The sequence below is a fragment of the Bidens hawaiensis genome, unplaced genomic scaffold (genome assembly GCF_021521415.1).
Source record: "Bidens hawaiensis isolate Kalapana, Puna unplaced genomic scaffold, B.hawaiensis_p1.1 tig00030574_1, whole genome shotgun sequence".
Taxonomy (NCBI): Eukaryota; Viridiplantae; Streptophyta; class Magnoliopsida; order Asterales; family Asteraceae; genus Bidens; species Bidens hawaiensis.
In genome coordinates, this window is record NW_027505186.1 from 1 (window position 1) to 71,605 (window position 71,605).

The following is a 71,605-nucleotide window of genomic DNA, read 5'->3' on the forward strand; positions in this document are numbered from 1 at the left end:
AACAAATGCACAAGTAGTTGGTACTGCAAGCAGGCAAGTGTAAAGTTGGGATGGATATTTACCAATAGGCTATAGTTGGGATTATTTAAAACCAATTTTCCTTTAAAAATTCATTAAACCGACCCGCCGGTTATGTTGGTTATCGGTTAAAATCGGTTCAGTTACATTAATTATGCGGTTTAACGGTTATAGCGGTTAAGTTGCTCACCCCTAGTGATGACAGTGGATTGGATCTGGGACGAGTTTAGCTAGGTAATCACAATCCCATACTTGATTATAAAATACTGTCTCAAAACTTGTCAGTTTTAGTTTAGCAAAGTACTCATCGGGTATTGCGTAAACACGTGTGTTTCGGATATACCTTGTAGTTTATTAGAAATGCATGTCGGATATATATATTGTTTTGACATAATATAACTAACCAATTAGTAAATTATGAAAAATAATTACCATAGAAAGAAAATTATGATTGGTTACTTGGGTAAATTGAGCTATATTATCGAGTATTTAGGTTGGGTAACCAGACCACGAATCCCAAACCAATCCTAAATAAGCGGAAGTGTTCAAAAGTAATCTTAAGTTTGTTCCATATTCTAATGAGATAGCTATTACCTATGGCTGTTCAAAAAGCTCGAGGATCGTGGCTCGCTCGATAAAAGCTCGAATAAAACTAGTTAAGAAAACTTGATTTGAAACATCCATGAGTTTGCTCATTTTTCTAACCGGGCCAAAATCGACCTAGGCTCGGCTCGATCTTAATTTCGTTTTAACTTCAAAATCGAGCTAGAGCCTTTGTTGAGTTGCCCTGTTTAATTTTGAGTTCAAGCTCAAAACCACACTGATTTGACTCGGGCTCGACTATTACCTATATATGATTCGTGTTGCTATGCAAAATGAAAATCTTGAATTATAAATAAAGTCATTTTCATCCAATATTCATACAATTTTCTACCATCATCTTTAAATCTTCAATATCTTTCAAATATCAACTCATTTTTCCTAAACCGTCAATTCAACCGAGCACCCAAAATTGGTAATATTTATTACCTATTCCTTAATTTTTTTCTTTGTTTTTAGTAATGTATCTTATTTATTTCAACTTTTTTTAGTAATGCATATTTATATTCCTTACTTTTTATAATGTTATTATTTATTCTTTATAGAAAATATTTAACCTGACCCAAATTTTAAAACGTGTTCTAGAAAATTTTCACGACGCAATGGGACAGGGAGAATACCATAGCCCGACATGATCTCGTCAAAACGGAGAGACCTTCGTCATGAGGTTGGAAAGTTTAACAACTACAACAAGAATTATAACAACCGATATAGTGGTACAAATAGCTATAATATTTACCAAGATTCATTTGAATATATAAAATCTAGATGGGTACGACATTCAATCAAAATAAAGTATGACAACTTTTTATTTATTTGACATGTTCTAACCCTAGCTCATTTTGGCTTTAACCCATTTCGACCCAACCTAACCCAACCCAACCATTTGCCACCCCTAGTAGACTGTTACTATAATGCTATACAAAATAACTCATAAAGACTTTTAACGTTTTTAAAATAGTTATTATTAAGTTAATTAATAATCGTGTAAAAGAAGCAAGCAAGTGAAATGATCACTAAATTTGTACCTTTATGGCAAAGAACCTAAATTTAATAAAAAGTAGGTTTATTAAAAATGGTCGGTTGCTCTTTTTTTTTAGGCTTCTATCAAACATTGTGTCAACGTCTTTGTGTGAAAAATACGATTCTTTGTTTAAAACTTTAGACAACTTAATAAAAATAGTTCATATTGTATAGGTTGCATGCAATATTACATATTTTTAACCTTTATTTATATGAAAAAATAACACTCAACTAGTTTTTAAAAACGTTTCAAAAGCTTTAATTATGCCCGATGAAAATTTTGAATATATCTGTATAATTTACATTACTAAATAATATATTTATATTTATATAATATTATATAACAAATGATCCTATATAACGTAGGATGTACAATGTTCTTCAACCATGATTTAAAAAAATATATGCAATTTTGTATGTTTAAACATGAATATACGCAATTGCCCCAAATAACTTTTAATGTCGTTTAAAAAACTAATAAAATTTCTCACTTTATATTTTTCATTCATTTAGTCACGCATTATAAGCCAGCAAGACAAATTATATGGTGCGTTTTTCCTGTGATTTAATTCGTACATTTATTGTAATGAACCTAAATTTAATATGATTCATGTTATGTTTAACACTTTAGATAAAAGTAGGTTTAGTAAAATGGCCGGTGCGTTAGTTTACTTTTATTTATCTTCTCTAAAACAAGGACGTGGTATTATAGATATGATTCATGTTATGTTTGACACTTTTGATAGCTTACTAATAATAGTTCAAATTGTATGGAATACAATATTGATATTTTACTTTCTATAAGATTTGCATTTTATTATGAGTAGGCAAATATTTCCTATTGAGATTTTGTATGCTTTTAGGACACTGAATATTTTGGTTTTGAAGAAACACGAAATCCTGTCATTGGTCTGATGACTTAGTCCAAGGGTAATGATCTTGTATGTCTCACGATGGGCTATATTCTTTCTTGACGCAAATGAGTAGCACACCTGCAAAACAAAACATTGCGAGCTCATTACGAGGGGGGGGGGGGGGGATCCTCTCGTAACCGCCCTCCGGCGTGAGAATCATATATTGTTTGTGATAAATATAGAGAGTGAGCTGAGAATATTATATGCCAGATGCTTTACCGTTTGTAGGTACATTTGTATTTATAACCATTGGGAGAGGGAGAGAGGTTATGACCAACTGCCTTGTCAGACTCATCATATCCCTTGCATGTGTGTTCCAAGGAGTTGGTGTGCATCGTGGCCATTTGATGTTGACATGTCATACTATGTAGTACTATTGACTATGTGTTATTTATTACTTATTGGTTAAGCGTCATTTACGATGAATATCTTTCTTTTTTGTCCAATGCTTGCAAAGATCTTTGGCGCTACCATTCCCGAGGTGTCAGGGAATGCTTATTATATAAGGTTGTACCTTTTTCATCACTTTGGAGCCATGGTATCTGCATGGCGAGTTGGCGACTGACCCGTATAACAAGCAGGAGTGTTTATTACTTGTTTAGGGGTAGGCTTAATTTAATACCCTACCTCTACAGGTTTAAAAAAGAAATCACTTTGTTGAAAATCATGTTTTGGTTTAAATAGCAAATCATTGTTTAAAGAAAATCATGAGATTTATTTCTATAGTTGTTTTGCACAGTTGTATAATAAACCATGAGTTACATTATTATAAAAAGTAGATACTACTTATGACGATTTATAAGGCAAAAGAAAAGACAATTATGGAGATTCACGAGTACAAAAAGATGTATACTAGTCACTAGAATCATATTAACGTATTTATTTATTACTAGCATTAAATATATACTTTTTTAGAGATATGCGAGTAAAAAAATCAGATAGTCAAATCCGATTTGCGTTTTGTTATGAGTTGGCAAATATTTCATAAGGGATACACGTCTTTAAAAGATCATGCTCGAATATGATTCACGTATTATTTATTGTTGGCGGAATAAACATTTTTAGGACGTCTTAGTTAGTACAACAATCAAATACTAGAATTTAACTCATGTATCACTTAGGTCATCCGTTGTGTTAGACGAGAAAACTTTTATTACCTAAAAATATATTAGAAAAAATGTGACTGAAAAAATATATAAAATATTCATTATTACCACAAATTTATTATAAACAATGCTTGACATAACCTACTAGAATTAATCATAATCACATGGGCAAAACTTTTATACGTACTCAATCAAATTCTTACAAGGTTGTTTTGTGTTTCGATATCGTGTATGCTTGATGATTAACTAGTTTCTATGCAACGTTAATAACGACAAAAGTCGTTGTATGTCACCTTCATACCTTTCACAAATCGTTTTCCCCAAGATCATATTATGTAAGATTAAGCAAACGTACATTACATTCCTTGTGTTTTCTTTCGACTACATTCGTGTTTGATGGGTGATAACCCATTTTTTTTCTTTTATTTTTTCTAGAACTCTGAATTCTGATACAACATATTTTATTGACGATTCTTGTGCTTTTTTTTAAATAGAATTCTTTTATCCTCAAATTAGCGTAATCCCTTTCACGATAGTTGTGTACTCTATATAAATACCATCACAAGGCCAAATGTTTATTCAATATATTTTGAAATTGTAATGGTGGGGGTGGCTGAATCGGTGAAAATGACATTTTACTCTAAATATAAAAAAATATATTATTTTAGTTTACCTCTTTTTAACACAAAGGCATCAACAGTTTGGCACCCCTGATAAATAGATCATATTTCCGTCCGAAGAATAAAATACGGTGACCCAGCCTATCGGAAAACCATTTGGCTCAATTACAAGACTCAAAATCAAGACTTCAAATAAGGAAAATAATGAAATTACAACCGGACAGCTGACATTTGGTCATAAGTATTACTTTGTTTTTCAAAAATAAAAGATAATATAATAAAATAAAAGATAAAAATTAAAATAATAAGTAGTAATACTTTTCTTGTCTAGCTGGTGAAAGAGCCGTAAGAAAGAAATTTGATATTTCATATGACTCATGTTTGATTTCTGCTCTCATAATATAGTTTCAACTGCATTAGGTGATGATGAGAGCCTATATAAGTATATGACATCCACTAGTTAGATTCTTAAACTGAACGAATTTTATCTCACCACACTGTCACGCCTTCAAACGGATGTCACATGCGTCAGTCTTAGGTAAAGATCATCCCAAATAAAAAAAACATATTCAGATGCGATAAATTTAATAAGTAGTCTATTCGGAAGTTCCGTTAAAAAAATAAAGAAAAACCTCTAATATAATAATATTAACTTTTACACCTCCTCTCTCCTTGTTCATGAGTTGGCGGCTTCTCACAAAACACCAGACTCTGTATTTACAAACTCCATCTCACCTCTCTCCAAATTAAATGTTAAACCCCTTAATATTATTCATGTCTTCTCATCAACAACAACGTGATTGAACCGATACGCTCCCTCTAATCAATTCTTTTTTAATCAATCTCTACATGCACAAATCCCACTTGATGATCAATTAATATATATATATACACACAACAAAAGTTATTAGCTTTTTACAGCTAGAATGAAGAACAACGAAGAACAAACTCGGTCTCTGTTTGGTATCTCTCTTTCTGATCGACCCAAATGGCAACAGTTTCTCATTTGCTCTTCTGGGTTCTTCTTTGGCTACCTTGTTAATGGCGTTTGTGAGGTAATTTTGTTAAAAAGTTTGTGTTTTTAGTAAGATTTTTTAGGGTTTTTGAGGGTTTTTTTTCAAGATTTTTGAAACCCTTGTTTGGTTTTTTTTTTTTTATAAAAAAAACCCCAATTTTGATATGAAAGATTTGTTTGATTTATTTGAGGTAATTTTGTTATAAAGCTTGTGTTTTTAGTAAAGATTTTAGGGTTTTTGAGGTTTTTTTTCAAGATTTTTGAAACCCTTGTTTGGTTTGATGAGGTTTTTTAGGAATTGGGTGTTTTTTATTTAAAAACTAAATTTTGATATGAAAGATATGTTTGAAAACCCATGTTTGATTTTTTTTGAGGTAATTTTGTTATAAAGTTTGTGTTTTTAGTAAACATTTTAGGGTTTTTGAGATTTTTTGTTCTATGATTTTTGAACCCCATGTTTGATTTGGTGAGGTTTTTAGGAATTGGGTTTTTATTTATTTAAAAATTTAATTTTGATATGAAAGATTGGTTTGAAAACCCATGCTTGATTTTCTGAGGTTTTTCAGGATTTGGGTTTAAAAATCCAATTTTGATCTGAAAGACTGTTCAAGAATCTTGATTTTTTTATAATCCATGTTTGATTTTAGAGTTTTTCAAGATTTTGGTGTTCTTTAAAACCCATGCTTGATTTTCTGAGTTATTTATTTTATTTTATTTATTTTTGAGAAATTGGGTGTTCTTTAAAAAACCAATTTTGATCTGAAAGATTTTTCAATAATGAAGAATTTTGGTTTTTTCAAAACTCATATTTGATTTTTGAGGTTTTTTATTATTTTATTATTTTATATTTCAGTTTAAAAAACAATTTTGATCTGAAAGATTGTTCAAGAATGAAAAGTCTTGGTTTTTACAAAACTCATGTTTGATTTTTTGAGGTTTCTTGAGAATTGGGGTTTTCTTTTAGAGAATCTACAATGCAATATGTTCAATAAATTATTAATTTTATATTAATAAAATATGGGGTTGGATTGATCTTGAATTCTTGATGAGGTTTATGGCTTGCATGCAGCACTTTGTGTAAATTGCCTGCATACTTTTGGTTAATTTAGGCTTTATTGAGTCTTTCTTAATCTTAACTCTTACTTTACCTTTACATATGTGTGCTTTTTGTCAGAATTTTTTTATTAAAGATATTGAGTACTTGATTATTGCCTTGTAGTTTTGGTGAATCCTAAATGGGTCCTACACAACTTATAAAAAAAGTTCTTTTCTTAATTTAGTACCAAAGAATAATGCAAAGGTTTGATTGTTTGAAGTTTTGGAAGATATTATTGTCTTTCTTTGAGTTTGAAGTTAATATTTTTTTTTTCACAAAAACTAATTATTTAGGAGCATAAGTTAATCTTTAATTTTTGAATAATTTGTTTTTGGTATAGAAAACCTGTTAAATAGTTTCAAACTCAAAGAAAGATGATATAAATCATATAATCTAAAATTTAAAACAAACAAACCTTTGGAAGGATTATTCCTTGACACCGGATTGAGAAAAGAGCTAATTTTATAAGTTGGGTAGGTCCCTTTTAGGTTGCACCAAAACTACAAGGAAGTAATCAAATGCTCAGCATCTTTAATAAAAAAAAATAGAGACTAAAAGCATACATATGATAAGAAAAAGTAAAATGACTAAGTTTAAGAAAGAGCCAATAAAGCTTAAAATTAACCAATAATATGCAGGCAATTAGTAATTAGAACAAAGTTGAATATGCTACTTTTCTAGAATGTCAAAACTTCTTTGGGTGGTTTATAGTATTATTTGTTTTCAATAAATTATTCAAAAATTTGAATGATCACTTTGTTTAATTTCTACACTTTTTTTCGTTTAGGTACTTGAAATCTAAACCTGTTTTATTGTATGTGTTGAATTTGACCCAAAAATAAATAAATAAAAATTTTACTTGTTAGTTTAAAGATTGAAAGGCTAAAACTTGGTTCTATCAAAAAATCAAATTTTACATGATATATTAAGTTGTGAGATCTTTAAATTGTGTTTCTTTAATTTTTTTTATTTATTTGATTAGAATAATGTGCTGTCATGTTTAATGTTATAAATATATCCTATGACCATCAAAAGTCAACTATGGACTTTTGTTTTGTAAGTAATGCAACATTAGTTTCTTTTTATTTTAATTAAAGCTAATGAATACATTCATGTATTTTTTTTCAGGAATATGTATATAATCGTCTTAAATTAAGGTCGGTCATCTACACTAAATCTTGAATTTAACCATCGTTAAAAATGATAACTTTTTTCATGAAAATTTTATTTTGTGTAGTTACGGCTGGTATTTTACATTCGTTCAAGGATGGGTTTACATTGCTTTGATTTATTTGCAAGGGTTCACCACCAAGCAAATGGTGAACCCGTGGAAGACATATGTCAAGCTCTCGGCTGTACTCATGGGTTCTCATGGTCTCACCAAAGGGTCTTTGGCTTTCCTAAATTACCCTGCTCAACTCATGTTTAAATCCACCAAGGTGAATACTTTATCTCTGTATGTCATAAAGTTTAGATCTTAATTTGCTTCGGACAATGTTTGCTTGTTGTACATTACCACCCTAAAAGAGTATTTCATATCAAAGAACCCAAGGGGTGTAAACGAGGCAAACCAAGCCTCAAGCTTGTTTGACGTACGTGAACTTGAGCTCGGGTCGTTTCGAGCTCTTTTTCTAAAGCTCGAGCTCACCTTAGGCTTTGGTTTTGTACTTTTTTTCAAGTTTTTATTCATTTTTTTCATATATATTTATATCAATATATATTTGAATTTTAAATATATTAAATAAAAATTATATAAATTTTAGGCTCGTTTAGGCTAGTGTTTGATGACTTTTAATGGCATATTATTTCTGATCACAATGTATCATTTTGGTTGACTTTTTTGAACCTAAATTTGATTGGTTCTACCAGTGATGATTATGGGAGCGTTTATTCCCGGGTTAAGACGAAAATACCCTCCCCATGAATATGTTTCCGCGTTACTTTTGGTTGTGGGCTTGATACTATTTACTCTCGCGGATGCAAATACGTCACCAAATTTTAGCATCCTCGGTGTTGTGATGGTTTCTGGTGCTTTGATCATGGATTCGTTTCTTGGGAATTTTCAAGAAGCTATATTTACCATGAATCCCGATACGACTCAGGTGATTTGCATGTGACTTGATCTGTTTTTGTGTTTTTGGGCGTGTGAATCTATCAACGGGTCAAAAGTTGACTTTTTTTTTTGGTCGGGAATGATCGGTTTTATGTGCAGAAGGAGATGCTGTTTTGCTCAACTGTTGTCGGTTTGCCTTTTTTGATTCCTCCAATGCTTTTAACAGGGGAATTATTTAAAGCTTGGAGTTCTTGCTCTCAGGTGAAGTTTTTTTTTTTCTTTAGTCGATTTTAGTGCTTTGAAAGTTAGATATTGATATGAATTTTGTTATGAAAAAATGTGTATATATATTTTTATTTTGGTTAATGTTGAATTTTCAATGTCATTATCTTACAAGTTCTTGCAATTTTTGTCGAGTTTTACTGTTTGAAAAAGAAAGTCAACATCATAGTTTGACTTAAAAGGGTAACCCTTTTAGCTTTCAAGTTCAATATTATATAAACCTTTTACAAGTATAACAAACTTGTTTTTCTTCAGTGGTTTTTCCTTAATGACTAACAACTCTTGAAAATTTCAAGGTTGACTTCCACCCAAAATCCTATAAAGTTTGACCTAAGCCAGTCAAAGTTGTTGATATCTGAATTCAAGATTGATACGAATGGCCACATACTCGAAGCGCTTTGCTAGCGTGTTCTGACAACCTATTCATGTTTATTGTGTCGGTTGAACAAAACTTGAAACTTTGATTTTCATGTCAAATTATATCTTGTAACGGTGTATGTTGACCCAAAAGTCAAAACTGAACCATGTTAAAAAAAGTAGTGACCTTTACATACTTCTGATAATCTTTGTATTTGGGTGCAGCATCCTTATGTATACGGTGTCTTAATCTTCGAAGCAATGGCAACATTTATCGGTCAAGTCTCGGTTCTTTCTTTGATTGCCATATTCGGTGCGGCCACCACAGCAATGGTACATTTTCCTTCAATACCAATATTATTATATAGTTTTTTACTACATGCTTCTGAACTTGTACTTAACGACACAGATAACAACGGCTAGAAAGGCGGTTACTTTGCTGCTATCTTACTTGATCTTCACAAAGCCGTTAACCGAGCAGCATGGGACGGGCTTGATACTGATATCCATGGGAATCGTGTTGAAGATGTTACCCGAGAATAAACCGGCTCCAAGAATGGTCTTGAAGATGAAAGAATCGGTTAAAGACGAGAATTCGATAAACGAAGAGGATGAAGAAAAGAGACCTTTGGTTTGATTTTAGTATATTATTATTATTATTAATTATTTTTATTTACTTGGTTTTTTGTGTTCTAAAGAAGTGTAGGGAATTTTATTCAGTTTGCTGCCTTTAAATATTTGAAGGTGGTTTGTGGCATGAATAATAATTTAAGGGTTTATTAAGTAAATTAATTACAAGCCCACATAAATAAAAATATTTGGAAATGACGAATCAAGCTGCATTACATATTGAGATAGAACATAGTTTCTTTGACAAGTCTAATTGTCATTGTTGTGAAAATCCTGACCAGGCACTGATTAATTACTGATGAATCGCTAGTCAACACTTATTGATTTTGGTCTAGTCAGCTAATTAATCGGTTAACGGTCAAATATGGCAAAAATGGACATTTTTCGGTGATATTCCGACCAATCTCGGTGTTTTCGGTGAGCTTCCGACCAAAATCAACGGTTTCCGGTGAGATTTCAACAAAAAAATCAGTGGTTTTCAGTGAGATTTCGGCCAGTTTCCGGCCAAAATATGTATGCGTATGTATAAAACTATAAATTACATATAAAAATGTGTTTGTGTATATATAAAACTGAAAAATATATATTAAAGTCTGATCCGATTAATCCCGATTAGTCTCGATTAATCCGGTTTAGTCGCTAGTCCACTTTCCACCGCCTGACTATTGACTAGTGATTTTTACAACATTGCTGCTAATTATAATTATAAGGATCAACAAAAGTATATACAAATCATAATATAGCACAATGGTAGTTATATATAGGCAGAACATAGGTTGTTTGATCCTTAAGCTTCTATTAGAAGTTGTTTATCTTACCAGACTGAATTTAATATTTCTAATAGTTTAAAAATAATGTTCATCATGTTTAAGACTGGTTAAACATGTTAAGAAATAAATTGGATGTGGCTCAATGGTAGAGCACTCACTTTACTAGTGAGAGATAGGGGGTTCAAACCTCACTATCACCAATCTATATGAGAGATATGAGGGATGGCCCTTCTTGCCAGGGTTTGAGTCTTGATTTCACCCGGTTTTACCGGCTCCTCGCTGTCGTGCCATTTGGCGGGCGTGGGGGTCAGGTTTTATCCAGTGAATCCCTCAATAGGTGGACCGTTAGGGGCTCCGTCTGTCCGGACTAATGGCCGGCTCGGGCTACCTTTAGCCAATGGGGGCCACGTACGGAGTACCCGGCGTTACTTAGTTGGCCGTTAAAAAAAACATGTTAAGACGTGCTTAATTTAATTATCATACTTAAAACTTGTTTAACATGTTTAGTTTAATAATCTAGCATGTGATTCATGTTTATTTTAATAATCTAGGAAGTGATAAGTGAATGAATGTTGGTGTAACTTACTAAAACTAGTTAAGAATGACCTAAAGTTAGTTTTTGAGCACATGATGCATTAAAATTTAAGATTTTTTTTAATTAATAACACTATTTAAATGCTTTAAGATATCAATTTAAGGTGTTGCATTAGCTAACTACAAGAACTGAAAAGCTAAAGGGAGAAAAGGGCAATTGATTGTGTACAAAGCACATTTTAACAGTGTGGAATCAATGTTTCGGCATGCGCGGTGTTAACCATAGTTTACTTAAACATTATAGCAAACGAGTCAATTCGGTTAGAAACACTTCACTGATAATTTGACCATGTTAAGGAGGTACCTGAGGTGACAAACTGACAGTGACACGAATTGTTAATGTTACCATGAAGGCCTTGAAACACATTACACATCACAAAAAAGTAAACGAAGATTGTCAAAAATGAAACAAAAACTGTCCAAAATCCAAAGGTACGCATCATTTGACTTTCAGGTCAAACACGATAACTTTAACATCAATATTGACATAAGACCATGTGTAGTGGTGGCTTTGCCACCTGCGTTATGCCTCAAAACGCGGGGGGTACACCGCCCCCCCCCCCCCCTGCGTTATGTTGAAGTGATTTTTGTAAGCGTTTTATATACAACGCTGAAACACCACCAAAAAACAAGGGTATAACTCTGGAAACACCGCCCCCCTCCAAGTTATGCCAACTTTATGACTACACTTGTTTTTTATACAAAACCATAACTCTGACTGGGCGCCACGTGGCGCATAACCCCCGGATGTGGAGCTTTACGACTACACATGGTCTTAAGTCTTTAGCTTTTGGGAATCTAATGAGTTAACTGAGTTCTTGACTGAGAATGAAATGCAGAAGTCAAAGAAGTTTATGGAATGAAAATTATACAATCATTAAAATGGAAAGCATAAAATGAAATTTGACCTTAAAAGTCAACATGTACTCCTACATAATTAATAAGTGCTAGTGAAGGTACACATGTACACATTTAAAGGCACAAAGAAACATTATAACAAATTATAACTTTATCCGTGGGCGTTTAACAAATCAAGAACTTAAGAAAAGCTCGTGAACAACGGTCCCAATATCCATTCGATTTTGTGGAGACTCGGAAGAGCAATGCACTCCAATATTCACTAAAGAAATCAAAGTCTTTTCATCAACGTCCGCGCTCAAAAGTACTGGATCTAGAATCTGAAGGAGAGAACCATCAGCCAAGGCGTTCCTAGCATAGGAATGCAAAGTTAGACCTTCTTCAAACATCGGGTCAACTGGTTTCTTCCCGGTCATCACTTCCAGCAAAAGGATTCCATAGCTATATATGTCCCCACTGGTTGAGACTTCACTTCCAAGTCCATATTCTGCAACTTATGTAAAGTTAATAGGGGGTGCAGTTACTGTATGCTAATGCCTTAACGTATGATAGGTACGCGAGACGCTCAAAGGCAAACAAAAGTCAAAACCTAAAACGCTCAGAAAACGCTCACAAAAAACTAAAACGCTCAGCCAAAAACCTAAAACGCTCAAAAAAGGTTTTCGTGAAAAAAAAGTGAGAAATTGATCGATTATATCTAGACCTGTTTTTTTCCGGTGAACCAATGATTAATTGGATATGTATTGACGATTTCGAGATGTTTGGATGTGATTTCATGAATCGATTTCGTCAAAAAATGGATTCACGTATGTTTTGTAAGATAAGGCATTAGTGTATTCTATCTTTTCTCAAGTTAATAGTATAATATAATGTAGACTGGAAGACATTTAAATGGACTGGTGACCCTTAGCTTACCTGGAGGTGGATACCCAACGGTTCCTCTGAAAATACCTGAGCTATAGCTGTTTGCATTAGAAACTCCTTCAAGGGAAAGAATTTTCGCTAGCCCAAAATCTCCAACATGAGAGACCATATCAGTGGCCAATAAATTGGTGCTTGGCTTCAAATCACAATGAACAACTACATTTCCGCAGTGACAATGTAGATAATCAAGAGCACAAGCCACATCCTTGATAATGTTTATTCTTTGAGCAAGATCTCGCCTTTCTTGTATCGAATGCAACCAATTTTCCAAACTCCCATTTGGCATGAAATCATAAACTAAAGCTTTGAAATCATTGCCTTGGAAATCGACACTTGAACAAGAAGTTATAAGCTTCACCAGGTTGCGATGGCGAATGTTTCTCAAGGCATTACATTCAGCCATAAAACTCTTGAAACCTCCTCGAAAGTTAAGGTTCAACACTTTGATTGCCACAGTGAACCCGCTAATTTCATCAAGAACTCCTTTGTAAACTGAAGCAAAGCTACCCGTACCGATCAAATTATCCAGAGAAAACCCTTTGGTTGCTTTGAAAAGTCTTCCATATGAAATCCTCTCAAAAGATTCAGTCGAGATTGTTTCTAATGATTTATGTGTCCTTTTTATACAAAAATAAAACAAGAAAAATGACACCAAAGCTAAACCTACAAGAGTGGAAGATAGTGAAATTGCTACAACAATCCAAACCGAAAGCTGTTTAGTAGTCTTCTTAGAAGCACTAGTTGCGCATTTGGGTAGGTGAAGCTCTGGTAGGCCAGCGCAAAGTCTACGGTTCCCTGTGATTGATATCATACTTGTGTTGGCAAAAACACCTTTAACAAGTACCTCTCCCTCGAAGTTGTGTTATATGAAAGATCTAGATAGCTCAAATCCATTTCTTGTAAATGTGATGGAATAGGGCCAGAAAAGTTATTCCGTGATAAGCTAACATATTCGAGGCCTTTCATAAAACTCAATGCCTTCGGCATCGATCCATGGGAGAAATTTATGGAAAGATGATGAAGGGAGACTGCCTGAGATATAATTCCTTGAAAGCTCTAGATAATGCAGATTGGATGAGTAGTTGCCAATTGAATTCGGTAACACCCCTATTAAACGGCTTTCGACAAGTTCTAAAGTCTCTAACTTGCTACAGTTGGACAAAGAATCAAAAAGAATCTTGCAATGAACACTGTTGGTTTCAAATTTATTGGCACCAAGACCCAAATGCTTAAGCTTTTTAAGTTTTCCAAAGTCGATATTAAGTCTCCCCTAAAAATCATTTACGGAAACATCAAAACTTTCCAACTCTGAACAATTTGATATCGAGGGTGGAAGGAATCCATTGAAGTGATTGAAATCTATTGCTAGCATCCAGAGATGAGGTTGGCTCAAACATAAGTTTGCGGGTAGATCACCATGAAGTTGGTTTTGTGGGATGCTTATAATTATTAACTTTGAAAGGTTAAAGAAAAACAATGGAAATTCTCCGACGAGGCCATAATCTCCGAGGCCCAATTCTCTCAATTCTTTCAAATGATTGAAGGAATTAGGAATACTCCCTCCTAACGGGTTCCTAGCTAGAAAGAGGCCTATTAGATTTGTGAAATTGCCAATGAATGACGGAATCCCACCCGTGAAGTTATTGTTGCTTAAACTTAATATATTCATCATCCGCAAAGAACTAAAAGCATTTGGAATTTTGTCCGACAACTTATTTGAATATAAGCTAACTAACCTTAGTTTTGAGCAATTTGATAAGTTGGCCGGGATTTCTCCTGTAAAAGAATTGATGTGAAGGGAAAGCTCTTGTAATCGTGACAAACGGCCTATTTCATGTGGGATACTTCCATAAGCCGGTTGTCATCTAAGACGAGTGACCTAAGGAAGCTGATGTTTCCAAGAAAAGGAGATAAAGAACCTTCTAAAGCTTTGCTAGTTAGATTCAAGCTTGTAACTCTTTGGAAGAGAAAGACACCATGAAGGTCGTTGGTAATCATGGATTTGATTTTTATTAATGCAACATGAGTGGAAAATAACTATAATAGCCATTTTGACAAATTGGTTTCTAATAATAGCCATCACTTTCACAAAGTTATATAAAAGCGGAAGTTAAGAAGTAATTTCTTATGGCACAGAGGCGGAAACTTTTACCAATGGATTCAGTATATTTCGGTTCTTGGGTTTATTAATATATGGCAATAAATTTTCCGGCCCAAGTAACATAATAAATATGCAATATCATAATAAATGTACGTCATTAACATTCAATAATATACTAAATCATTTAAAACTAAAAAAAAGTAAATACATATTATACTTGTTACCTATGGTTTTTATGTTTTGAAAAACGATTAACATCTTGTAAGTGGTCTTATGTTTGGTTTTTAATATCTAAATAAATGAAACATTTTAAGAATGTCAGTGTTGAAAATAAATGTTTTTGGAAACACGACATAAATAAAATTGATGTTGAAATGTACTATCGAACTTCAATTATGTACGAGAGAGTAAACAAGTAGTTGACATGTCTCCATAGATATTTCAAAACGCATAGTTGGATGGAAGACAACGAAAGAAGCAATTAAATATCGAACTAACGTAGCATAATACCATTTATCACATCGTTCCAACTTTCTTGTTGGTTTTAAATATCACTACTTTCTATGGACAAACACCAGCGATAACAATTTGTTATCGCGGGTTACAAATTTAATAAAAGAATTGGAATCATTTCATTTGTTTATTCTAAATGTTAAGAAGATTGATTGATAACTCGTCTAACAAGTGATTAAGCATCATTTTCTCGATCTCAATCACAACGTCTTCTCGATCATCTTCAAAATCATTCCAATTCGTTCGTTTATCCATTTCTCGAACGCAAACTTCTCTTCTACCGTCCATATCCCACTCCAAACATCCATCATCCTCCCCTTTAACCCAACATTTTGCAACATTCAAAACCCTAGATTCTAATCTACCATTTTTCTTCACATCCTTACTAGTGATCAACTCATCCCTAAAGTAATCTAATAACAAACAATCCAAACTCAAGTCCCACTCTTCAATAGAGCTTGTTTTCACATGATCCATTAACTGAATCACCTGTTCTTCGATTATAAACGATTCAGTATCGTGTAATTCAACACGTTTGTTTAGATCGTAATTAACGTCAATGAGAGAATGCTTCTTCATCTCCATATCTTCAAGGATTTGATGAAATGGAGTTAAGGCTACTTCATGTTCATGTGTGAAATCGAGGACCGAAATAGGACTAAATTGTTCCTCTTCTACAAGCATGATCTGATCCTGTATCACAATTTAAACACGTTTATAAGCCCCAAATTTATCAACGAAAAAATCATCGGAAATTTAGGTCATCACGATTATTGGCGTGCCCGGTTTGGTTCGGTTTGTGTTAAAACCGAAACTTTCAATTTCGGTTTCTCCATTTGACCTTTAAAATTTTGAGTTCAAATACCCCCCCCCCCCCCTCTTAAAATAATGAATTTTAGTGTAATTCATTTTGCTAATTAATAACTAATTAACTATTATAGGACTAAAATACTTAAATTACATCATTATTAAAATTTTATACATTTTTTAAAATAAAAAAGACAAATTAAATATTAATAATCCCAACTTTTTACAGTTTACCGATAATAATAATCCCACATCAGAAAATAGTTGTCACTGTTCCCACCTTTCACAGTAACTGTTTTCACTGAAAATCCGTTAAAAAAATATAGACAAAATGGCAAAAAAAGTCCTTTATGTTTTCATGGTTTTTCAATAGTCGTCATTTTGGAAAACTTAATGACTGAAATCATATTTTGTGTTTCCAAAATGTTTCACGTTACGTCCTTTTATACTATCCCAGTTAAATTTTTTCGTTAACTCTGATCACATGACCTGCACGTGAGGGTAAATTCGTAATTTCATGGTCCAGCTCATTGAAGGAGGGAAACGACGGGGGAGGGTTATAAAAGTCGGGAATGAGCAAGTCATGTGATCAGAGTTAACGGAAAAATTTAACAGGGTTAGTGTAAAAGGACGTAACGTGAAACATTTTGAAAACACAGGATATGATTTTAGTCATTAAGTTACGACTATTGAAAACCATGAAAACATAAAGGAACTGTTTTGCCATTTTGTCAAAAAATATATTAACCCCGTCATTTTTTTTACAAATTTTAAATTAATACAAAAATCTATAACCTCGATTTAGTTCTTTCGGTTTTTATTACATTTAAAACTGAAACTAAACAATAACAACAAATTTTATAAAAGTTTTTATAAAAATATAAAACCAAACTGTCAGTTATTAGTTATTACCTTCAGATCTCTGGTATTCCTGATATGAAATATCTTCTTATCAGTAACCTCCGATTCACCGGAGCCTTCACGGAAACACACCGGCGACTCATCATCATCATCACCGACGGTGAAATCACTATCGCACCAGCTACTCCTCGGCGTACCAGCAGACGTTGTGGTGGCTGTAGTAACCGTACATCGAGGTGACTCCGGCGTGACGTCATTCTCCACCGGATCTACCAAATCACGAAACGACTTCCACCGGAGAATATCCTTCACCGTAACCGACGTCGTTCTGGTCATCGTAGGCTCCGGTACACGTGGCACTGACCTAAACTTGTTCGAGAAACGGCGGGAGATGCTCCGGCGTAAAATTGAAGACGACTTGACGGAAGACACGGCGGCGTGGAGGAAGACGGAGATTGATGATTTGCGAGAACGCGGGAACGGTAGGTTTTGGTCCTGAAGGAAGTCTTTGAGCATGCGAGGTTGAATAACTGCCATTGTTGCAGATGTGAGAGTGTGTGTTGTTGTGAAGAAGATGATGACGTGGCAGGTTACTTGAGGTGGAGGTGTAAATAATAAATATATGTATTATGTTAGTTATGAGTGACAAGTGGTGTGTGTGTATATATATTGTTTGTAGAGGTGAAGGTACGTATGGAGAAGAAGGTGACACGACGTGAAGGTTCTAATGAAACGACAAAATTATTTAATTTACTACCAAATATGTCCACTCGTTATGGGGTGCGTACTATTTTTGTTTTTGTTTTTGTTTATTGTTTTAGTCAAATTTGTTCAAATAATATTTTAATGAAATTAAAAACTAGTTATAATAAATAATACATTAGATTAAGCACTTTTAGCATTGCACACTTTTAGTATCTATTACAAACCAAAGAAAGTATAAGACATATGTAATGACAATATTGTTGCAGCGTTTTGGCCACGGAACACGGTCACCGTCGGCGTTTACAGGCATTAAAAGTCTCTCAACATTGTAGAGAAAAAGCTGAAGGTGTAAAGAGATGGGACTATCATTTTCTTCCAGCCAATGAGAAAGATGGTGGTTGGCGTTTCCCCCACCACTACACTCGGTCTAAGAAAACATTTTCTTCCCTTTTATATCATACATTATCTATTGGTATTTTAATAGATAGTGAAAACATTATTTAAGAATTATGAACTTATGAATTGTAGCATTGTCATGTAAAACCGTTTGAATGGTTGGACCTGCTTTGTCACAAACTTAGATGATATCTAAAATCTAGAATACATAATATAAGACTAAACAATGGTCTCACATGACAATGTTACAATCCGTAACATTTTGGTTCAAAAATGGATACATCGAGGTTTACTGGGCTCACATTGCCTTGAAAATGTTAAAAATGGTTGGACCTGCTCTGATACTTCTTTGTCCCAAACTTGGCTTGGAGGGGCTTTCATCATCCTTTAATCTCCGAGGATTAACCGTTATGTCTCGGGTATCATTGAGGTTTACTGGTCTCACACTTAACTCATTAAAGGTTAAATCTACTTTCGATCAACAAGCAACTACAAGTGCAAACACTACCTACATAAAACTTTTAAGTCATACACCATTTGTTTGATACTTAATGAGCTCAATTGGTAGATAGATATAGTTTCTAATCAATTGGCATTTGGCTATTCATAACTTCTTTAGATGTTCTAAATACATTTGTTGAGTTATTACTTATTAGTAATTTATTTTTTGTGTTAAGTTGTCATATAATATACAAAATTAATGACCAACAAATTTATTTCAATGTCTACATGCATACATATATATTCATATATTCTTCTGACCGACAAGGCAGCAACATTACTTTTAAGTAAAATGTAACAATCATCATAAGTAAACTTAATCTTACAATCGGAGGGTTATCAACTTATCATTGATTTCATTGTATTTCTTTAACTCCCCTATCAACGATAACTATATATAAACTCAAACATTTAAAGATTAATAACGACGCTAGATAATCCTATTAACACAAATTTTGGTCAATAAACAAATCGACACTCTCAGAATACCTCTATAGTTACGTGGATACAATGTATAAAACGACAAACTAAATAAACCCGAATCAATCTATTCAAATGACTAATATCTTGATGCTATACAAAATCTGGGATTTAGATTAATAAATTTAGAGGGTGTTAATATAAACGGGGACATGAGTAGAAGTGGAAGATAGAAGGTAACCTCGTTCCCATCAACTTCCAGCTCATATTCACGTGTAACATAGCCCACTGTGTATCTAATATTTAATTGGTATACATAAAAAGCCAAATCAGACACAAGATTTTGACGAGTGAGTGTATAGATATAGGTGAAAACGTGTACCCAATAGTTTTATATATGAATTTATACAACTTTTTGGTATGTATGTCTGTAAATAATTAAATATTAGTTAAACACAACTCAACTTTAAAAGCTCTGACTCCAAGGTGTTGACTTGAGTCTTAAGGTTGACAAAAACCTCAATTTCTATTTTCTAAGCTTGATACAAACATAACAATGTAACATGCAATGTGACAATATTGCATGCTTTGGTCATTTAGTTAGTACTTAGTAGTAACTTGATATAAACTTAGCATACCTTTAGAGTATCGTAACTAATTTTAGGTACTCGACGGTAGAAGACAGGGACGAATGGACGATTTTTATTACGTTGACAAATGACAAGGGAGTCCGTTTTTAAGATTGTTTATGTTGGTTTACGCACGCTACATGTTGGTTTTTTTTCAAAGAACGAGCAATGATTTTATATTGAAATAGCAGAAGCCTTTCGAAAGGATCTTCAAAGAAGTTAAGTCGCATTCGTTCACTTGGACCAAGAACATTTCAAAATGTAAAGCAATGCAAGGCAATCAATTGGGAAAAGTGATACGGGTCCGTTTGAGTGTTTCTAGTTTAGCTTGCTCTTTTAGGTGTTTTGGTTATTTTACGTCTTGTATGTTGTGTTGTTAGCTTTCTTTCAATCGTCGTTGGACGGAATCTTGTATTTTCTTTTAGCTCTCTTTGATACGGCTTTTTACATATTTGTCGATGAAATAAAAAAATTGATATAATACAAAAATTAAAATAGATTGTTTATCAACTATGCTAATTATAAAAAGGGCACGGTAATTTAAATGGTTACCAAATGTGTATTTTACATATGTTAACATTATAATAGACGATCGCACAACAAACTTAGTAAACTGAAAGAATTATATTATACAACTTATATTCTATAGATTATTCACTATTATGGAATGAGTCATTTATTAAAACAAACGACTTTTAGTTATTATCCTTTATATAAATTATCGTCCCACTTTTAGTCCTTTTCAGTCTCGAGTAATAAATTTTGCAGTTAAGTCACCTCATAATTGCATATAAGGCATTTTAGTCTTTTTACTTTTTAGATACATATTCAATATGTATAAACCTAAATTACCATCTAAAAAATCTTATTCTAAATGTTTAAAACTAATTAAAATATAAATGATCTTTTATGAGGTTCAAATGATAACAATGAGTTAATTTTTTTACAACCAAAAATATCTGTCACTAGGGCTAGATCTAGCCATGGACCATGGTTGAGAGGTAGCCCACGTCACCCTTCAAATGCTGCATCTCAACTTTTTTTCTAAATTCGTCGTTACTTGTCGGTTACTATTTGTGAATTATGAATGATGTTCCTGTGGTAAAAAGGGCATTGGTATAACAGGACGAAGTTGTGTATAATTATTAAAAGAAAGGACATATAATAGGACGAATATGTGCTACAAGAAACGATAGAAACATGCTTAAACATAGGATTCTTTTTCTTGTTTATTTTTCAATAATTGAAGAATGTCTTAAAGAACATGATTCAAATACAATGTTTTTAGTCAGAAAATCACAAGTGAAACTAAATTAATCACTAAATATGAAACCTTTAAATAAACAAAACAAATATTTAAACAACATGAGGATGTTCCCTAAGATAAACACATATAAATAAAATTGTGATACGTGTGTAGGATAACGTGGCCTCTTAATCCCTTGATGATATTAAATACTTTTTTAATTTCCAAATTTCAAATTAGGGTTTGTTGTTGGAATAACTTGTGTTGTTATTGATTATAATTTATTGTAAGTGATTGGTGGTATGAGATGAGCACGTCTTGTGTGTGATTGATTGAATATCCAAATTAGATTTTGAAGGATAGTTATATATGTTAAATAACGATTATGCATGGAGTATGGAGTATTTTACTAGGTTTGTTTGTTCGGGCAAATTCAATTATAGCGGATATAAACTCATATGTACGTTCATATAGGAGTCTGGTCACTTAAATAACTTCTCACTTCTCATTGTGACAAGTCTAACAACTATTTGTGTAGATCCAAGAAGTTCTTTAATTTGAGGCAATCATGTGATCTCGTAGCAATGTTGCCAAGATACAGGTTCAGTTACGTGCCTAACCTAAGAAAAAAAATGATTGAAATTAGATTACAATTAGAATGGTTAATCATCAAATTTTCCTCCAGTCGACATAACTACTAGTAGCTTCGGTTGTTGAATCTCGTGCAAGTTAGCTTTTCGTTGTTTTGGTCCCCTTGGATTTCCTTATGCAAGGGGGAATCTAAGCTTTATCCGGGAATTTCTCATTTTGGTAGAGACTTTCCGTCTTGGGTTGGTGACGCAGTAGGATAGATAAGTCTTTCAAACACTCAAATGTACTGGTTCGAAGAAAAAAAGTAGGGACTTTTCAAAGAAATAACTAGAAGCCAAATTAGCAATCTCACACCATTACTGATAAGAGGCACCTCAGTCTTACAATAGTAAATAACGTAATCTCCTTTTCATAGGTTGTTTGCTCCTCTCGTGCTCGGAAGCTCTCTTTTAGTCGGCGAAGCAATGTCTTTCGCCATGTCTGTGAGTGTCGAATGCGAGGGAGACTATGATAATAATAATTTCCAAACGACTAAAATAGAAAAATAATTTAGAAAGTAGATTTAAAATTACAGAAAATCTAGAGAATATAATTTTTTAGAAGTAACAAAACCAACAACATGACTGTAATCTTATTAAGGTAAGGACAAACGTTGTTTTGTTTGTTAAAAGGACAAGTATTGCTAGTCGGCGAGACAGCTATATTCTCCTTTCCTTGGATACCATAAGTCCATAAGTACCAATTTTATTTTATATATTTAATTGACCAACATGTAATATTTTGATAATTTATCATGCTAGATTATTAAATAATCCAAGGGGTAGGCTTTTGTGATAGCTAGTTGCTACAATCTATTACGTATGATCAAGTTAGCAGGGGGTGTCGGATTCGTCCGAAGCCATTCTGTTTTCGGTTTGTATATAGGTATAATATTGTATCAACGTAACACTTGACGAGCGAAGTTATTATCATTTTAAAAAAATATTCTTACAAACTAACTATGTTGAGTTAATTTTTTATATAAACTTCGAAAAGCTTTAAAAAAAACTGTAAAAATTACTAAATAAGAATTATAAAAGTGGGCCTAAGGCAATAACTCAATTATTGAGAAGTTGATAGTCCAAAAAAACCAAGAAGCCCAATTAACACAAATAATATCTCAATAAAAAATTTGAATAAAATGTTAAGTTATGTGACCTAACCGGACTCAAAAACTCTGGCACCACATTGTAATAAATCCAAGCACAGAAAAATCCCGAGCTTATAAGAAAAAATTCCGACCCTGTCACTAGGAGTTTGCATAATTGGTTCTTTACTAGATTCGTGTGAAATCATATATAATATAGGCCATAGAGTTAACCATCATCCAATTTCGTTGAGATTAGATCCTGACCCTATAAAGTCGTTACAACTGGCCATTACCACCTAAAGATTAAATCCCAGTCATATAAAGTTTCAGATTTTGACAGTCGTTTTTAGCATATACGGTGTATTTTAAACACATTTTTTTGCGTTCCAAACGACACCATCAATCCAAACTTATTCATGTACGTTATCTACAAACTGGTAATCAATTATTGCTATTTGTATACTGATTTTCGTGTGTATGAGTAGCTTGTTAATCTGCAGGCAATTAGTTTAACTCGTTGTTATTAGTTCAAAAATGTTATATAATAATATAGCCTACTAATGTTGCAGTATGTTAAAACAAACTTTATGAAGATATATACTAAGGTAGTATATTGTCTATAATTACATGCTTGTTTAATAAATCATTTAGTCTTCATTTTACATTAAACTTCTTAAATAATAACACTTGTTCTTCATAAAATATAATGCTCATGGGAATCATATTCATTGGTGACTTCATCCTCTTTCAAAGAAGCCATAGAATGCAATGAATATTCAGTATGGTACTGCTGGACCACCAAAACCGAAGCCGATATATTCATCTCGGGTGCGATCAAAAGGTTCCCAACCGGCCCCATTTCCGGACACTCACTTCTTTTCCTCAACGAAGCCACCACCTCGCCTTCGGGCATCCTCCCCACCAATATCAAGTTACACCGGCTATGTTCACGAACCGCTTCAATCGCCTCGGTTGAACTCCTAACCACTCTCTCCACATATTTATTTGTACTATCCTCCTCGAATATTTTTTCCTTAAATTCACCAATAACTTCATCATCCAATGACATGGCTTTGATGCTCCCGGGCCCATCGATATCTACACTTACCAAGTCACCTGAGTCGTGGTCTGGTAGGAACCGGACCACGACTAAGGTGATTCCTGGGTGCTCAGACATGCGGGCCCCACAAGCTAACGCCTCGTGGTCATCATGACCACCGAAGAACAAAACCGTCACGAATGAGTTCACGTTGCTTGCCGACACATGTGAACTTCCACCAAACCCTCGGTCCACTAAGATGCTTACCGAACATGGCGCGTGCTCTAAAACCTTTCGGTTAACATGCCTGAAATAATAAGAAAATAGTAATTCATTCATTAAAAGTTAGTGTTTACAGCGAATTATACTGTAAGTTTTACACCCTAATATACATATATATATGGTGAGAATCCTAAGAGGTTTTTTTGAAATTGAGAACTTTGAAAAACATTTTGAGTCACAAAAAAAATCTTTTAAATATATATTAAAAAAATTATAAAACGAAAAAAACCAAAATTTTTTAAAAAGTAAAGAAACAATTTTTTTATTTTTTATCCCAGTTTAAAAAAAAACCCTAATTATACACATATGTATATTTGTATTTAACCTCGATTTACATAATGTACACATATGTACATTATTATTTATCTTAAATGTACATACGTGTATAAAGAATAACATGTATAAAAAATTTAAAAAAAAGTATTATGCATGCGTGTATAATTTTGCTAAACCGATATTTTTTAATTTCTTTTATGAGCCGGGATGAAAAATAAATATTTTTGGTTTTTATACTTTTATTATTTTCACGTTTTTTTTGTTTTATAATTCTTTTTAAAAGATTTTTTTGAGGTCCAAAATTGTTTCAAAGTTCACAGTTTCAAAATAGTTCTCACATGATCCTAACTATATATATATATATATATATAATATTAACCCATTTAATACTAATTAATAAACTTTGCTAATTAATATTCGTCGCGTTTTAAGTTATTTTCTTGGTTAATAAAACTGGAGAATTTATTCCAAAATTAATCGTTTTACTCAAATACCTGTATTCATACCGAGTCATCTCGAGATGACCATCGAGCCTCAAATGCTTATGAAACGGGAGAATAATCATGGTCGCCTTCTTACTCTCGGCCTCATTACATATATCTTCATGCATACTCAAAACAGGCGAAATGGCAGTCGTGGGACGGATCGAAACCTTGCTAAGCTGTTCAAACGTCTCGAACGCCACCACAATCTGGTCAGACCCGGCCCGTGCATCTTTCTTCCAAAATGGGGACCCGTTTTTCCTCGCCTTGTGAACCATGAGTATTGCAGAAGACCTCTCGGTTAACTCCATAAGGTGCATTGCATGAACCGAAAGCGTTTCGTTCTTTCGGCCAGTACTCCCACGTGAGGCTTCTATCAGATTGATTATTGTTGGCAGGTTTTTGATTCCGTGGAATGTGAAGAACATGCGTAACTGACCCGGTGGAGACCCTTTTCTGTAAATGGTTCGGTGTTTGTATTCCGCTTCTGCGAGCTTTTTTGCGGGCTTGTAGACTGCTATCACTGAAGGTGTGGTGATGAATGTGGTTACAAGAGCCATCAGAACTAGTATTGCAAAAGTTTGATCATTTAGCACCTGACGATATATAATATTAAACATCATCATATGACATATGGTATATTTGCAGGCTGTAAACAAACCGAACGAACATGAACAAGGGCATGCTTGCATTTGTTCATTGAGCTTTAAACAAACACGAACGGTTGATAAAACAAATATTTGTGTTCATGTTTGTTCGTTTAAAATATGAACATGTTCGTGTTCGTTTATGTGCGCTTGTTAAAATATAAACGAACAGTTCACGAACATGAATGAATATATTTGAACAAACATAAACAGACACAAAAAAACTTAAATGGACGCAAACAAACAAATAATATTTAACTAGTATAATTACCCGTGCTTTGCTGCAGGGTTAGAAATATTTGGCATTTTATTTTTGTATATGTCCAGTTGTTTATATTTTGTATAATATTTAACTAGTATAATATTTAACTAGTATAAATACCGAGCCGAGCTTAAACGAGCCCGAGCTCGAGCCGACTCGCGAGCCTAAACGAGAGCCTGTTATTTAGATATTTTTTTATAACTATATATATTAATAGATACATATATATTTAATAATTATTAATTGATATATATAATTTTATGAAAAAAATTAACTAAATAACATATTATTTTATATATAATGTTATTATGAAAATAAATATAAAAATTTAATTATAAATAAATTATAAAAATTTAAATATATAAAAAATTAATTAATAAATATTAAACGAGCCGAGCCCGAGCCGAGCTCGAGCTCGAGCTCCGTATAAGTTAAACGAGGCGAGCTCGAGCCTGGTCGAGCTCGGGCTCGGCTCGGCTCGTTTGCACCCCTAAGGAATAGTAATTTTTGTGAGTGATGGAATATTTGGTTTTATATATATATATAATTAGATATTAGGTATTAGGGTGATATAATTTGTAAAATAAAAATAATTTTATATTATTTTCTATCAATATGCAAACGAACATAAATGAACGAACGAGACATGTGTTCATGTTCGTTCGTTTATTTAAATGAACACAAATTTTTGTTCATGTTCATTTGTTTATTAAATTAACGAACAAAGCTTTCTGTCAAAAAAACTACATACCCCGCGGTCTTTACCGATATTGAGAACAATGAGTTCTACCAAGCCTTTAGTGTTCATAAGCAGCCCAAGAGCAAGCGCCTCAGTGAAGGGCATTTTACACATCACAGAAACCGCAACAGTGCCCGCAATCTTCCCAAAACACGCCACGCATATGACCAAAACAAGTAAACCCCAAGACTCGGCTCCATTGATCGACGCCACATCGGTTTTCAAACCACTTGACACAAAGTAAAGCGGTAGGAATAGGCCCGAAACAAGATCCTCAACTTTTTCCACTAACGCCCCTGCAAACGGGCCTTCTTTCGGGATAAGAACACCCACGACAAAAGCCCCGAAAAGCGCGTGGATCCCAATAGTATCCGTCACAAAACCCGCTGCCAAAACGACACCCAAAGTCGCACAAACGTAAAGCTCGTCGACAGGCTCGCCTTCCGGGCATCTACTAGCCATCCACTTGAAAGTAAGTGGAATAATATACGAACATAAAACGACGAAAACCGAGCCAGTCAAGAAAACCCATAGTGCCACGAGTGGGGACTGCGCAGTGCCCGAGAGTGCCACAGCTAGTGCGAGTAGTATCCATGCTGCTATGTCGTTAACCGCAGCTGCTGACATTGCCATCTTACCAACATCCGTGGTTAAAAGCTTGAGTTCGGCTAGGATTCGCGCTAGTACCGGGAATGCGGTGATGGACATCACGACGCCCATGAACACGATAAACGGGCCTTCGTGGACCCCTTTGGAGATGGTCCCGCGAAGGATAAATGAAACACCGATTCCTAAGACGAACGGAAGGGAGATTCCCACTATGGCTATTGACAAGGCTTTCTTCCCGGTCCGTTTAAGTGACTTTAAGTCGAGCTCGAGTCCCACTAGGAAGAGAAAGAATAATAGCCCGATATTGGCTAACGTGTCCAAAACCGGTAGGCTACTTTTAGGAAACACTGCGTTAAGGTAGTTTGTGTTTCTGCCTAGAGCAGACGGACCCAGTAAAATCCCACCCTGAAAAAAAAATAAAAAAAAATAAAAAAATAAAAAAAAGTTAATAATAATAAAATAAATAAATTAAAACTAGCTTACAATGATTTCAGCAATGACTCGAGGCTGTCTAAGCGGTTTCAAAAGGTAAGCAAGAACGCGAGTGAGGACGAGAACCATGCATATTTGAATAATCACAAGAGGGAGTGCAAAATCAAGCGGGTTGTTTCCTTGGAACACTCCTTCAGATGTAGCCTTCATTGGCTGTATGCATGCCGCGTTGGACGCCATTTTGCGCCCGCTCGCTATAAACAACTTTTAAGTCATTAATTCACATAAAACACAAGTTTTTATCAGATTAATATCTAGCTTCAAATACCAAACAAATAAAACATACTTCAACAAACAAAATTAAGTTGATTTATGGAGTAGGACCATATATATGGCCATACTTGGTCAACTAGCTATATGATACACCCATATTGGTTGACCTTGAATCAAATTTTGGATATTGCACTAGAGTCTAACTTGTTAATGCTCTGTATAGATCTATACATTAAATGACTTTTTACAGTTGGGTATTTATTGAAATTTTATAAAAGACAACTTCAGATTTTTTCATATTTTTCATATCATTTTTTGAAAATTTTTAAGATTTTTTCATATCATTTCTGATATATACAATAAATGACTTTGTAAAGTGTTCACGGTCGTTGGCCTTAGATGAGTGTTTAACGATGAGTGTATCTAGCTAGTAGCTCATTTGAAGGATTCATTGGCTGTACAATTTTTTTTTAAAGAACAACACTAAAATATTTATGGGTTTAATTCACATGCAATATCTAAAGTGTGTTCTTGAGTAACTTAAACTTTAAACCAAGAAAGACAGTTTCTTGAATAATAATAATAAAAAGGTTTCAAGAAAAAAAAAACTTAACAAAACCCTATATGCATGTACCCTATAAAGGGTTTCCATTGTGAAATTACCAAAATAACCCCACCCCCCAAAAATTTCTTCTACCCTAAAGTTGAACAAAGACTCCAATCTTTTTGTGGGCAAATGATTTCAACTCAGTTTGACATCAAGATCATGCAGTAGATGCACACAAACACATATACACATAATAATAATAATATAAACATATACATATACATATAGATAGATAGAGAGAGATCAGAGAGAGACCTGTAATGGATGAAAGTTGAAGAGATAACTGAAGGTGTCCAGTTGGGATCTATGTTGTAGTTTAAATTCCTTAGTGTTATTACATATTTATGTTTATTAATCTCTAACATTAAATTAATAAATGGATCGAATTAAATGTATTATTAATTACTTAGTATAGTAGTGTTATATTACATGTAAGAAAACTCATTATGACAGATATGTCTTTAATTTTTTGGTTTATTGCATTTATGATCTTTTTTCATAAAACTTGAATTTAAAGTTTAATGGCTAAGCAAAAATAGATAAAAATAATATTTTAAGATATTATTATGAGTGATTGCTCCAACTGATTTTATCCAATGTATTCTTTTGGTATATATATTGAGAAGCACATAGGAACAAACATAACCGAGTTGTTCTAAGAGTATTAATATGGTGCAAGCAATTAACCCGAGCCCCTCGCGAGCTTCTTGAACTCAGATCGATAACAAGCCGAGATTTTTCGAGCTCGAGTCAAGTTAAACCTAAAATAGAATTTGTTTAGTTATCGAGGCCGAGCTGAGCTTTGTATGGAAAGCTTGTTTAGCCTTAATGGGTCTTGTGTATTTTAAGTTTTATCTCGTTTAGGCTCGTTGAGCCTTCATGCGTAATTATTTTTCTTCATGCATAATTATTTTACTTAATTCATAATTGTAAAGCCTATATTTATGACTTGCGATATCAAATTACGAAATCCTTAATTATATTATGGTCAAGAAAATAATTAAATTCCTTTATCTTATCTTTATATGTGTAAATCACCACCCAAGGGGAGCTCACCTTGGGTGGGTCGGTTATATCTTTTATATATCAAATCTTTTAATCGACAACGAGATCGTTCCTTTATCTTATCTTTATATATTAGACCTACAATAATTATTTGACTTTATGCGCAATTTAGATGTCATTTTTACAAATTATGTCATATATCTCGTGTCATTTTGAGTTATTATATGTATAATTAATGATATGCATGTTTAGATATATAAGTAGGCTACCATATATATATATATATATACACATATGATGCTCAATTAATTAATTAGTTATTATAGAGCTAGTGGAATTTTGTTGCACGATGCGGCTGGAATTTAGTTTTGGTCGGTATCGATTATGTTGTTACGATACCACTGTCACTCGGTATAACCAAAAGAAAAACATAAAAAACATATGGTAATTATGATATGTTTAAAGAATATCGATACGTGTTTTATATCGATCGAAACCTCGTGAATGATCAAAGTCATGATATATCAAAAAAGATATAACAAATTCATGATATGCCCAAAAGACATATGTTTCACATCGATCGAAAACCATTAAAACAAATACCGTGTCATAACGTCACAAATTTCATATTAGAACGTTGAGAAGAAAAAATAAACACATTTAATAGCTGCTGAATACACACACAATAATGGATAATTTCCTATTTTAGTACAAGTGTTGGGTCAGCCAAAAAAGGTGTCGGGTCAGTCAAAAAAGATGATACAATGTATTAGTTTTTATTATTCTATTAAATTGCTAATGACTTTTTGCTTAATTGATATGGGAGTTGAAGTGAAGATTTGGGTTTAAGACCGTCTCAAGCTTAAACCGATCCCAACTGAACTTTATCGTAGTGGGCTATTGGGCGGTAAGTTTTTTCAGAACAAGAGATGATGAGGTTGGGCTAGGGCCGGCTAGCTACCCAGCAATATATTATTAGAGAATATATTAGTAGAGTTTTAGTATTATAGTGTTACTATAATTTGGAGATTGTATATGATTATGTATCCCTGTACTTATCTCATTGTACTCATATATATAATTGATTAATAGAACATTACACCTCACGAGGTTTTCATTATTCTACATCGTATCAAAGCCTTAAGGTTTTGGCCTGTTTACCATTGGGTTACCCCGAATAGTCGTGATTTATTCATTGGTTGTTCAAAAAAAATCTATAAAATTAAACATTAATGAATTGTATTAAATGTATTAATTAATATAATTTTATATTACGTAATGGAAAATTTAATATACCCGATGTATCATTAATTTTTGTTTTATGGCATTTATACTCTTTACTTAAAACTTTGAATTTGAAGTTTGATGTCCGGACAAAAATAGATAAAAATGATATTTTAAGATATGATGATAGTAATGATTCAATGATTTTATCCAATGTATAGTTGTATACAACTTTATATACATTCTTTTGGTATTGAGAAGTCTTGATGGGAAGAGATCTGTTTGAATGCGAACAAGGCAAAACTGAAAAACAAATGGAAATTCACATCTTAACCACATAACTAAATGTATATTTCACATCTTAACCACATTACCATTATATATTCAATTAGGATTTTAAGTTGTACCCCCCGGTTATTTTGTGGGGGTTACTAAAATATGTTGAGTATTGCTGGTAGCTCGTACATAAGTATTCAACCTATTAAAAAAATGACACATATGATATACACCAAAATTTAGTTAAAAATATAAAAGAAAAAAAGTTTGAAGCAACTATATGCACGTGATTCGATGAGTTATAGGTTATCACGAAAAATCCGTTTTTGAAAAAAATATATGGATGTTGCAATGGGACGGAGCATATATTCAGTGGCGGATCCAGGAACTTTTTCCGATGGGTTCACTGTTTTTATATGTTTCAATTTACCATAAAAATTTCCCGGTCGGTTCAAGTTGGATAGGGGAGGCTCAACCATTTTAGAAGCATAAACTTAACAAAGTCCGGGCTATTTACAATATATATATATATATATATATTGTTTAAACTCCTAGCACATGACAATTAGTTATTAGGATTTATGTGAGATATAATTTTAGCTATTACGACTCATACCATTATAATTGTAATCCTTAGTTATTGAAATACATAATTGTACGTATCAAGATTAATTCAACCAAATCTATATTATAGATTTACAAAACGATTAAAAGTTGAGTCTAAAAACATCAACTTCATCCTAATAAAAAAAAGAATAAAAATTGGTGAAAACAAACAACCACTTAACCATAAAATAGGTAAAGAAAACCTACTAACATATAAAGGAGTTTATCAAAAACAAAAGAATGAAGACGAGGAAAATAGAGAGCTTGGAAAATAAATTTTTGGACTTGATGAAATCTTGGAGTAAAGAAGATTAAGGAGTTGAACCAAAAATTAATGTGGATTATAGTTGGCCAGTTGGGAGTTTAAACCAAAAATTAATGTTTGACCCTTGACAGTTTGTATATGAAACAGTGAAAGGTTGTCTTTTAAAAACTACTAGTGGGTTGAAAAAAGGAGTAAATGAAGAGATTCGAACTCTGGACTATTGGATTACAAAACAAGCGCTTAACCGGTTGAACACTTCTTCATTTTAAACATTGGTTCACACTATAAATATTTATGGGTTCACTCCAACTTTTTTGTATAACCGTTTACTAATATTCCGAAACTCACTGGGTTCCGTGAACCCGAACCACTCCATGTAGATCCGCCCTTGCATATATTGATCATATGGCCGAAAGAGTTTACTCACTATATCAAATAAAATCGAAAATTCAAAAATATATTTAAAAAAGTTGCACGAATGACGTCTTTGTCATAAATGGAAGTTGTATTGGAAGTGGCGGGTGATCTCCTACCCCTTCCAACTTGTTTTGGCACAATGGCCATGACAACCAATGTAGTGTAATAGGAAGAACAACAACGGGTGAAAGTAGAAAGGAGGTACAATTTAGAAGTAAAAAAGAAGACGACGAAGTAAAATGAATAAAGTGCTCAAAACCGTGATGATCATACTTTCAAGTCTACCAGTTTTTTACAATGGTACTTTACTTTTCATTGAGTTGCGTAAAAATAATAACTACTTTAAGTATACACGTAGTTATTATTTTCACATTTGTTATTATTTATAGGTATATTGGTTTTTATTGTCCTAACTTTCATCAATTGTTTGATAACACTCTTAACTTCCGATTTGTCATCCACCACTCCCAACTTTCACACTTTTTGTTTTTGTCACTCCCTCACTAACATACGACTAACGTCGTTAGTGGAATCCCTTCGGAAATCATACTAGATTATCGGGTGCACTTCACAACCATCAGAATACCCTTGCATCTCATCAATCAGTCCCCTCTTTTCGTCAATCGGACCTTGAAGTTGTTGCATCCGCCTTCGGTAGGCTATGATAGAACCCTAGTCACCCCGCCTCCCTTTTCTCTGTTTTCAGTCGTCTGCTTCACCGAAAAGCAGGATTCGCAGGAGTACTAGGATTCCACTAACAACGTTAGTCGTTCATTACTGAGAAAGTGACAAAAACAAATAAGGTAAAAGTTAGAATTGAAATCAAAAGCTGAGAGCGTTATCAATCAACGGGTAAAAATTATAAGTATTAAAAACCAATATCTCTCGTTTCTCGGGTCAACCCAAACCGACAGCTGTTGTCCGTGGTTGTGTCCGTACATATAAAAGATAACGGTTACCCTTTTCCTGTCAACTGCTTCAATCCCGCCACTTGAACACACACGATGACTCTTGTGCTACACAATTTCCCGCCAATTACTTCATCTGCTTCTACACTTCAATACACAACTTGCAGTACAAGATCACACACAGTTATGTGTGCTGTTGTATCAAGTAGTAACACCGATAAACCTAAAATTAAACCCAAAGTTACCAAGATTAAGATCAAAGAACCCGACGATTACCATGCCACTGTCAAGGCTCTCAATTCCAAAGGCCGCGTTCCAAGAAAGTCACTTGGTCAGGTTGGTTTAAGCTTTAAAGTTTTGATTTTATGGGGTTTTGTGTGTGGGCATTTCGTCGAACAGGTGGTGGGTGTTTGTTAATGGGTTATTAATTATTATCCAAGATTGAATTTGCTTTCTAATTAGGGGTGCAAATGAGCCGCTCGCAAGCTACTTCATATCGGGCTGATAAAAAGCTCGTTTATTTATCGAACCCGAGCTCAATTTTTGTATGGGAAGCTTGTTTAGGCTCGTAGAGCGTTAACAAGCCTTGTGTATTTTTAAATTTTCCTATTTAGACCTTTTGTGATAGTTTCACACTGCACAGCTGAGCTCGACTCGAGCTTTGGCTTGGTTTAGGTACTACACGAGCTCAACCAAAGCTTAGTGTCACGGAGTTACCTCTTAGACTCCGTGTGGCGCCCGAAGGCCAGCCAATCGGTCCGCTCATGATCAGGGTTTGCTGGTTTCGTCTTGCCTTGGACTCATCAGGCGAGAGGCAACAGCTCACAACCAGCGATGCGTTCGTCGTGCAAGCACGACTAGACATGTACGCCTTCTTTCCCGCTGAGGTTGTGCCCGATAAAGTCCGGGACGAGCCAACAAACCCAAGCGTTTCAACACAATTCTAGCATCTCAATCTTCAAATATTTGGTCCCGTGACATTAGGCTCATTTAATGTATTTCTAATAATTTATTGTAATAATAAAAAAATGTATAAGTCAATTAATAAATAATAATCGAGCCAGCCCGAGCTTGAAAAACGACTCACGAGCCGAACTCAAGCTTTAGAAAAAGAGCTCGAAACGAGCTGAGCTGGGGCTCAGCCTGTCTCGGCTCATTTACTTTCTATTTAAGGTACGGTAGAGAATTTTATGAATGGCACTGTGTAGTAGGGGTGTGCACGGTTCAGTTATTAGCATTAACCGAACCGAATCGATTGGTTATCGGTTCGGTTCGTTAATCTCGGTTAATAACCCATATCATACTTGGGCTAAAATTTTGTTTAAAAATACATGAAATGAAGGTATAAATATATGAAATTGAGATATTATTACATGAAATGGAGATATAAATACATGAAACTGATAGTATTAATTATTAAACAATTAATACATATAATACATGAAATAGAGGAAAAAAAGCTTGAAAAGATGAAAAAAATGAATAGTTCGGTGCGGTTCGGTTAATTCGGTTTTCGGTTCGATTCGGTTATTGCTCACCCCTACTGTGTAGATCTGATTAAAGTTGAATAGAAGCTGGTATAAGAGAATTGAGGGTAGAGTTACAGTTAAGTATGAAATGATGAAATAGGTAAATGAATATGAAGCAATGAAACTCAAATTTGTATGTTTTATCTGTATTATCTGTGGTTATCTTCTATGGACACTGATTGCATAGTTACTATAAGGCGAACAAACTAGTTGACAGTAGATTAGTATGTAAATCGATTTGAAAAGTGTTACGGTTGACACATACGCCAAAGATCTAACCACAAATTCTCCATCTTTTTAACTGTTGGGAGTGATAATTAATTAGTTATTACTAATTTTGTTATTATGCAGCATTACATGTTAAATGGTGAAGTAAATGATCAACTTGTTGATGCTGCCAATGTGAGTGATGGCGATGTGGTGCTTGAAATTGGTCCGGGAACCGGGTCCCTCACCAACGTTCTTGTTGAATCTGGTGCAAATGTTCTTGCCATTGAAAAGGTTTACCTTTTGTATTTCTTCTTTAATGTTTTTGATAAATTTTTTACTCCATTTATATATAAAATTATAAACGTATCGTCTTTCATCTTTGTGATGTCTGCAGGATCCTCACATGGCTGCCCTTGTAAATGAACGGTTTGCAGCCACTAATCGTGTAAAGGTAATATATTACTATATTTGTTTTTACTGAATTATGCTATTATCACTGGATATTAAGCATATGAATTATGCAATATCTAATTGTGTAGGTAATACAAGAAGACTTTACAAGATGCCACCTTCGGTCTCATTTGTCATCGTTTTTAGGGAGTGATTATTCAGAAGTAGATTCATACGCAAAGGTGAAAAAACGCCACATGGGATACCTTCTGGCGGTTTATTAACAAGTGTCTTATTCTCTCTTAATTGTTATGCAGGTAGTTGCAAATATACCGTTCAATATAAGTACAGATATAGTTAAACAACTTCTTCCAATGGGTGACATCTTCTCAGAAGTAGTCTTATTACTCCAGGTTTAAATCGTTTATTTTTGTCATGCTTATGATGTTTTTATGTTACTTCCGATGTAGAAAACCTTTTTTCTGGTATGATTTTATCATCGTGTTTCATTTTTGTGATTAAAATTGTTCAGGAGGAAACTGCTGTGCGCATGGTGGACTCATCCTTGAGGACATCCGAGTATAGACCAATTAATATATTTATAAATTTCTATTCAAACCCCGAGTATATACTTAAGGTCCCTAGGGCAAACTTTTTCCCTCAACCTAAAGTAAGTGTTTGATGCTTTGTTAATTATCTTTATAGACAAATTTTTTAAGAACTTTACGAATGTTTTAGTATTAAATATTTATCTTCTTTTTATTATAAATATAAATTTTTTAATGTTATCGTGACATTCTTATGCGTGATAGGTTGATGCAGCTGTTGTTGTGTTTAGACTGAAACAAGCATCAGACTACCCTCAAGTTTCATCAACCAAGAGCTTCTTTTCAATGGTGTGTACTAAATATTATTAATGGTTTCTTGAAAATCTGAATTAAAACATGTTACATGATCTTCATAGGTTAATTCAGCATTTAATGGGAAACGCAAGATGTTGCGAAAAACGCTCCAACACATAAAACCGTCACCTGAGATTGAAGAAGCTCTTGTAAATATTGGTCTTGCAGCAACTGTAAGTATCATCCTTGTTTTCCACATTACTCGCCATCTTTAGCTTAAAACAACCGACTCTTTTTTTGTGCAGGCAAGGCCAGAAGAACTCACATTAGAAGATTTTGTAAAGTTGCATAATTTGATTGGAGAAACCTTTTTGAGTTTTGAGCATAGGTACAAAACTGTACTCTAGATCCCCCGAATGTACAACCTTAGAGTGGTATGGTACATGTGTTGTAACCTATCAATAAACTAAATGGTGGTGTATAACTTTTTTATTTATTAATGTAATTTAATTTTTTTATAATTAATTATTAATTTAAAATATTTGTGTTTTGTATTTTTGAAGAACACTTTTATAAATACTTGTCTTGTTTTCCAAATTCCTTTTCAAAATGCATATCATATCATCAAAAGACACAATTTTGTTTTCTAATCATGGGAAATTACTGCAATAAAAATGCATATCATATCATCAAAAGACACAATTTTGACTTTTGGAATTAAATTTACATGAATATTTCCAAGCTCCTAAGCATTTAAAATCCGAATGTAATCTTCGATTATGGACATAGCCGATGATCGGTAACCAGAACCAAAGAGATTGTAATGGTTCAAGTAATGATAAAGCAGATAAAGACCCCTCCTTTTTTCAAATCCCGGTTGTTTTGGCATCACCTAATAACCGATACACATTAAAAATTGTTTTAGAATGACAAAATCATTTTCAAGTAATGAAAACGAAATATATATGTAACTATGTAAGCACCTCAAAATAAGCATTATAGAAAGACCCTCCAAATCCAGCACACCATGACATTCCAAACTCAGCTTCATTATGTCCATCTGCATAACAATCAAGAAACATAAAAGTTTTAACAAATGGAGAAAAGATGTCAAATTTTCAAAAATTTTGCGTCTTTGCTTTGTGGGTCCTATTTCGTTTATCATTCTTGATATAGAAATGGGACTTGGTCAAACTAAACTAGTACTTACAATAACAAGCGGGATCAAGTATAACAGGCTCCCCATTCTTGTCAGAACTGATATTTCCACTCCATAAATCCCCATGTAATAAACAAGGCTCGGTCGTCACGCCTTCAAACAAAGCTGCAATATTTTTAACTAATCTTTGTCCTGCATTTAAGTCAACATCAACATTACCAGAACTTAGATTTAAAAGTTTTGACTTTTAAGGTCAAACACTCAAACCGTCTATGTTAACAAGTTTTGTGAAGATCTCTCTTCTTAAAGATTAAAAATCGCGAGAAACCGTTTTGTTGTTGGTGGTTAAAAGTTAAAACTTGGTTGGGTTAACTTTAGAAAGTCAATATGGAAACTGTACTTAGGGGTACTTAAGAAGCACAAACCTTTTTCATATATAGCTGAATCGCCATATTGTTGTTGTGCTAACTTAAGTTGAAAAGTCAACCGATGTTCAGAGTAAAACTCGATCCAATCCGATGTCCACGTGTTTATCTGTGGTGTGCTACATGCAGGACTTGAGCTTATCAAAACTAAAAGTATTGTAAAAGATAAAAAAGAATATTTTTATCTCAAATATCCGACTTAAAATTCAAGAAATTTTTTTGGCTGTTTTATAAGCATAAACATACCTGCCAATGGTATTGTTGACATGAAACCCGAAACCATTTTCAGATTTTGCAGCTTTGTGCATCTCTGCAAGCTTCCTCCCTAGTATAGACTAAATTCAAAAAAAATGTAAATAAAATAATAAATCAAGAGCGTAATGCAAGTCGAGTTTTAGGGTTACCTGATCACCTCTTGATGAACCAAATTCTATATATTCCATAATGATGAATGAACCTCTCGTTGGAAATTCACCAACCTTCAGACATCAAAGAAACATTCAAGGAGCATTTTTGGCATTTTTTTGGAAGATACTGTTATGTAGCTAAAGTGTGGCAATTTCAACCCGTTAACTAGGGGTGGCAAATGTGACCCATGGGTTGAATGGGTTGTATTAAAATGTATATAATGGGTCAGACTAAAAAAAAATGATTGAAACGGGTCAAAACGGGTTGACATTTCTTGAAAGTTTTTTTTATGGAACGAGAAAACCGGAGAAAACTTTTTAGTATTTTTACTTTTTTAGTTTTTGATTTATATTTCAAGTTATAGTTTTTTAATTATTTTTTTTTTGAATTTTTTAATGAGGGGTTTTTGAAATCTCAACCCATTTCAAAAACCCCTCACTAAAAAATTCAAAAAATATAATTAAAAAATCATAACTCGAAATATAAATAAAAAACTAAAAAAGTAAAAGCACTAAAAAGTTTCATCCGTTTTCTCGTTCCACAAAAAAAAGAAAAAACAAAAACTTTCAAGAAATGTCAACCCGTTTTGACCCGTTTCAATCATTTTCTTTTTTTAGTTTGACCCATTCTGACCCATTATATACATTTTAATACAACCCAATGGTCACATTTGCCACCCCTACCGTTTACTAATAAACGGGTCAAATAATTTTTTTTTAGCTAAAAATGGGAATAAGATTGATATTATATACATATTCTTGCCACCTCTAGTTAATTTATCATACATCCAATTAGAGGAATCTAACCTTATACGGTTTAGGAACACGAATGGATTTTGTTTCATACATTGCATTCAATCCCAAAGCCTCTCCCTCGAACATCTCGGGGCCAATATGCCTAGAACCAAGTAATATGAACACAATATCGTTAAAAAAAGTACGCCTAAAGTATACAAAATTATTAATATAAGAAATCTTGAAATGTGTTGGCAAAAAAACCTGTTGGTTTTAACAAAGAAAGAGCCAGCATCAGTATTATATCGGCTTGCAAGATTAATACAACCGCCACCAACAGGACTAATTCCTGTTATTTGAGTTGCTTTTCCTTCTGTTAGAATCCATTCACGTACTGGATCTGTACTTAAAGTAGCCACTGTAAAAAAAGGCGGAAACTTTAGATGATTACAATACCACTTTTTACAAGATTTTAACGATAAATGTAAATTAATTATAGTGTGTTTGACTTCAAGAATAATGGTCTATTATGACTTAGTTCACCAAATATTTACAATGAATTGCTTCACCATGTCAAATTATACTCAAATTTAAGGAATCAGTAAGAAAAAAAGAACAATTTGTAACAAAGTAAATATGAAACAGCATCTTAACAATGGTTTAATATTAGAAAGCCAAAAAAGATTGAATCTTTATATAGCATGTATGAGTGAAATACTAATGTTTCTTCTTTGACATCACAAAAAAAATCATAATTTGCTGGTTATTATACAACGCAATTATAAGATTTAAACCCTATAATTATCAATGAATTTGGTGCACTAAACAGATTAGAAAAACCAAACATACATTCAAAATTCACAGATTATCATCAAGAATGCAAAAGTAAACGACAACTTTAAGCAGAGTTCAACAGACTCCTTTAAATCAAATGAGTTCATTTTAAAATCCACAAAAATCAAAACTTTTTACCACTATAATCTCTAAAAACTCAAAGCTGATAGCTTTTTTAGCTTTTTTTTACACAATAAGCTTAACTTGGTGTTTGGTTTAGCTTTTTTTTACACAACTATTAATAAATAAATGTTTTATATTGCCACGTGTCATTTTCTGGTGCATTCCTTCTCCTTTTTCCCGCTTCTCTCTCCTATTAATTATACATTAAACATACATATTTTTTAATTCATTTTGATTTCTATAATTTGCTTTTACAAAACGTATTTTATTTAAAAAAAGTTAGGTTTGTTTATTAAACGTTTTCATAAATTGAACATTTTCCGTTATTTAACTTCTCCAATATGAATTATATCATTTTTTATATATATATAAAATTTACAGATATATGAATCATTTTAGCCCTTAAACTTACTCTGGTTCATTGTTAAAATCACGTTGATCTTTAACTGAATCCGGCCCGCCTTCTTTTTCTCTGTAACTGTAATCTCTTTCTTTCTATTCATATATTGTTGATCAAAACCATATCGGTTCTCTTTACTGCACATTCTTTGACTAACCGGAAGCTTTCTTCCACTTATGGCAGGTTCATTTTTGTTCCGATTGTACCAGTTATGTTCTCGTAATATTATTCTACTTTAGTTGTTACCATATTTTTAGTGTATCATGTAACGTTGTATCGAAAGATTATTTAGGAAATATTGATTTATTTTAAAATTTAGTGAATTATAGTTGCAATTTAACTTTGTACTTATTTAATGTATAATACTCAACTATATTTATCATTCTTTTAAGTTGTTCAACCCGTGTAAGACACGGGTACCTAACTAGTTAGCTTATATAAGCTAATTTGAAGAAGCTTATTTGAAGATGGTTTTTTAGCTTATTTGAAGAAGCTTATTTGTGTAAGGGTGTAAGTTACTCATTTGTCCTCAAATACTCATTTGTCCTCAAATGGTGGTGGATTAGTAATTATTGAATCAACTTATTACTCTAACAAATCAAAGAATGATGGATTTAACAACTTATTAAGACGCATAATTAACTTGTAGAATATAAGCTAATCCAAACACTAAAAATGGCTTATAAAATAAGCTATAAGCTACTTTAAAATATAAGCATAAGCAAAAAAATAAAAGCTAGGCCAAACACCCCCATAATCTTGATTCAAGATTACGTAATCTTGAAACTGGGTGTGGTTTAAAAAATCTTATAGAAAATAATAATTTGCAGAATTAATGTCTTTAACTCAAATGGGTTCATTTTAAAATCCACAAAAATCAAAACTTTTTACCACTATAAACTCTAAAAACTCAAAAAGGCATAATCTTGATTCAAGATTACATAATCTTGAAACTGGGTGTGGTTTAAAAAATTTATAAAAAATAATAATTTGCAGAATTAATGTCTTTAACTCAAATGGGTTCATTTTAAAATCAACAAAAATCAAAACTTTTTACCACAATAACCTCTAAAAACACAAAAAGGCATAATCTTGATCCAAGGTTACATAATCTTGAAACTGGGTGTGGTTTAAAAAATCTTATAAAAAATAATAATTTGCAGAATTGATGTCTTTAACTCAAATGGGTTCATTTTAAAATCCACAAAAATCAAAACTTTATGCTACTATAAGCTCTAAAAACCCAAAAAGACATAATCTTGATTCAAGATTACATAATCTTGAAACTGGGTTTGGTTTCAAAAGTCTTATAAATTATAAAAAAAAACCTAAAAGATAATAATTTGCAGAAAAAAAGAAATGAAACTTACTAGCCATGGGTTTATGCAGAGGAGTTGAGAATTGGCGCGAAGAGGGAAAAAGATGACAAGAAGAAGAAGAGAAGGAGATGATGCCCACCATTCTTGGTTGGCTTGCAGCAGCTGCTTCAACACTCACTCACTGATTGCAAGCAGATTCTCATCACCAACAATAATTGGTGGAGGTTTCTTCTTTTTTGTTTTTTTTTTTACTTTTTTTTTCTTGGATCTTTTTTGGGTTTGGAGTATCTTGATGAAGCCCCACTAAAAGGATATTTTTAATGAGAAAAAAGAGAGAAGATTTGTTATGTTTTAAATACTCGTAACTTTTACTCATCGGTAAGGAACGTTTTTAATTAATAATTTGTCTTTTATTCTAACTTGTAACATATTTTCTTCTGTCATTTTCAAACTTAACAGATACTAACCTCGTTAGTTTTGTTGCTGATGTGACATTTTTTAGTTAGATTACAAACTTACGTGACGTTTTCTTTAAAACATGTGGATCCCAACTTTTACTTCATCCAAACTTCAAACCAAAAACAAAATTAATAAATCTCTCTCTCCCTTTCTCTCTCTTCCACCCGCCGCCTCTTCGTTACCAACTCCATCCAGTTAACATTTATTTCCTCTTAACAACATCACCTCTTAGATCTACATAATATTAATTTCACAATCCTCAATCGAAGCAATGATATAATAGGATTTCGAAGAGAAAAAATCGTATCAAGGAGTTCAATCTACCTCCTCAATTTAAGCCCCCCAATCTAAACCCTACGCTTGTAAAATACATAGACGTCGGAGACTCGTTTCTCGGCATCACCAAATGCTCTGGAACCATCCTGACCAAAGAACACCAGTATTTATGGATCACTCCAGGCGAGTTTCATCCGTTAACAACATTACATGGAGAACCATATTGTTCTCAGTTTAAGAATCCTGGTTCCGTTTAAGAATCAATTAATAGTTGAGTTTATACACATTCCCCCCCCCCCCCCCCCCCCCCTTCTTATTATTTTTGGTAATAACATAGTCAAGGGGTTGAATATATTTTGCCGAGGGCATGTAAGATAACAACATGAAAAGGTAAGTGTTTTGATTTGTTGATTGTTAATTTATAGATAAAGATAAGTAGTTTTTAATTAGAGTTAAGTGTGTTTTGCACCCTTGTGGTTAAACCAAAACGCAGGATGTGACCTCCATTTTATTTATTTGATTCTTACCCCTGACGTCTGCAGAGCGATGCAATTTGACTTTTTAGCCTTGCCATTAAGTCAACGTTGTTTGACCGTTAAAAAAATGACGGGGCTAGGGGCAAGTAGTCTTATCACATATGACTAAGAAAATCAAAATCCCACCCCTAAACCCTTTCCTCTGCAGGCATAACCAAAGCGCCGGCAAGACACGATGGGGACTGAGGAGCAACAAGCAATGATGAAACATTGAACAATGGGGACTGGGGAGCAACAAGCAACGATGACAACAATGACGCTTAAGTAGTGGTTTACGGTGGTGGTGGTAGCTAAGGTTCCGTCACCGCATTTAGTGTTAATGAAGGAGACGAGCAACAAAAATTTAAATAAGAAATCAAAGTTTTCTAGCAATTTTAAGAAGACTTAAAATATAGTCTTTCATGTAAATAGTACATTATATTGTTTTTAGCACACTATAAAGCCAAACTAACTATTAGCTACTTTGATTCAAAGGTTCAAATCTACTCTAGTCTTCTTAAAAAACTATGTATTATTACAATAATCCTACCCTATGTATGTATATGTATATATGTGTGTGTATGTATATATATTATCTATATTTTTACTTATATTATATAAAACATATCTGGAAGAACAATGCAATTTCATATAACTTTCAAGGCACTTAAGGCAAAATTTAGTGTGTATGGTACAAGACATATATGCAATTAATAGTTTGTAATTTACCATCATTTAATAAACTTCACCAAACCATTACATTATATATTTAATCTTACTAATCTATTAAAGCAATACAATGCTTCCACATGTTTAATTGTAGTTGTTTAGCCTCAATTTCAAATCCGACCTGTTAATTAGCCCGCAATAAGCTTTTTGTAGTCTTAATTTGTTTTGATTCATATTCTAGGGTTCGGTTAATTTGATACTTAATATACAAAAACTCGATTGAATAAAAATTATACAAGTTGAGTTTTAATATACTCAATTGCAATTCTACTGTATTAACATACAATAGATGAATTTTAATTAATTTGTATATATTTTATTCTTTCTACAACCGATGATTATTATCAAACTAAATGGTATAAATTATGTGCAGGTATGACTACTATGGTATGGACAAACCACATGGAGGGTGAGAAAATTTATTAATTTTTCAGCTAATTTGAAAGTACCTGCTTTAGTTTAGAAGTTCATGATTTTCATTTGGTGTAGAAAAGTGATAATAATACATATAGCTTCAATTCAAGGTAACACTGTTAAATTGTGACTTCAAGGTAACAACTAAATAAGAAGACATTTTATTTACGGACAATCCTAATCGAGTTTCCACTTCCGTTTCGTTTTCAATCCATATGACTTCAATTCAAGGTAACAATTTTGAATTCTTTGTGATTGTCGTTTATTTGGTTAAATTTATGATAATAATAGTAATAATAATATTGACAATATAACATTCCATGTATTTCATTATTTATTTTTGTCAATGATTTTCAGTTTTAAATTTTAAAACTTCCAAATTTGACTTGAGCATGAATTTTGTAAATCAAGTCAAACGTCAAACTTTCCATAACGTGTAACATTATTAGTTATCACAATTAAAAATAATAATTTTTAAAATGAAATCAGTTTTGATTTTTAAACTTCCAAGTTTAAGTTAAAGTTGAACTTTATAAATTTCTGGTCAAACATTCTATATCGTCTAAATTTACCATGCGTAAAATTTGTTGTTTCTAAAACAATTTTTCAGTTTAAAATTTTTAAACTTCCAAATTTTAATTAAAGTTGAATTTTTTAAAATGATTGGTCAAACATTCCGTAAACAGTAACATTACAACAATTTTTTAAACGATATTAACCCATGCACACTTCCTGTATATAATCCATCCTGTTTATGAATTATGATTACCATTCATCCACTATACAAGCTAGCCAAATGTTTCTAAGGTAATTTGCTTAGCTTATTAGGAAGCCCGATACATATACAATTTTGTTAGTAAGACAAGTAGGTGTTGTCATTTTTGGTCCAACTTCACATATACAACTTGCTCCAATTGTATTTCTATTTTAATTGTTGATGATTCAATTCTTACTCCTTAGGCAAATATGTATTTTGAACATATTTTTTGCATTTAACTGTGATTGCAGGAGAAAAGGCTGCAAAAATTTCAAGATCCTCTTAAACTTGAGGTTTTCATGGAAATTGACATAGTTTTTGAAGGATCCGTTATACCGGTGTTTAAGAAATTCATTGGCCATGATGAAATAGGATTGAATGTAATCACCCGACATGTGGTCTTTTTACAACAGAGGTTTGAATGTTTGATCTGCGACTCTGCGAGGCTAGCAAGCTTGATAGTACGTATACAAACAGGGTAACACTATATCTCATATTCAATATTATTTTATGGCATTTCTTTATTTTATTAGTGACCATGATGATCATCTTTTATTTAATCACTTATCGTTTAGAATGAAATGTTTAGGCAATTTTGGTGTTCGATTAGTTACCCTTCATATTTAAAAAATGGATCAGTTGGAAATCTCTAGCTCAGTGGTTAGACTTGATCTTAAATTTATTTAAACGAGTCAATTTGAGTTATGTTTTATCTCAAAATGTTTAGATATAAACAATTAGCTAAAAAATATTATCTACTTGAGTACTTAAAGCAATGGTGGTAATTTGACCCGTTTACTTAAAAATGTCAATTTGGGTTTTGTTTTAATTTAAATGGGTCATATATAACCTATAATTTATTATTTACATGGATACTTGTAGCAATTTTGGCAATTTCGACCTGTTTTAAACGTTTAAGATAAAATGTTCAACTAAAACGGGAACATTTAATATGGCAAATGGGTTTGGTCAGTTTGAAAACATCACTTAGTTTGCTTTTATTGTAGTCAACATTTTCAAATGTAATTATATTGATTTTATTATTTTAATCATATTAATGTATAAAAACGGTAAAAAAATGTTTGTGGTAAAAGTCAACCATACAGCCTGTGGTAAGGCCGGTAAGGGTAGGTGTCAAAACTGGTACAGTTTGCACTGATAACTGGTAGGTTAGATTGCGAGATTGACCAGGATAGTGTTGACACTTACCCCTTTAAACTCAATGTTTCTTGCATTGTAGATTAGAGCATGTCTCATTTCACTAATTTCAAAGGTACAGATTAAGCTATGGTTTCAGGAAAAATTCGTTTGGGTCAAACGAAGCATATCTCATTTTACTAATTTCAAAGGTATACATTAAGTTATTCGTTTAGGCAAATACAAAGAACTAGCTGAAGGGTTAATTAAACTGTGTGTCTATTTATTGCCTTTTCAAATATGGTACTTGAAATGGTTTATCGTATGTACATGTAAGGGAGTGATTTTTTTATCCTAATCAAAACAAAGTTGTTATCAAGTTCGAGAATGGACAGTATAAAAATTTGAATCCTAAACTACTATTGACATGTGATGATTTGATCATGCTGAGAGAGCTTGACATGTTGAAGTTATCTAATGCAAGAAAAGAAATTGCCCATCTTAAGTTGGAAGGTGAAGTGAGTTTGAAGGTTAAATGATTAGCCGGATGTGCTAACTATGAAAGTGATTTTGATGATTTCCCGAAAATTTGGAGTCCAATGATGAAGTATAAGGTAATATATAACTGCTTTAGATATTGTTGTTAGATTTAATAAAAGTAATATATTGTCAACAACTTTTTAGACTTCCTAATAAGTATATTTCGGAACTTTAGAATTGTTGGTATAAATGTATCGCCATGCTATTAAGTATTTTGATTTAAGTTCTTTTCTATATAACAACTTTAGTAATGTTTAGATGTTAGTAATTATTAAACATGTTGTTATGTTAAGTTTATATTTTATTGAATATTATGTTGTTTTTATAAATTTTTAGGTGTTTAGAAAAAGGGAGTTTCTGTTGGTATAATTTGCGAAGATTTTCATGATGGTTTAATATCAAAGAACATGGTTAGTTATTTTGTTAATGTGTTTTGATGGTTTGGTTTAAATTAAGTTATTGTAATTTTGAAGTTTGAATATAAAGACAATGTAAATCTATAATATTTTGGTACCAAACGTTGAAGAAGCATTATGTTTCCTTAACCGGATGTTTAACTTGATTATGTTTAGTGACATGTTATTCCACCCGCGTGTAACGCGGGTCTATACCCTAGTACATATTTAATAATAATACCCAAATATAATTAGTGTTTAAGATATGGTTAGGCTGTCCATAGTGGGGCGACAAATGCCCATAAAGTGGGGCCATTTTTTTGATGAGCACCGCCCCTCAGACAATAAATGGGGCGATAGGGGGAGGGAGTGTTTTTTGTCGCCGGTGATTGTTTGAAGAATATTATTATTTATTTGTGTGTGTGGTATATATATGTGTGCATATATATATTGGGTTACAACACCACTACACCCTTAAAACAAAAACTCACCCTTTGTTGACCGGACGTCACATGACACAAAACGTCTCATTTTGTAGCCCCTTCATTACAAATAGCCTTAGAGGTCTTAGATTGCACTTTTACAGACCCGTTGTGAAGCGTAGATTCGTGCATCATTAAAGTATAAAAAATAGATCATGCATATATCATATCAAAGGCATTTATTTTAGTTGTTACATCTTGATGCCAACATTGCATGTAATTATATGATCCGTTACTAATATTATTACATTATAACATAAATATATTATATCATGATGATCACATTACATGGTATATAGGTATAGATGGTATACATACACATTATATATATATGTGTGCGCGCGCGCTTGTGTCTTTTGAGTAGAGATATACACAATGAATAATCTGTTTATCTTTGTATTAATATTTGTCGGGTTGAATATTGTCAACGGTTGCCCCATATTTACAAATGGGTATACCGTACACATCAAGTCAAATATCGTCAACGAGTATGTGACCCTTCATTGTAAATCAGGAGATGATGATTTGGGAAGCCACGTGCTTCGATCGCCAAACCTTGAATACGAGTGGTCGTTTTGCAGCAATTTTGGAGGATCCACTCTTTTTTACTGTTATTTTTTTTGGAGAAATCTTGAACAAATATTTGATGTGTTTGACAAGAAGTTGGCTATATGGTGTTATGAAAATAAAAAGAAGGGAAATACATGTAATTGGGAGATCAGATATGATGGATTTTACTTTTTATCAAAATCATACAATTTGGCAAAAGGAGTATACTTGGAAAAAAGCTTTTGAAAAACTCATTTGATATATATGCAGATTGTCTTGTTCCTCAATTTGCATTTTGCATAAATAAATACAGCTTTTTTACCCTTGTTTCTATATCAAGTCATTTGGTTAATAAGTTTATATATCTTAACAACTTTTAAATTTAATAACTTGTATATTATTAAGGGTTATAGTGAGATTCGCTAAACTAAATTTTTTTGATGATGTTTAGGAGTTTATACAATTTCAAAATATATTAACTTAAGTTGAATACCGTGTAAATACAGGTTGGGTAAAATATACTAAAAAGAGAACAAAACAATGTAAATTACTCTTATTAATTTGATATTAGATTAATGAATATGTATTATAACATTGAATAAAATAAATATTATATTAAATGTAAAAAAATTGATGGTAAAATTTAATAAGTCTCTATGAAAATTTGTATACAACATTTTTAGTTTTACTTGAAAGTTTACAATCTTCATCGAATATTAGTTGTTTGACTCCATCTCTGGTCTTAACTCTAGAGGAGTGTAAAATAAATCTCTAAAACTTTATCGAATATTAAAAGTGTATGAATAGCTTCAAAAGAAACCAAATTATAAGCATCAATTATATAGAAGACTAATTTTGTTTTAGATAAGTTTATAAATAATTTATTAACTTGAACATCTAGATAGGTAGGACAAAAAAAACATACTTCTAATTTTGTTGCGGCCATAGTAGAGATACGAGCCACGAGTTTGATTTACATTATCGGCTACCTGATTTTAGGTTCGACGTTGTTTTAGTTTTCTTTAACATGTCTTCCATTTTTGTTTGTTTCTTGAGCAGTGCGGGTTAGTAATTCTTAGACGATTGCCGGATGCTAGCAAAAACGATTGCGTTTTTTTTCCTTTGTCACCTACCAGCGCAACGCGTGGGTACTAAATACTAGTTTGTCTTTAACTCTGAACAAAGTTACTACTTTTTACAAATATAAATAAGTAGAAAGAGCAAAAAGCCAACCATATACACCAATTCCAAATCTTTTAACTTTTTTCATAATCTGTCATCTTTCTGCTTCTGCTTCTATTCCTGCTTCCACATCTCCCATGACTGAATCCACTTGACTTTGACTACTTCCTTGACCAGGGTGCGGTGACCGCTCCATCGAACTATCGGGGCTGTTTATTGCGACGACAGATAGATGACACACGGGACAAGTTGATTGCTTTCTTAGCCACATATCTATGCAAGAAAGATGAAAACTATGTCCACATTTTGGCATGATTCTTAGCACCTCTTTCTCTTGGTATTCACTAAACATATTGTGCACCTGCAGTATTTTTAACAAAAGTCAATGTACTACTATACTAAAATCTTGGTAACTAAATATTTACAATTTGACAATTTAAAATAAGTTTTAGATACTTCAATGAAAAGAATATAGGACCAAACTTACTGGGCATCCTCCATGGAACCGAAGGCTTCACGATCAAACTTCATTGTGGGAATGGCTGCAACCATAGCTGGTTCAAGGCCTACGACCTGATTCTCTTCCGGTCATATGACAGAAGTTACTGGCTTTACAAAGAAGTGAACAAGTACCAAATTCTAAAATAAAAAAAACACATAACTTGCATACAATGTCACATACACAAAATATGATTATCAGGTCCATTTAAGTTTGTGTAACTAGATCGAACCGCAACAATTAACAAATATGATTCATGATCTTTACAAGCAAGAGCCTAGTAAGAGTTTTATATATGATGATGAAATATTAGCATAAGGTTATTATTGCTTATTTAATTACATTTAGGATATATTAAGCACGGATGTTTAAGGATGGAAATCATACCCTCTCAAGGTCGATCCTTGAGCCGATCTCAAACAACTGGCGTGACTCGTATGGACGCCGCCCACAAACGAGCCTAGCACAGACAAATACAATGAAAGTGGTACTCATTGCAAAGCCTATAATAGTAGTAACCAAATTCATTGTTTTACCAAACATCTTATGCCTCTTGTCACTTCAACTTCCCCAAAAATTTAAGAAATTTCTCAGAAAAATAAAATCCCACTTACAAAATAATATTTGACAAAGACCGAAAAGAACGAAAAATGAAACACGGAATCCTAATTACATAGCAAGATTTAGGGTATGACCAATTAACCATCAAGAAAACAAATCAAGATCAAGATTTGGTAACTAATTGTTCATTAATCTTAATCAAGATTATGGAAAACCCTATAGCAAAAACACATTAACCAACATTATAAACATGCTTAATTAGTTAATTTACAAGAATTGTAATGAAGTCAAGATTTGCAACCAAAGATGATATACACACAAATGATAGGTTTTTATGCAAGGTTTCAAGAAACCCAACAACCAAAACACCTAAAGACTTCAATTTGTGACAAAATCAACCAAAGATATCATAAAATTTGAGTCTTGACCAAATCCCAGATCAAGATTCATTCAAAAATTGCCCAAAAATGGAAACCACTTGTCTTTGGGTGGACTCAAAGTTGAAGAGTGTGAGGGCCATTAGTTGATAGAGGTGGATATGAGAAGACCATTTTTGTTATTTATTTCTTGGCTTGCTCATTTGGACTTGCATCTCATGTGGGTCCCACTTCAATGGCTATAGGACCCTCTCTTGAAGAAAAGTAGAAAACCATATGTAAGCAAGAGAGTAAAATAATGAGAAAGATTAGAAATTAGAATAGACTTTGTGAGTGTGAGTGATACATGAGGAATATACTTCAGGGACTAATTCTGTAATTAGAATATACTTCAGGGACTAGATTGTAATAGTGCAATAAGTGAAGGGTCTGTAGTGAAACTTGTTAGTTGAGTCGGTTAGTAGTTAGTAGTTGTTATATACTGGTTTAGATGTGTGAATGAGATCATCGATGGTTTAACTGAATTCTCTATTGTTTCTTCTCTCTTTCTCTTCTCTATTCAATCACCACATATCAATTTGGTATCAGAGCTTAACGACCCTCGTCGGAGCTCCGGTAACCACAGTCCACCACCACTATTCCAATCGTCTTCTTCCATCCATCATCTGTTCCTAAAATTGATCAATAACGCTTGGTTTTTGATCAAATTCGTTCAATACTATTTCTAATATGTTCATTTCTGTACTTGGATTAATCAATTGTGATTAATCTGCTCCGTTCTATTCATTTTCTTCTTCAAACGAATTCTGTAACACAACAAGTCATGACAACAAGAAGCCAATCAGATATTGAGAAAACAATTAAGGATCATACCACTTCATTGTTGAAATTCGATGCATTTATGGAAAAGACAAATAAATCTTTCCATGAAATGAGGCAAATTCTTGAAAAGCTATCCCAGAATCAAACTAATGCAAACAATTCTAATTTACATCCAACTAATAATTTGGGCAATCATTTGGATGATACTCTTAATTTCACTTCTAGAACAGAAAGGTTGTATCGGTTAGGGAAGATTGAATTTCCTAAATTTGATGGGAAGGAAGTGGAAGATTGGATCTGCAAATGTGAGCATTTCTTTGATGTGGATGAGACTCCAGAAGCATTCAAGGTAAGATATGCTGCTATTAATCTTGAGGGTAAGGCAATGAAATGGCATTCATCATTTGTCAGACAATTAACTAAACATATATCAGCAGTCACATGGGCTGAGTATTCTGGCAGTATATGGGAAAGGTTTTCAACCAACCAATATAATGATGCAATGGGTATTTTAACTTCAACTGTTCAAACAGGGGAGTTGGAAGAATACTGTGACAAATATGATGAGAATTTGTTAAGGGTGACTATTTGTGAAGAATATGCTGTTAGCATATTCTTAAATGGGTTGAAACCTGAGTTAGCAGGACCAGTTAGAATGTTTGAGCCAAAAAATATGAAGGAAGCCTATAAATTTTCTAAGAAACAGGATATGGCCAACAAAACTTTGTTATTCAAACCTAAACCTTATCCTAACCAGTCTGGCAAATTTTATAACAATTCTACCCCTGTTTCTACCTATAAACCAAATTCTTCAAATACAACTTTTAAACCACCTGTAAACACTAATCATGTACCTTTGCTACCATCTCCACCTCTTAACCAGAGATTGTACACCAACAAAAACAAACTTAACCTACCTACCAAAGAAATGGAAGCCAAAAGATTAAGGGGTGAATGTTTTTGGTGCCCGGATAAATTTTCGTCTACCCACAAATGCCCAAATAAGCAACTCTACAACCTTGAAACTAGTGATGATGATGAGAATGCAGATCTGCCAAGTGAAGAACCTATTATTGATACCACTACTAATGATCCTCTTATTTCTATCCATGCACTCACAGGTGTGCCTTCTTTTTCAACCATGCAAGTTGTAGGTAACATTGGTACCAAAACTTTGCAAATTCTAATAGACTCAAGTTCTACTCATAATTTCATTGATGAAAAGTTGGCTCTTAAGTCGAATTGTCATTTAGAGGATATTAGTCCTATGAAAGTGGGTGTGGCAAATGGTGTACCATTGATTTGTAAAAAGATTTCTAGGAATTTTGAGTGGCAAATTCAAGGTTTATGGTTTAAAGCAGATGTGTTGGTAATTTCTTTGGCTTCTTATGATATGGTTTTGGGAATACAATGGCTTCTACCATTGGGGGATATTGTATGGAACTTTAGGGATTTGACTATGCAATTCAGAGTTGGTAACAAAACTTACCAATTGAAGGGTAGTCACAATAACAAACTGTCTCTTTGTTCCATGGAGGTTATGCAACAATTGTTATCAGAAAAAGGGCAAGTAGTGCAGGGCCATTTGTGCAGCCTAAAGGTTGATGATGGTGATCAGTTTCAACATAAAACCGTGGTTTCTAATACTGTAAGTAATGACAAATTGAATTCTTTGTTGCAAAAATTTGATGAGGTTTTTTCAAACTCCCACAACTTTACCTCCTCATAGAGCTTTTGATCATAAGATTATCCTTAAGGATGAATCTGTCACAATTAATCAAAAACCCTATAGATATCGGTTAGCTCAAAAGGATGTGATTGAGAAAATGACTAAGTAACTGTTAGATACTGGGGTAATTAGAGGTAGTTCAAGCCCTTTTGCTGCTCCTGTTGTTTTAGTTAAGAAAAAATACAGCACATGGAGAATGTGTATTGATTATAGGAAGCTAAATGATGCTACTGTTAAAAACAGCTATCCTATCCCATTAACAGAAGACTTATTAGATGAGTTAGGATGGGCTGAAATATTTTCTAAGCTGGATTTGAGATCAGGATATCATCAGATCAGGATGTTTCCTGATGATGTCCATAAAACAGCTTATAGAACACATGAAGGACATTTTGAGTTTATGGTCATGCCTTTTGGATTGACTAATGACCCTGCCACTTTTCAATCCCTCATGAACCATACTTTCAAGCCTTTCCTTAGGAAATCAGTTCTGGTTTTCTTTGATTACATTTTGGTCTACAGTAAAACCATGGAACAACATTTGGTTCACTTGAAGGAAGTATTGGAAGTGTTGAGAACAAATCAATTGTTTGCTAAAATGTCAAAATGTTCTTTTGGTGGGGGATCAGTGGAATATTTAGGGCATATTATCACTAAAGAAGGGGTGGCCACTGATCCAAAGAAAATTGAAGCTATAAGGAAATGGCCTGTTCCTTCTACAATCAAACAATTAAGGGGTTTCATGGGATTATCAAGCTATTTTAGGAGATTTATCAAGTCTTATGGTATCCTAGCAAAACCTCTTACTAATCTTCTAAGGAAGGATAGTTTCAAATGGGATGAGGAAGCTACTGCAGCTTTTTGTAAGTTGAAGGAAGCTTTATGTACACCTCCTGTTTTGGCCCTACCAGATTTTTCTAAAACATTTGTGTTGGAGACTGATGCTAGTGGGTTGGGAATTGGGGCGGTTTTGATGCAAGAAGGGCATCCTCTGGCTTTTATAAGCAAGGCCCTGTCTCCTAGACAACAAGTATATTCTGTCTATGAAAAAGAACTCTTGGCTATTTTGTTTGCAGTTAAACATTGGCATCCCTACCTCATAGCCAGTCATTTTATTATAAAAACAGATCAAAAGAGTTTGAAGTATTTGATGGAACAAAAACTTACTACTCCACTACAGCATGTTTGGTTATCTAAACTGATGGGGTTTGACTATGAGATAGTTTATAAAAAGGGGTTGAAAATAAGGTTGCTGATGCATTATCTAGGGTGCAAGGTCCAGTTCTAAGTATCATTTCAGTATCTCAATTGGACAATTCACTTTTGGATAAAATCAAACTATCTTGGCAACATGATCCTATTGTTCAACAAAAGTTGTAGAAACTGATGAAGGGTGAGGTGGTTCCTAAGTATAAATGGAATGGGATTCTTCTTACTAAAAGTGATAGGATTGTGGTTGGGAAGTCTGAACCTTTACAACAAGAAATTATTGACTTATGCCATAGTTCAGCAGTAGGAGGTCACTCAGGGGTTCATGCAACAATTCAAAGGATTCAAAGTATGTTTAAATGGAGGGGTATGCACAAACAAGTAAGGCTGACTATTAGGAAATGTGGCGTCTGTCAAAGGGTTAAACATGAAAATGTGGCTTATCCAGGTCTACTACAACCATTCCTATTCCTAAGTTTGTTTTCTCAGATATATCTATGGATTTGTTGGGGGATTTCCTAATGTTCAAGGGAAAGATACCATCTTGGTAGTAATTGATAGACTAACTAAGTATGGGCATTTTATTCCTTTAGGACATCCCTATTCAGCTGAAACTGTAGCCCAGTTATTCTTAGATAATATTTTCAAACTTCATGGGTGGCCACAAACTATTGTGTCCGACAGGGATCCGGTGTTTTTAAGTGGTTTTTGGAGAGAGTTCACTAAGCTACAGGGCATTAATTTGGCAATGTCTACAGCTTATCATCCACAATCGGATGGCCAGACAGAAGTTGTGAACCGATGCATTGAGTCTTATCTAAGGTGTATGACCTTGGGTTCAAGCAAGAATTGGTTAAAGTGGCTGTCTTTAACTGAGTGGTGGTATAATACTAATTTCCATTCATCCCTAAATATGACTCCTTTCCAGGCCTTATATGGGTACCCTCCACCCTAATTTGTTCCGTATATACCTCGTGATTGTTCACTCGAGGCTGTAGACCAGATGTGTTGTGACAGGGAACTTATTTTGCAAGAACTAAAGAAATCTTTACAAAGGGCCCAGAACAGAATGAAACAATTAGCTGATGTTAAACGGACAGACAGGGAATTTAAGGTAGGAGAGTATGTGTACCTGAAACTGCACCCTTTTGGACAGAATTCCTTGTGATCCTCTAAACAGAACAAGCTTAGACCTAAATATTTTGGACCCTTTTTGATCGTGGAGCGGGTGGGAAAAGTGGCTTATCGTTTTGATTTGCCAAGTGATTGCTCAATACATCCTACCTTCCATGTTTCGTTGCTGAAATTAGCTAAGGGTTCCCACAGTACAGTGATTCCTATTCCTTCTCAACCAAGGTTCATGTTTTACCCTGAAACAGTATTGGATCGGAAAATTGTGAAGAAGAGGAATCGAATGGGTATGAAGGTTTTAATTCGGTGGGAGAAATTGCCAATTACTGAAGCTTCTTGGGAGGATTTGGAGGAAATGGAATTAAGGTTTCCTGAGTTTGATTTGGAATTTTGAGGCAAAATTCTTAAAAAGGGGAAAGTAATGATACATGAGGAATATACTTCAGGGACTAATTCTGTAATTAGAATATACTTCAGGGACTAGATTGTAATAGTGCAATAAGTGAAGGGTATGTAGTGAAACTTGTTAGTTGAGTCGGTTAGTAGTTAGTAGTTGTTATATACTGGTTTAGATGTGTGAATGAGATCATCGATGGTTTAACTGAATTCTCTATTGTTTCTTCTCTTTCTCTTCTCTATTCAATCACCACATATTAGTGAGTGAATAAAATCATAAATACTAAAAGTATCCCCAACAAGAAGTGAATGACCTGAAAAGTAAATCTATGGCAGCTTTTGTTACTAGGTTTTTATTTTATTTATTTAAATTTTAATCTAAGAAAAAATGTAAAAGATCGGTTATTATTATTATTATTTTGAAACAAGTTACACTTAAATCATTGTGTTTACATTAGGTTGTCACGGGACAGTTTTAGGCTTTAGCTCAAATTGAACCAAAATTGAACTTTTAACTTTTAAGAAACTGATCGGTTTCAGTTTTTCGATTTTATATATGAGTTCAGTTAGCTTATTAATAGGTTTTCAGCTTTACAATTGAGTTTAAAATGTGTAGGCCTGATTAAAGTTCGTCCAGAGGCTTAAAGTTTGGTCTACAAATTTTGTTAGCCACTATTGGAATTAGAATATCACAGTAACGGCTCGTTGCCTTTCTCTTGTATTTGCATGGTATATATAATTTACAAATGCAATCCCATAATTGTAGGAAGGGATCAATATTAATGACAATTACAAGGTAAATAATATTTGCTATATATAAGGTCTATTACACCCCCACAGTCAAAGCTGGAGGGGACCGGATGCTAAGACTGGACCTGAAATCTTCGAACAAAGTGTGTGGTAAACCCTTCGTAAAGATGTCGGCAATCTGATACGAGGAAGGGACATGGAAAACCCGTACCTGGCCTCTTTGAACTTATAAAATTGGACCCAGAACTTTTGGATAAAACATAAAAACTTTATAAATCCAATAACAAAAAATTCGAAAAAGTTCGATATGGTTCAATTTCGTGTTTGGTGCGGTTAGGTTCGGTGATTGTTGCCATTTAGTGTCGTTTTAATACTAGGTAAAACTAAACAGAGCCAAATTTCCGGTCAAGAGAAACAAAATTGGTTTGATTTACCGGTTAATTTGATTTCGACTTAGTTAATTAATTATAAGATTTATTGAATAAAATTTTTAATTGGTAATTTTCTTACTTCTAAAAAAGAGAGCAAATATTGATTTTTGAAGAGGAAAAGATGGAGCCCTTTTGGTGATGTTTGATTCTGTCACTTTATACTCATCTTAAGGTCTCCAAGGTTGTCCCCCAAGATGTTGAAAGTCTCCAGAATTCACTTTATACTCATCTTTTAACTCTTTATTCGATTCACCCCCTCTACTTTTCGGTGTTTGATATATAACATCGTTTATGTATTAAATCAAGATTATATCCTTCATGTTGTAAACAAACAATTGTTTGGTTAATCGAGTTTGTTCACGGGCCATGCGTTCACAGGTTGCGTTGCAGAAACTGGAGCTACTTTGGTCTTTTTATTTAAGTTTTATGTTTGTTTGTTCTTTCACCTATACACAAAGTTTTGGAGATTTGTTTTTATTATTTAAGTTTTATGTTGTTGTCTTTCACCTTTTTTTAGAACAACTTTTATTGAACCAAAACTAGCAAAAACTAGCAACCAAAAAAAAAAAACTGTTACATTGCAAGAAGATGATGTTTAGGCACTCGGTCCAACCAATAATATTTTTACTATCTCTATTTGTAATATGTGAAAACGAAAGAGTCAAAAATGAGATCTTTTCTGCTAACTTCCGTTTGAAAAACAACTTCATTTCGAGCCCGCCAGATGATCCACCACATGGAGAGATTAATATCATGAATTAGTTTCCGCTGCTTACTAGTAACTGAAAGCGTGTTGAGCCATATCAAGATCCCCAAAGCAGAAAATTCTTGTATCAAAGGCGAATCAAGCCACTTAAATATGGTATTGCATGCTCTAGTCGCTACCACACATACACTAAAAACATGATCCGAAGACTCCTCCGAGTTAAGAAAAAAAGGACAAAGAGCCGAAGAGACATCTATCCCCTTATTCACTGAATTAATTTGTAAAAGCATCCGATTATTTGTCTTCAACCCATGCACAAAGTTTTGGATAGTAAGTCTTTGTTAGTTAGTGGGTCCTTCTTTCCTTTATTTTCTTTGAGCAATGGTTATTCAGACGCCCTTTTTTAATATTCATATACCATTTTAACACACATTTATCTTTTATGTACACCCTGTAAAGGGTGTGTGAATAATACATCCCGATTATTTGGTTGTTTTATGAAAGTTACATGTGCTTTGGCTATATATTCCAAGTGTTAATAAGAAAAGCTGGAACCTTCGGAGAGCAATTTCCTTGTGGAGCTGTGTGTAGTGTAATATATGGATAATGCAACCTTCTTTCTTGTGCTACGTACCTATCCTTTTAACTTTCATCTATGTATACACCATCTCCGGAAGCCGTAACCCGCGGCTTCCGCCGGGTCCTTACCCTTTTCCGATCATAGGAAACCTCTTAAAACTTAGCAACAAACCGCACCGCTCTCTAGCCGCACTCTCTAAACGTTGCGGTCCTTTAATGTTGCTTAAGCTCGGAAGTAGAACAACAATAGTCATTTCATCACCCGACATGGCCAAATAATTCTTTCACAAACATGACCTATCATTCTCTAGCCGGTCGGTCCCTGAAACAGCCCGTGTGTCCTCCCACTCGGAGATCAATGGCGAAAACTATGAAGAATTACTCTAAAATCCTTGTTCTCTGGACAACGACTAGATGGTAGCGAACAAGTACGCAGATGAAAGGTACGCACCAGTCGGCACTAGCTAGTCAGTTAGATCTATAGTCCTTTTGTATTGTTTTCTTCCAAAATTCCAATTTTCAGTTATTCAATACAAAATACTATTCATTAATATAACCTTTTCAACTCTTTTGAATTGTTTTAGTTTTGACATTTGATTTTCAGAGAAGAGCGATTTCGTCATTGTATGACAACGATATATTAACTCAGAATGATGTTTTGGACTTGCTGCTTGATATCAACTCCAAAGATGGGACCGAATTGAGTATAAATGACTTGAAACACTTGTTCACGGTATGTAGATACTTAACAAGCTAGTGTGGTAACAGTCTTTGCGAGATAAAATGGTATTTTCATAGAATGTGTTATATTAGTTGTGAAAATCATGAAATTAGTCATTCGTAATTCGTATGTATATTATATCTACTATAATCATTTTCTACGTTAATTTAGAATTTGTTTCTTGGGGGAATTGATACGGTATCAACCACATTGGAATGGGCGATGACCGAACTCATTCGTAACCCGAATAAAATGAAGATAACTCGGTTGGAGCTAATGAAACACATGCATAATAACGACAAAACTTTGAACGAACATGATATCTTTCAACTGCCTTACCTACAAGCTGTTATAAAAGAAACTCTTCGGCTACATCCACCGTCCCTTTTCTTATACCTCACCAAGCCATACATGACGTAGAAGTCAAAGGCTTCTAGTACCCAAAAATGTACAAATCCTCTGTAATGTTTGGGCGAGACCCAAAAGTTTGGTCCAATCCAAATGTGTTCATGCCGGAGAGATTTTTGGAAGCTAAAATTGACTATAGAGGTCAAGATTTCAAACTTATACCATTTGGTGCAGGGAGGAAGATATGTCTGAGATTGAATCTTGCTCATAGAGAGTTACACACAATACTAGCTTCTTTGGTTTACAACTTTGATTGGAAGCTCGAAGGAAATACGAGAGCACAAGACTTGGATATGGAAGAAAAGTTCGGGCTCTCTCTACCAAGAAATGTACCACTCATAGCCATTCCAGTTAAACTATGACCGTCTTTAAATCATTGGATCTGCATCTTTTATTTTTTTATTTAGTTTTGGAATGTATTTGAGTTTAAACTTATGTGTTTTTTATTTAATAATAGAATCATTCCAAGACTTGCATGCTTTTTTATATACTACTTAAGAAATAAAATGCTATTAAGACTTGCTCATAATTGTCCAGAATTTTTTTTTGTGAAGTTGTCCACGAATGCTGTCTTGTTAGGAATAAAGTAAATGTGAATATTTCGGGTATAAAACAATTATTCATGGTATACATTTTCATTTGTGTCGTAGTTTTTTGATCTCGATCATCAGTAAGCGCATTAAAAAAGATTTTTGTATCTGTTGCCATGTGTTTTGTTTTCAGATCAAGTAAGGTCACCTAAACAATCAACTTGATTTTGTTCCTATGGCTTTTTAAATGTGATTTTAATTTCAACTTAATATTCTTTTAATTTATTTACGGCGACTTCAAAACTTTCACGAAGAAGATATTTTCCCGACACGTTTAGCTAGTTATTAAGTATTAGCTTAACCTTCAAGAAATAAATTACTAACGTAGTAATGTGACAAACATTAGGCTAAGAAAGGATTTGACCCATTACTATGTCTATATGCACAGTTTAAGAATCTGTTGGCAGTTCAACTATCATATATTAATGTTATCATGTGAGAACAAATTTGTTTTGTTATTAAGAATGTGTACAATTTAAGGGTTGAACAAAGTATGCCTCTTTATAATAATATCTTGAATGAAATATTCCAAAAACAGCATAGGCATATAGCTGCCGTGCAAAGATATGAACAAGAAGACAACAATCGTTGAAAAAATCCCTATTATTTTAAGTTGCACAATATACATGTGTGTGTGAAGAAACACTAACCGGACCCCGGGCAGATTACTGGTAACCTGGGGGTTAGATAGATGTTTCCCACGAGAGGTTAGACCCTGAGAAGATGGTTCTTCTGATAACCTGCAAAACAGACACCGTGAGCTTGTCACTGAGAAGGGGGGGTTCCTCCTTGTGACCACCCTCCGGCGTGAGAATCAGACTAGATTGCTCTTTAAATATAAATGTATATTAAGAGATTGCTAGAGCAGATATCAGGTATAATATGATGATACAAGATAAGATGAGATGGTCATACCATTTGTGGTATTTATAGCCGAAGGTAGGTTTCCAAGGAGGTGTGGCCGGCTGCAACAGTGTTCCTGTTCCACCAACAGTGGCCTACGCACGTGCCCTGCTGGTAGTTAGTGGGTAGGCAGCGGCTGATAGTGACCAGGCCTGCTGTGTACCATTCCTTTTCCACCAACTGCCGGCTACGCACGTGGTATGACAGGAGTTGGTGAGTAGGCAGCGGCTAATAGTGACATACAGTGCAGGAGCATGCTGCTCGCCATACTGTTGTCAATAAGCTGTCGTATCTTTAGTCAGATCTTTTGCCCATACCTCGTCAGGTACAGTACAGAAGATCTTCCCGTATTGTACGGACTGGCTTATTTGGGCGGGAGTATTCCCCATCCCACCCTTGTGCGGGATTGTTCCCGGCTTTGCTCATTCCTTCAGGTGACACTGAGTGATTGAGAGCTAAGTGCCTTGTGCGTGTAGCCTTGCTGCGCGGGTGGCCTTCCCTGATGGCTTGTATCCGAGGCTGCGGGGACAGGCGGAGTCCTTCACCATTGGGAGGCATTTCCTGCGGGAACAGCTTGCGTACTGCGCGTAAGGACGTCACGTCTCTGAGCATGGTTGGTCCTGCGGATCCAGTTGGTTTCTGCGCAGACGTCCCTGTTCAAGGTGAGTCTTGCGGGTCCAACTGGGCTCTGCTGGGACCTACCTCTTCAAGTCCCCCCAGTCCAATGTTCTTCTCATGCGTGTTTAATAAAGTGAGGTGAACTTTTGGACTTAAGCAAAGGGTTTTTGAAAAGGGTTTTTTAAGGTTTTCCATGGGGATTCTTCCCGCGGAAGTCCTTGTCAGTTGCAGAAATTCCCGAGTTTCCTGCTTGGTCTTTGGGTATGATGCGGGTAGGTCTGTAACCTCCTCGCAAGTCAGGAGCGTTGAGCCCCACTTGTGTGGATCTCCATGAGGTTTTGGTAGTTTTGAACATAGTGATCAATTATGTTAAAACCACCAATTCCATCCTGGAGCTTCAAACAACGTAGTTCTCGACGTTCCCGCTATGCGGGGATGTTATTTCCGTTTCCGCAAGCATTGCCCAGAAGATCCTTCTTGGTTTCAATTCCCAGCGGAGCGCTAGGTATGTGAAGGGTTTTGCCTTAACACTGTACCAGCGCTCGTCTTACGGTTACTTTACTTCCAAGGTATTCCTGGCGTCAATTCCCTGCGGGTGCTAGGTATGTGAAGGGTTTTGCCTTTACACTGTACCCGCACCCGTCTTATAGTTACTTGGTTGCCGAGGTATACTTGGCTTCAATTCCCTACGGGTGCTAGGTATGTGAAGGGTTTTGCCTTAACACTGTACCCGCATCCGTCTTACGGTTACTTGTTTGCCAAGGTTTACTTGGCTTCAATTCCCTGCGGGTGCTAGGTATGTGAAGGGTTTTGCCTTAACACTGTACCCGCATCCGTCTTACGGTTACTTGTTTGCCAAGGTTTACTTGGCTTCAATTCCCTGCGGGTGCTAGGTATGTGAAGGGTTTTGCCTTAACACTGTACCCGCATCCGTCTTACGGTTACTTGTTTGCCAAGGTTTACTTGGCTTCAATTCCCTGCGGGTGCTAGGTATGTGAAGGGTTTTGCCTTAACACTGTACCCGTATCCGTCTTACGGTTACTTGTTTGCCAAGGTTTACTTGGCTTCAATTCCCTGCGGGTGCTAGGTATGTGAAGGGTTTTGCCTTAACACTGTACCCGCATCCGTCTTACGGTTACTTGTTTGCCAAGGTTTACTTGGCTTCAATTCCCTGCGGGTGCTAGGTATGTGAAGGGTTTTGCCTTTACACTGTACCCGCATCCGTCTTACGGTTACTTGTTTGCCAAGGTAAGGGGTATTCTCCCGCTTACTTTTTAATATTTTTAAATTTTGAATTTTGAAATTCGAAGAGTTGGTGGAAGGATAAGAACAGTCCAAACCTCTGAAACGTCGTGCGACGGTTTCTTCTGACTGTGTCAGGACGTGTAGGAAGTTATGGTGACGTGACAGTACATGGTCATTCCAGACGCTTTTTCAGGCGCGTGGGCGCGATTCTTCGGGCGCGTGGCCTCGAAATTAATGGTATGCGTCCTGTCAACAGCTGTTGCCAGCTTGCTTTTTGCCACGTGTCATAGTTTCATAGCACCTTCGTTTTCTCTCTCTTCCGCATTAATTTAATCGCATTAATTGCGATTAGTATATAAAGGGGGAGAGGGTTCTTTGTAATCCACACTTTCACTCTTCTCTTCATCTCTTAAGCGATTTCCAGCGAATACTCCCCTTTTCAGGCAAGCATTCTCCCGAAATCGTTTTCTTCTTTCCTTCACAAGATGTCGTCTCGTGATGTTGAATCCACAGCCGATGACAAGAGTACTGCTGGCGAGTGCCAGTGTGCTCTGCCTGGCTATCTGTACCGGTATGTCGTCAGGAAGTTCATGCTCGAGTCTCTCGAGCCTGAGTTTCCTGAACCCCATCATACTGTGTACGATGCCCCCAGAGGCAAGATCGGGGTTTATGCAGCATTCTTTGTTTATGGGAATCTTAGGTTCCCATTGACAAAGTTTGTTTACCGTGTCCTTGAGAGGCACGGTGTTCATTTGATCGAGTTGCACCCCATGGCGATTGCTAAGATTCGCCACTTCGAGTGGGTGTGTCGGATTTTGGGCGTTGAGCCCTATGTTGCCTGATGACCTTCTACACTTGGAGGTGCATCCAGGGGTGGTACACGTTGACAACCCGGATTAAGGGTTTAAAGATCTGTGCGACCGAGCGCAGTCTTCGGTCGTGGAAGCGGGAGTTCTTCTTTATATCCGCTCGCGCCATCCCCATTGCCATGAAATTCAAGAACGGGCAAGCACTTCCCAGCCTTCACGCCTCCAACTACCAGGAGGCGGAATGGTTTGCGAAGATATCTCGGGTCCAATCTCCGGTTTACCGGTTTGCGGAGTCCGGGATGGTGATGCTGGGGATGAGCCGGGTGTGGAAGGCTGCCGATGCGCAAAAGATCCCAATCGTCCTCGAATACGGTTCGAACTCTGTTCCTTACGGTATGCTTTGTTTCTTTTTGTTGATTCTTAATTGCTTCTAACTTTTTTCCTGTTTATTTCAGAGGGGAACGACCTGCAGTCGCTCCTTAATCCGCGGGAGGCTGACGGTCCCGCCCGGATGGGTACTCGCGCTCTGGACGAGAACGAGTTGCCCATCCTCGAACAAACGGCGGATCGGTTCGTGGAGGTTTATCCGCAAGGCCATGAGATCCTTAGCGCCCGTCGGCCAGGTAAGGCGCTATTCGACCCTCGACCCCTCAATGTTGAAACCTCTGCTGGAATTCCTTTAATCGTATGTTCTGATGAGGAATCCGCAGATGGTCCTCCGTTGGTGCGGAAGAAGAAGGCTGCCGGCGGGAAGGGAAAGGAGAAGGCCTCCACTGCCGATCCAGCGCCTCGGTCTGATTCGGAGACCGAGAGCGAAGAGGTGGCGGGGAATCCCGGTGGTGATAAGACCACCGCTCCGGAGGTTGCGACTGTCACCTCCGGAGAGCCAAAGAAGACGGTGAGCGGCGCAAAGAGGCCGGCTCCATCGGGTTTGTCCCCGCCTCTCCGTACCTTTAGGCTCAAGAAAACCCGTAAGTATAACTTCCTTTAGCTTTTATCTTCATAGCTTAATATCAAACACTTATCTTTTTTACGCAGGCGTGGATGTTGACGCATTCCACGGTGGAGCGCAGAGGAGTACCTCTCCGCCAATGACGGTAGGCTTGGTCAGCCTACCTGAGGCGTCGACCCAGGCGCCTGCGCCTGCTTCCGCTGGTTCAGTTGCTCACTCATTTGAGCCGACTGTTCCAGCCGAGATGACGTCACCGCCGGCTGTGAGTGCGATTTTTACAGCATCTTTCACGGAGCCGGCGGTTACTATTGCTGCGGATTCCGCGGCGGCCACCGCGGCGGCTGCTACCATGCCCCCGCCATTAGCAACGACGGCCGGTCCATCAGGTACGCATGGGGCTTCCCGCCAATCCTTGCCACCTTCCCATCTGCCTGACCTCTTGGATGGATTTCCTTTGGGTTCAGGTGATGGGTTCGGCGGCTATCGGCCTGTTATTGACCCTACAGGTGCATAGGGTTCCTTTGGCCCTTTTATATATATATTTTTTATCATCTTTTCCTAACTGCTTTATGTTTTTTGCAGTGTCGGATTCCAATGAAGTGTATGTTCCACGATGGAACATTCGCCGAGGAACAACCCTTCGCACCCCTGTGGAGTGCGTGGAATGGGCTCGTCACGCTGCTCCCAGTGGTGCGTTGGGGGAAGCCATGGCTAGCTACCAGGAGGGTAGGCTAACCAATGAGCTTCGGGTTCTCCTGGCCCGGATGCAGCCGCGCGTCGAGCTGCTTTGTCGTGAAAACGACAAGTTAAAAGCAGCTCGCCTTAAAGAAGTAGCTCAAGCGCGGGCTGTCCGGGAGGAGAACCAAAGGCTTTCCGCAATCGCTGCGGAAAAGGAGAAGGCCTTCAAGGCCCTCGAGGTTGAAGTTCAAGCTCGACTCGAGGCCCGCTCCAAGGCTGCCCAAGCTGTTAATGAACAGCTTCGGCTGGCTAAGGAGATTGCGAGGAACGCAACCGAGAGGGCCACCAAGGCTGAAGCTGTTGCTGAGCCTCTACGCGTGGAGAATGAAGAACTTAAAGCCAAATTAGAGGCTCTCCAGCAGGCTCATGATGCCTTGGCGATGGAGGACGCTAAGAAGCTTCAAGAAATCTTGGACCAGAGGGGGGTGCTTGACCATACCGAGCGTAAGCTAAAGGGCGTCGAAGAGGCTGCGGCTAAAGAAGTGTTGCTTGCCAACCTCAACAAGAGTGAAGCCGAACGCGCCCGTAACGAAGCTCAAGCTGCCCTCCAAGAAGCTCTGGTTGCCAAGGAATGGCTTCTTCGAGAAGCGTTGTCTCAGGTATGTTTTCATGTCTTTACGCTTTTCTGTGTAAATAGAAAAGGTTTTTGACACTTGTATTTTTTCTTTTGTAGGTTGTGCATCGGGTCTTCTCAGAGACATCTTACGACGATGCTATGAGCGCAGCCCTCAACGCTTCTCACGAGGATGGGGAAAAGGTCGGCTTCCTGCTTGGTCTAGGGTTCGTTGAGAAAGGCATCCCGCCTTCCAACTTCCCTTTGTATAATGTTGATACTGAAGCTGTTTACGACCAAACAGTGAATCAGTACGCCGCCTTCCCGCATCCGGTGGTGGAGAAGGTGAACGAAGTCGCTGCTGCTGATGATGGGCTAGCTATCCTCAAAGCTTTCATTGAACTGCCACGCTCTGCTGATGGGGCTGGTCCAAGTGGAAGTGGCCCTGAAGCCTGATCTTGAAGATCCCTTCCCACTGCTAGGATAGATTTAGCTTGTATAGATTTATTTTCTTGTAGGCGGGTTGTTACCCGGCCATTCTTGTAATGAATATTTATGAAATATAAATCTTTGTGCGGGTAAGACCGTTTCTTTTATTGGATTCCTTGCTTTATAAACGTTATATGACTTGCATACTTTAAATTAGCAATTTTCCAAGTGTAGAATAAGTTGACCTTTGAACGTGGTAGATAATAGGTTGAAGTTTTGCTTCCTCCTTCGTGATTGTGCGGGTAGGACCGTCACTTGCACTTAGGATGGCTAAACTTTGCCATCTGACCTGCGTGTAGGTTTTCCTCATCTTTTTATGAAATTTCTAAGTGTTTAGGATAAGTTAACCTTTGAACGTGGCAGATAATAGGTGTGAAGTTTTGCTTCCTCTTTAGTGATTGTGCGGGTAGGACCGTCACTTGCACTTAGTATGATGGCTAAACTTTACCTATATCTGACCTGCGTATAGGTTTTTCTCATCCTTTAGGATAAGTTAACCTTTGAACGTGGCAGATAATAGGTGTGAAGTTTCGCTTCCTCTTTCGTGATTGTGCGGGTAGGACCGTCACTTGCACTTAGGATGGCTAAACTTTACCTATATCTGACCTGCGTGTAGGTTTTCTTCATCCTTTTGTTAGAAATTTTCTTGAATAACCGTTCGACGCCCGGTTGTCCATAGGTTAGTGTTCATTTTCCTCATGATTCATGCGGATAGACCGGCACTTTCATTTAATGGGATGACTGAACTTTTCCCCTTCGACTGACCTGCGTGAAGGTTTGCCGTTTTTTGGGTTTATGCGGGTTTTGCCGCCTTCCCCATGCAACGACTTTTCACGTAATTATGCGGTGAAAACCGGCATATCCGTGTTGAATAAATTAACCGTTCGACGCTTGGTTGTTGATAGGTTAGTGTTCAGTTTCCTCTCATGATTCATGCGGATAGACCGGCACTTTCATTTAGTGGGATGACTGAACTTTTCCCCGTCAACTGACCTGCGTGAAGGTTTGCCGTTTTTTGGGTTTATGCGGGTTTTTCCGCCTTCCCCATGCAACGACTTTTCACGTAATTATGCGGTGAAAACCGGCATATCCGTGTTGAATAAATTAACCGTTCGACGCTTGGTTGTTGATAGCTTAGTGTTCAGTTTCCTCTCATGATTCATGCGGATAGACCGGCACTTTCATTTAGTGGGATGACTGAACTTTTCCCCGTCAACTGACCTGCGTGAAGGTTTGCCGTTTTTTGGGTTTATGCGGGTTTTGCCGCCTTCCCCATGTAATGACTTTTCACGTAATTATGCGGTGAAGACCGGCATATCCGTGTTGATAGTTCATAAAAGTATAAATATAAAATCATCAGCATCGATGTTTTAAGGAGAATCATTTCCATTAGAAGTGGCTCTTGGCCTTTTCTTTACAAATTTGGAATTGATTTACATGCAAACTGTGTAAATGAGCTCCCTTCCATGTTGTTGGGATGGGAGTGCCATCGAGCCGATACGCACCTGGTTCGGGATCTCGTTCTTTACGCAGCATGTAGTCTCCATATTGAAGCTGGAATTTTTATTCGTGTTTCCCCCAGCTGGGGTTCTACACGCATCAACCTGCTCAGCGTTCATTGCGCCACGAGGTGCGCGAGCGTTCCATCTCTGACAAATGCTTCGACCATGTCTTTTACGTCTATGCATTCTTCGGTGTTGTGGCCTTTTGTCCTGTGAAAGTCACAGTATTTGCTCCGATCAGCATTTTGACGATGTCGGATTATTGGAGGCTTTGGCCATGGGAGCTCCTCAGTGGCGAATATCTCGGTGACGCTTTTGGTGAGCGGCGTCTATCTGGAGTTCTGGTTCGACCGTACGTTATCCCTTCCGCCTAACCGATGTTGCAAGCCGGATGAGGTGTCAAAGTTTACCCTTGACTGCCAAATGCCTAGCTTTCGCTTTTTGTTTAATCAGGCGGTAAGGACGTTGTCTTCCCTTGTTTTCTGGGTGTAGAGGTTTGTGCTCTGAGGGAGATCTCTACCCAGTTGCTTCTCCGTTTCCGCAAAGCGTTTAGCTGCTGTCATGATGGCATCCCATGTGGATGGCATGCCATCTTTACCCGTTAAGGTGCGGATGAGCTCTGGGTCGTTCGCGCCCTGGATAAAGGCAGCGCGAACAAGATCTTCGCTAACGTTACCCAGACTTAGCTTCTTCGAGTTGAAGCGAGTGATGAAGTCTAGCAAAGATTCATCTTTTTCTCGAATGCACTTGAGGATTGTCCATTGCTTCTCGGTATACTTTCGTTGTTGGCTAAAGTGTTGGCTAAACTTCTGTTGGAAGTCAGCCCAGTCGTAGATGTGGTTGACCGGTAGACGATCGAACCACGCTCTAGCAGCCCCTACAAGCGTCATTTGGAACATGTAACACCACGTAGGTTCCGTCCAACTACTGACGGTTGCCCCCGCTATGAACCTGTTCAAATGATCGTCTGGATCAGATATACCATCATATGTGCCTATGCTGGACATTTGTTTGGCACTTTTTGGGGCAATTGCTTCTGCAATGTCCCTTGCAAATTTGGACGTTCCCGCATTTGCAACGTTTGGTCTGAATGTTTTGGAGAAGTCTCGTGGACTTCCACCTGTGCTTTTTGGTTTGAAGGCTTGTCCAAAATGCCTTCTCGGTTGGGAGTCCGTTTCCTTACGCTTCCCTTTTGTCCTATGGCGAGGGTTCGCGTCGGAGTCGGATTCCTCCGAGTCATCCTCCGAGTATTCTTCGAATTTGTTAGCCTGTTGGACGGAACGCAAGCGTTCGTCCAACTCAGCCTGGAATTCCTAACTTCATCGAGAGTTTGGCGGGGGAGTCTTGTTCGTTTCTCAAACTGGGTTTCGGTAAGTCCCAGTGGGCGATTATTTACTGCACTTGCCCCAGCTGGGGTAGTGTTCGTAAAATTTACTTCACTTGCCCCGGCTTGGGTAACCGGGGTAGTGTTTGTAAGGACTGTGTTGCCGGTATTCCCCCAGTAGCTGGGGTTGTGGTTACCGGAGTTTCTTTAACCATCTTAGAAGTTTGAAAAAACTGGAGAAAAATGTTCTAGCTTTATGCACGGATGGCGCCAGTGAAGAAACACTAACCACGTGGTCGTAGGTTCGGGTCCCATGGATGGCGCCAGTGAAGAAACACTAACCGGACCCCGGGCAGATTACTGGTAACCTGGGGGTTAGATAGATGTTTCCCACGAGGGGTTAGACCCTGAGAAGATGGTTCTTCTGATAACCTGCAAAACAGACACCGTGAGCTTGTCACTAAGAAGGGGGGGGTTCCTCCTTGTGACCACCCTCCGGCGTGAGAATCAGACTAGATTGCTCTTTAAATATAAATGTATATTAAGAGATTGCTAGAGCAGATATCAGGTATAATATGATGATACAAGATAAGATGAGATGGTCATACCATTTGTGGTATTTATAGCCGAAGGTAGGTTTCCAAGGAGGTGTGGCCGGCTGCAACAGTGTTCCTGTTCCACCAACAGTGGCCTACGCACGTGCCCTGCTGGTAGTTGGTGGGTAGGCAGCGGCTGATAGTGACCAGGCCTGCTGTGTACCATTACTTTTCCACCAACTGCCGGCTACGCACGTGGTATGACAGGAGTTGGTGAGTATGTAGCGGCTAATAGTGACATACAGTGCAGGAGCATGCTGCTCGCCATACTGTTGTCAATAAGCTGTCGTATCTTTAGTCAGATCTTTTGCCCATACCTCTTCAGGTACAGTACAGAAGATCTTCCCGTATTGTACGGACTGGCTTATTTGGGCGGGAGTATTCCCCCTCCCGCCCTTGTGCGGGATTGTTCCCGGCTTTGCTCATTCCTTCAGGTGACACTGAGTGATTGAGAGCTAAGTGCCTTGTGCGTGTAGCCTTGCTGCGCGGGTGGCCTTCCCTGATGGCTTGTATCCGAGGCTGCGGGGACAGGCGGAGTCCTTCACCATTGGGAGGCATTTCCTGCGGGAACAGCTTGCGTACTGCGCGTAAGGACGTCACGTCTATGAGCATGGTTGGTCCTGCGGATCCAGTTGGTTTCTGCGCAGACGTCCCTGTTCAAGGTGAGTCTTGCGGGTCCAACTGGGCTCTGCTGGGATCTACCTCTTCAGTGTGTGTATATATATATAAACTCATATGCATATGCATATAAATATACATATACACGTACCATTTTCCTTGCAAAAACATGGATAATGCAGCCTTCTTGCTCGTGTTACCTTTCCTTTTAACTTTCATCTATGTATACACCATCTCCAGCCTTAGTAATCCGCAGCTCCCACCGGGGCCTTACCCACTTCCGGTCATAGGAAACCTCTTAAAACTTAGCAACAAGCCCCACCGCTCTCTAGCCGCACTCTCTAAACGTTACGGTCCTTTAATGTCGCTTAAACTCGGAAGTAGAACAACAATAGTCGTTTCATCACCCGAAATGGCCAAAGAATTCTTTCACAAACATGACTACTCGTTCTCTGGCCGATTGGTCCCTAAATCAGCCCATGTGAAGGATCACCCAGAATACTCTATAAGTTGGCTCCCGGAGGGAGATCAATGGCGAAAACTACGAAGAATCACTAAAGAATGCTTGTTCTCCAGCCAAATACTAGATGGTAGTGAACAAGTACGCAGGCAAAAGGTACATACAAGCTACACAGTGGCGGACTGAAATTATTTTACCAGTTTCACTGTGTTTTGATGTTCAGATGTCTATTAACTTAATTTATGAAATGGATTTAAACAACGTCTAACATTTAAGTACCTCACAACCTCATATTTAGCATCAAATATTCAATTAAGAAGTATAAAATATGATAAAAGATGATAGAAGAAAGATAAAGAAAACAAACACTTGAGTTATTTCTTTGACCTATAAGCAAGTTCACATTATATATTTATATTCTTATAATCCAAATTAATAAAAGGGCAAGATACAAACACTTGAGTTGGTTCAGCTCACAATATCTGATTGTGAACTTTACCACGTACCTAAACAATCTTTAAATTGTAAATATGGGATCACCTTGCATTCAAAATTTTGGTTATACACGCTTTACTACAATTTCGAAAATCGGTGGGTAAGATACATTTAAAATTTTAGTACCCTTATGTTGCCTATAGACGTGACGACTAGTTTGAATATTATGATAGTTATTGATATTTATATTTTTCATTATAGTGTGCTAATTAGCAATTCAGCTAGATTTATTATAGTCCTTTTATTGAATTTTCTAACAAATTCGGATTTTCAATTATTCAATACAAAATGCTATTCAATAATATACTTTTTTTCTAACTTTTTTGAATTGTTTTAGTTATGACACTTTATTATCCCTTATATATAGATACAAATTTAAATATCTAGTGCCCTTTTGACATATGATCGATTATATGTACTTGCAGGTACAACAACTCGTAGACCATGTTAGTCAATGTTGTAGGAATGAAAAACCTGT

At 35.6% G+C, this 71,605-nt stretch overlaps 6 protein-coding genes and 1 pseudogene across 7 annotated transcripts in view; 3 read left to right on the plus strand and 4 right to left on the minus strand.

Moving 5' to 3' along the window:
* Positions 1–5,020: 5,020 nt before the first annotated feature.
* On the plus strand, positions 5,021–9,906 carry LOC143611326 (UDP-galactose/UDP-glucose transporter 4-like). Its single transcript, XM_077085544.1, has 7 exons — positions 5,021–5,336; positions 7,521–7,549; positions 7,630–7,830; positions 8,251–8,494; positions 8,605–8,706; positions 9,310–9,417; positions 9,494–9,906. The coding sequence occupies exons 1-7, from the start codon at positions 5,208–5,210 to the stop codon at positions 9,719–9,721; spliced, it is 1,041 nt and encodes a 346-aa protein (XP_076941659.1). The 5' UTR covers positions 5,021–5,207; the 3' UTR covers positions 9,722–9,906.
* A 2,203-nt stretch (positions 9,907–12,109) lies between these two features.
* LOC143611331 (putative receptor-like protein kinase At3g47110) lies at positions 12,110–13,671 on the minus strand. Its single transcript, XM_077085548.1, has 2 exons — positions 12,852–13,671; positions 12,110–12,423 (listed from the first exon to the last, which is right to left on the minus strand). Exons 1-2 carry the CDS (start codon positions 13,669–13,671, stop codon positions 12,110–12,112), a joined length of 1,134 nt encoding a protein of 377 aa, XP_076941663.1.
* A 1,838-nt stretch (positions 13,672–15,509) lies between these two features.
* LOC143611321 (uncharacterized) lies at positions 15,510–17,679 on the minus strand. The gene is made up of 2 exons (XM_077085541.1): positions 17,188–17,679; positions 15,510–16,167 (listed from the first exon to the last, which is right to left on the minus strand). The coding sequence occupies exons 1-2, from the start codon at positions 17,677–17,679 to the stop codon at positions 15,607–15,609; spliced, it is 1,053 nt and encodes a 350-aa protein (XP_076941656.1). The 3' UTR covers positions 15,510–15,606.
* Positions 17,680–23,453: 5,774 nt separating this feature from the next.
* LOC143611322 (cation/H(+) antiporter 18-like) lies at positions 23,454–27,767 on the minus strand. Its single transcript, XM_077085542.1, has 4 exons — positions 27,579–27,767; positions 26,499–27,500; positions 24,851–25,434; positions 23,454–24,105 (listed from the first exon to the last, which is right to left on the minus strand). Exons 1-4 carry the CDS (start codon positions 27,765–27,767, stop codon positions 23,454–23,456), a joined length of 2,427 nt encoding a protein of 808 aa, XP_076941657.1.
* A 5,426-nt stretch (positions 27,768–33,193) lies between these two features.
* Positions 33,194–36,486, plus strand: LOC143611323 (ribosomal RNA small subunit methyltransferase, chloroplastic-like). Its single transcript, XM_077085543.1, has 9 exons — positions 33,194–33,444; positions 34,989–35,138; positions 35,242–35,298; positions 35,387–35,479; positions 35,555–35,650; positions 35,770–35,907; positions 36,050–36,133; positions 36,202–36,312; positions 36,385–36,486. The coding sequence occupies exons 1-9, from the start codon at positions 33,205–33,207 to the stop codon at positions 36,484–36,486; spliced, it is 1,071 nt and encodes a 356-aa protein (XP_076941658.1). The 5' UTR covers positions 33,194–33,204.
* A 253-nt stretch (positions 36,487–36,739) lies between these two features.
* On the minus strand, positions 36,740–41,755 carry LOC143611329 (protein-ribulosamine 3-kinase, chloroplastic-like). The gene is made up of 9 exons (XM_077085546.1): positions 41,533–41,755; positions 39,070–39,223; positions 38,878–38,968; positions 38,068–38,142; positions 37,910–37,998; positions 37,664–37,782; positions 37,290–37,430; positions 37,063–37,139; positions 36,740–36,971 (listed from the first exon to the last, which is right to left on the minus strand). Exons 1-9 carry the CDS (start codon positions 41,621–41,623, stop codon positions 36,825–36,827), a joined length of 984 nt encoding a protein of 327 aa, XP_076941661.1. The 5' UTR covers positions 41,624–41,755; the 3' UTR covers positions 36,740–36,824.
* Positions 41,756–70,341: 28,586 nt separating this feature from the next.
* LOC143611324 (cytochrome P450 76T24 pseudogene) overlaps positions 70,342–71,605 on the plus strand; it is a 2,402-nt pseudogene continuing 1,138 nt past the window's right edge. The window contains exons 1-2 of the transcript XR_013149752.1: positions 70,342–70,788; positions 71,553–71,605. The exon at positions 71,553–71,605 is cut by the window's right edge and continues 397 nt beyond it. The product of XR_013149752.1 is annotated as a cytochrome P450 76T24 pseudogene (transcript). The remainder of the gene's footprint in view (positions 70,789–71,552) is intronic.

Coding starts and splice junctions, on each gene's coding strand:
- LOC143611326 (XM_077085544.1), top strand. CDS start 5,208: ATGAAGAACAACGAAGAACAAACTCGGTCTCTGTTTGGTATCTCTCTT. Junction 5,337..7,520: donor TTGTTAATGGCGTTTGTGAG/GTAATTTTGTTA, acceptor ATTTTTTTTCAG/GAATATGTATATAATCGTCT. Junction 9,418..9,493: donor GTGCGGCCACCACAGCAATG/GTACATTTTCCT, acceptor TTAACGACACAG/ATAACAACGGCTAGAAAGGC.
- LOC143611331 (XM_077085548.1), bottom strand. CDS start 13,671: ATGATATCAATCACAGGGAACCGTAGACTTTGCGCTGGCCTACCAGAG. Junction 12,424..12,851: donor CGTTGGGTATCCACCTCCAG/GTAAGCTAAGGG, acceptor CATAAGTTGCAG/AATATGGACTTGGAAGTGAA.
- LOC143611321 (XM_077085541.1), bottom strand. CDS start 17,679: ATGGCAGTTATTCAACCTCGCATGCTCAAAGACTTCCTTCAGGACCAA. Junction 16,168..17,187: donor CCAGAGATCTGAAGGTAATA/ACTAATAACTGA, acceptor ATTGTGATACAG/GATCAGATCATGCTTGTAGA.
- LOC143611322 (XM_077085542.1), bottom strand. CDS start 27,767: ATGGCGTCCAACGCGGCATGCATACAGCCAATGAAGGCTACATCTGAA. Junction 27,501..27,578: donor GAGTCATTGCTGAAATCATT/GTAAGCTAGTTT, acceptor TTTTTTTTTCAG/GGTGGGATTTTACTGGGTCC. Junction 24,106..24,850: donor ATGACTCGGTATGAATACAG/GTATTTGAGTAA, acceptor TTATTATTTCAG/GCATGTTAACCGAAAGGTTT.
- LOC143611323 (XM_077085543.1), top strand. CDS start 33,205: ATGACTCTTGTGCTACACAATTTCCCGCCAATTACTTCATCTGCTTCT. Junction 33,445..34,988: donor CAAGAAAGTCACTTGGTCAG/GTTGGTTTAAGC, acceptor GTTATTATGCAG/CATTACATGTTAAATGGTGA. Junction 36,313..36,384: donor ATATTGGTCTTGCAGCAACT/GTAAGTATCATC, acceptor TTTTTTGTGCAG/GCAAGGCCAGAAGAACTCAC.
- LOC143611329 (XM_077085546.1), bottom strand. CDS start 41,623: ATGGTGGGCATCATCTCCTTCTCTTCTTCTTCTTGTCATCTTTTTCCC. Junction 37,999..38,067: donor GTTCATCAAGAGGTGATCAG/GTAACCCTAAAA, acceptor TTTTGAATTTAG/TCTATACTAGGGAGGAAGCT. Junction 37,783..37,909: donor GTCAACAATACCATTGGCAG/GTATGTTTATGC, acceptor TCCTGCATGTAG/CACACCACAGATAAACACGT.